This window comes from Cyprinodon tularosa, unplaced genomic scaffold (assembly GCF_016077235.1).
Source record: "Cyprinodon tularosa strain WSP-4 unplaced genomic scaffold, ASM1607723v1 ctg315, whole genome shotgun sequence".
NCBI lineage: Eukaryota > Metazoa > Chordata > Actinopteri > Cyprinodontiformes > Cyprinodontidae > Cyprinodon > Cyprinodon tularosa.
This window is the reverse complement of record NW_024039025.1, coordinates 532,078-604,166: the sequence shown is the minus strand read 5'-3', so window position 1 is coordinate 604,166 and position 72,089 is coordinate 532,078. Positions and strand designations below refer to the sequence as shown.

The following is a 72,089-nucleotide window of genomic DNA, read 5'->3' as shown; positions in this document are numbered from 1 at the left end:
TACAAAAGGTTAGGGACATTTTGCTCTCAGGTATGGAGGCAGATGATAATGAGGACCGAGGGGACATGTTCTACCCAGATTTATACTGACCTCTGTCTATCTTTCCACTGCCTATACATGGTGAGAACATTAAAATTCTTGCTGAAATTCTTCAGTAGAGGTTGCCTTGATCAGTTAAGCTATGGCCCTTGCATTACTGCCACCAGCAGGTGACAACAGCTATACCTATTCCATCACTGCCTGGTTAAGAGTGATTAAGTGGTAGTTTATCTAGGACCAATTTGCATATGTGAATGGTGCTAATCTTGTTCCATCCGTTAATTTAGTACCAGTAAATTATTTAAACCAATGTGTTAAACGGGTTTAAGACTGCCAGAGCGGTTGATTTCCAGAAAGCAACCAAAATCAAATTTGAGGGCATAACTCAGACCATTCTGCTAAAAAAGAAAAAAAAATATCTCTCAGGAATTACTATTTTATTTACTATTTTAATTAAGTCTTTAGATTGAACTGTCTTACATTGTCAAAGCTCAAAGCAATTAGTTACGAGAACACACTGTGCGATTGACCCGATTGACCTCTATTACTGCCTGTGCATGAGTGACCTCTCAGAGCTCTCACCTGATTTGCTGTCTGGGCTTTGGCAGAGGTCTGTGCTTTGCCTGAGAGCTTTTCCAGTTTATTCACAATTCCAAATAATTCTACAATGCCTTTTTTGGGAAAAACTATTTGTCTGTAGGCAATTACATTGTTACTATTCGAGAAATAATTAAACCAAAAGTACAAAATTGACCTTAGGCTTCATTCATACTGCAGGTTTGTACGTTCAATTCAGATTTTTTTACTGAAATCTAAATTTTTTGAGGTGGCCCTTCATGCTACTATTAAACATGACCGCTATTATGGTGCGTGGTTCCAGACCCAATGCACAGATAAGAGAAGGAGCCGTCACACAGCAGCATACTGTTTATGGAGGTAATGGTGACTGTAATTGCATGTTTTTATGTTTTTATCAGAAAGGCGTTGAACAATGAGAGCCGATGATATTAAGGCCACTTAATAGTGAGATAAAGGAAGGTAAGAAGAAAGCAGTACAGCTGTTAGCAGTGGTCTTTTATGGAGCATTAACTGCTACTGCTGTGTGTGGCAATATAATTAGAGCCTGGAGACTGATGTGAAAGACGGTTAAAATGTAACATGGCAGTTCAGTTCAGACTTTTTCAAAAGTATTCGATGCGTAATGACTTAGTAACACATATGGAAGTGGCACAGATGGATCAAAATCAGGCCATTCAAACTTCAATTAAAAAGAGTGATATGGGTTGCATTTCCCTGCAGTGGGACTCGAAATTGTTTAGAAATTACTGATTGATTAATATCTGTACCCCTCAGTTCAAAAATACTGTCTCCGCCTCTGCTTTATGATGGACATAAATCCACCATAACCTTGTCAGATGAACTTAAGGTAACCCCCTGAAATCATCTAAATGTGCGTGTCCAGATGTTCAGTTTTTCAGTACTTTTTGTACCACCTGCTATTCTGTATGATTGAGCTTAATGACAAAAAAGCAAAAGGTGCTTGATCTGTGAATCAAGCTTTACATTTTCTGGTTCAATTTGAATTTCTACTTAAAACAGTCTTCCTAATTATGGCGTTCTAATTTTGACATCATTAAACCAAGATGGCTTCTAACATCGATCGCAACCTTAAGAATGTCACAAAGAGTGATCAACAGGTTGCAGCAGCTTTAAGGACATGCTGAAAGAGTCATTAAATGAATAGAATAGGACATCAATCTGCCAGATACCACACTGATTGATGTCTTTATTATGAATAGATTCAGGTGATGAATGCCACTCAACTCCAGGCATAAAAATACAGACCATATTTTATTGTGATGGCATCAAAATGTGCATCATTAGTTAAGGTTGCTGATGACTGTACCTCAAATGCAGAGGCCTTCATTTGCTGCAGACCTGAATCATCATAAAAACGTATGGGTTTAGCTGATTCAGCATCCATGGAGGCGCATCATTTTGCAACCTAGAATTTTAGTAACTTGAAGGTCTCTTTCAAGGTTGAGTGGAGCGCAATGCAATGCTTTAGCAGGCAGTCGATTAATTTGCGATCAGCATGAAACAAGCTAAAGTGTTAATGATTCACTTCAATTTAGTTTATTTAATTATTTTTTTATTAAGTATTATTGATCATTACTTAATTAATTAATTATTTAATTCACAACACATGTCATCTCAAGGCACTTTACAATTCAACCAGTCAATGATGCTAAATGGACACCGGAAGTGAATTATTCATTGGTATTTTTTGTTCTCGTGCTATAACCAGCACTGTTGTTATTGGGTTCGGTTTCAATAATGTTTTTAAATTGGTTAAATCACCAAGCATCTATTTAAACAGCATACTTTAATTATAATATCACTGTACTTGGAAGATTTCACATCTTCCCTTAAATTAATCTGGACACCAAATATCCCCAAAGTTTTGCGAGTGCATATTACTTTTATCCAGATATGGTCATGCTGCCACCCTAATTGGAGTAAATCTAATGAACAATAACAACGAGTTTGTCATTTACTGTTTTTTCCAGGGAGAAAGTTGTTTTAAAGGAGGTAAGATAAACATTCAAAACTGCCTGTACTTGACATGTTCAGTAGGTCTTGTCCAGAAGATGGCACTGTTTGGGTGGGGCAGGCACTTCTGTGGATGAAAAGGATTAGAATAAATAATTACAGTTTAGGTAGATCTTAAAAAGTGAATATTTAGATTAAGATTAAAATTTGGTAAAGAAAAATAACTCCAGGAAATGTAATTCTGATGGCTTGCGTGTTACACTAGGGCTTTGCAAACTCCTTTTTCATTATTTATTTACTATATTTACTTAAACATATTTTGTTTGAGATTTTGTAGAAATTTTTTTTTTACCATTTTTATTCATTTTTTAATTTCATACACTAAATAAAACCTGTTGCAAACAACTACCTTAAGAAGTAGTTCAATTGGAAAATGAGATCCCATTATTTGTCATTCCATCAAATGATTAACAGAACATTAATGAGCAGCGAGGATGAATTAAATGGATCAGATTAATAAAGAATAAAGTTCTGAAAAGGTGTAATGTAGGCTGGGGTTATAGAATCAATTCACAAGCCTTGGATATCTCCCAGGGACCTGTTCAAGCCATCCATCCATCCATCCATCCATTTTCCGTCATGCTTATCCCTGCTGGGGTCACGAGGGTGAGAGGCGGGGTCCACCCTGGACAGGTCGCCGGTCCATTGCTGGGCAACACAGAGACAAACAGGACAAACAACCATTCACACACACACTCACACCTAAGGATAATCTAGAGAAGCCAATTAACCCACCTCTTTTCTTTGGCTTTTAACACCATGTAGAGTATTGATTTTATGTACACATGTTGATTTTATGTATACACATGCATATTTTTATCCTGTGTGGGCAGTGCTTTTATTTTATTTTATTTTAGTTATTTTAGTTATTTTATCTTTTTGTGCAGCACTTTGGAAACCTTGTGTTTATTTAAACCGTGCTATATAAATAAAGTGGATTGGATTGGATTGAACCTAACAATCATGTTCAAGCCACTGTCCAAAAAAGAAACATAAGGGGATGCTTTTCCTACTGGGTCATCTTCCAAACACGCTGAGAAAAAAAAAAGAAACATTATTATTAAACAATATTATACAGGAGGAACTGCAGAAATCCACACCTCAGGTGGAAAAATTTGCTGACAGAGTAACTCATTGTGTACTTTTAAAAACATGGCCTTTTAAAGCCCTGGTTAAAGCATTTTGAATTTTCATATGCTTAATGTGGAAGAACTTCCTCATTGGCAGACTGGCATTGAGTAAAAAGAACATGTTGTCATCCTGAGCATAGCTCCTGCGCAGGGGGATTTTTTTACAGGTTGTAGTTCCTTGGATAAGCTTGAGATAAGCTTGAGATAAGCTTGAGATAAGCTTGAGATTTGATCTAAATTCCCCAACATCTCCAAAATATTAATTTACTGTGTATTGATTTTTAGTTTATTTTTATTTATTTTTTTAAAACTGAACACAGGATAATTTCCCATGTCTTTTTTCATGCACTTTGTGTTTATCATGTTTTCATATATTCTAATAGGTTTAGTGCTGCTTCAGTAGTACATACCTGCATGTAAAATAATGCCTTGCTGTATATTTGTTTCTGTTTTTTTGTCTACAACTGAAAAAAACAAAACCCACCAAATATTCTTCTTCTTTTTCTTCGTCTCTCTGAACAAAGCTTTTTAAGAACATTTAGAAAAGAACTGAGACAGAAAACAAAATAATGTTCAAACGTACCGGAGATCCAAAATGTGCCGAAGCATGTGCTTTTATCTGTCTTTAAACAAAATATATGCCATTAAAAAGAAGTGAAACTGATGTGCATATACATTCTATGACAGCCCTAATTGCAAGGTATTTTTAAGGTTACCATTGCCAAGCTGTTTCTGATTATTCAACCATTGACTTTGTTAAAGTATCACCTCTATTGTAGCTTTTTTATGACTTAACTACATGCTGGGAGAGTCTAGAGAAGAGTAAATCCTTTTTGTAAAAAAAAAAAAAAAATTATTATATATATATTGGATATTATGCTTTGTGTCTTTTTTAAATATAATTATTATGATTAACTATAATTATGATAGAAATGGCTTTGTTCTTTTTCATTTCTGAACAATAAAACTATACATTACTAGATCTACATAAAACAATACCAATACTATGTTTCAATATTGTACAGTATGCCATTAAGGGGAACTCACACAATTCTCTTTTTTTTCACTTAGAGCACTGGCAGCAGGGATTATTAATGGAGGGCATTGAAGATGATCAACGATTATAGGAGGATTATAGGAGGATGAATGGAATACACGGAAGTCCTTGTGAAAAAAAAAACAACTTGTTTTGGACTTTAAAGGTTCAACTTTCAGCAGCAGAACAACCAGGAATAGACCCAGAGCTGGAAATAAATTGCTTAGATCAATGCATTTTTTGGCAGAACTATAATGAAATGGACGCTCAAGGTAATTATTTTAATTTATACAGCACAAAGGGCATCACAGGTAAAATAAATAATAAAAGACAAAAACTAAATAAATGTTGAGCAACTTGAGTTCTTATGTAAAATCCTGTCTAAATAAAAATGACTTAAGTTGGTGTTTTTTATCTTTAAAGTTGGCAAAGGACCCACATTTGCTAGCCACACTTTTCAGATTGTATTTGTAAAAGTTTAAAGCAATTATTTCTTTCTGGTTTCACTTCATAATCAGCAAGTTTTGTTTGAGCAAAAGGGGAAAAATGGTTTTGATTGTAACATGAAAACATGTGAAAAAAAATGTGAATAATTTGACAAGTGATTGTTTGATTGTAAATCCTACAGTATCTCAGTTGAATAGCAGTGGATATATTATCTACATGTATACAGTTAGTGTTTAGAAAAGATAACAACAATTAAAGAGATGTGAAACTTGATTGGATCAATTGGAAGATAATGGGATTTCTGTCTTCCCCTCTATGAGCTTACTTTTTTCAAATCCCGTTTTGGGCAAAAGTCCAACAAAACAATTAGTATGGGAATCCCAGTCATGCTCTTCAACAAATCTCTCCCTCTCTCTCTCTTCCCCTATTCTCTGGTTTTCTGCAGATGGCCCCAGCAAAGCCACAGCCAAGTTTATTTTCTTCACGGTGGTCCCTTTAGGGTGGCTGCGGGCCCCTGCCATCCTGCTGCTGATGTATTAGGTGGGGGTCCCTTAAGAGATGTCCGCAGGACTCTTTTATTGCTAAAGCACTCTATCATATTGTTCCTGTTGGAGAAGATCTTTGGTGTCCTGTCTAAGGGGACAAGATAAGATAAGTAATTACAGTTGAAAAGGGAAACTTGTTCTTCTTTTAGACATATAATATAAACTTATAATAAAAAACACAAATTGGGTTAATGCTGATCCAAAACAAAGATGAATCAAATATACAATGAAAGCTTTTTGAACATGAGAGAAAATCAGTATTTTGGGGTGTAAATGTATTCAAAACTGAAAAAATAAGCCAAAAAAGTGTTTAAAAAATCAGCCAATTACTTCATACTACTTCAATTATTACTCAATAAAATATTATACTTAAAAGAAATCCCATCATTATTGGAAAATTGCGATCATATAAGTTTTTTTTTACTTTAAAGATATTGTCCCAAATGTTTTATTCATCACAAAACATGAACAGAGTGAGACTGTTATTTTCCATTATTTGATGACATTATCACCCTGAGGCCATGTTGATTGGTAACAATTGGAAAAATGCAACAAAACAATAGCAAACTCTTAGATTTATTTTTATTTTAGGTTTTTTTTAGTTTAAAAGTTGACAAGTTAAATATATAACTTAATTCAAATACTTAACTACTGAAGCAATTCATTTCAGTTGGAGCTGCATTTTCTTGTCAGAGTGGGGTTTGTTTTCTGATTGAAAATAGACACACCCAGAGACACTAAAACAAAAACAAAAAATGTAAATATTCAGGGATTCCTTTAAAAAAAACGCGGTGTAAGCAAACACTTTTTCTTTGGGATCCTTTCTTGAGAAAAGGCCAAAGAGGGAGAGCGAGAGAGGCGGTGTGTGCATAAATAACTGTCGGCATGATGTAAACACTGCGGTCATAACCCGGGCAAATTAAAACAACTGGCCTGGGCGGCTTTAACTTTGGATGCAGGTTATCCTCTTCTTTTAAGATTCACTCATACTATTGGTTGAGTCAAGGAGGAGATAAAAATCAAGCTTTGGTCTAAATAAATATAATTTGGTAAATTAAATCCAATTAACAACCATAAAATATAGATTTTTTTTATTTAACAAAGATCTAGAGGTGCACAGATTTAAAAGCATGAGTTTATGGTCCATTTTGGGACTTGGAATAATCTCTGATTGCAAGAGAGGTTTGTTTATGCAACGGTAACCAAGTTATCTCACAGAAACAACAGTGAGGGCCTTATCAGGAACCCCGCTTTGTCGGTGCTCATGGTTCTGCTATTCTGAATGCGAACACTGATAAGAGGGGTGACCAGGTCAACTGACTGGCCCACACATGGATATCAGAAAAATATTAAATAGTAATTCAGAACACGGGGTTTAAAAGTTGGAAAAATATTTTTATATACATGCATTCTGTACAGACATTTAAACCAGGAGAAAACACCTGTAGATTATGACAAAGTAGAAAGGAAAATACAGAAAGATTGTCTTTGAACCAGCAAAGACAATCTCTGTTTAAATAAATTGATCTGTTTAGTTACGGGAACGTTATGGAGAGATTGAGAGGATGCGCTCTCTCCGTTATTCCCACTCTCAGTCTGTGGAGATGAGACTGTATTTCAGTCAAAGCTGGAAGTTTTTGTTTTCTGTCTTTTGAGAAAAAAAATAAAAATAATACATCAGGATGCAGTTGTTCCGCATAACCGTGTTGAGTTGAGCATCTCCTTCAGATCAGTCTCCGGTTTTCCAGCGACCATGAAGGGCCACGTCTGCGGAGGGGAAATATAAAGTCAGTTTGGATTCGGATCAAGAAACAACAAATGGTCATAACAACATCTCCTCATGATGTTATTAATACATTTTTAATTTAACTTTATATAAGAACATTTTATGTCGTTATGTTTCATTCTCGTTATTTTACATTAATTTGATCCAACGAAATCATTACGCACAACTGGTTTATTGTTGGAAACAGCATAAATATGCCCACATAAAGAATTGCATACTCTTTAAACATATTTTAACTTCATTTAAATATTAAATAGTCTAAGAACTAATCCCTTAAAGAAGGCTGTCTTCTCCCTTTATGCACTTTTCTGCAAATTTTCAGCGCTATAATTTAGATAAGTAGCTAAAGCCCTGCAAAAATGCAACCACTAAAATGAACCACACTATATCATTATGTGCAATTTAACTTGCAGCATCTAGAGCCCAATGTATTTCTAAACATTTTAGCAATTTTGAAATCCATCATTTTCTAAGAACCAAACTATTTTAGTTACTGCAGCTGACATGATGTGCACTCTTAATAAAGCCTGCAGGTTGAGTCTCACCAGGTTAACTGGGTGCGTATATCCGTTTTCGTACTTGTCGTTGGCCAGGATCTGTCGGAGATGTGCGATGTAGCTGGACGCCAGGCGCAGCGTGTCCAGTTTGGAGAGCTTGGTGTCCGGTGGCACCCACGGTAAGGAGGTCTTCAGCCGTGAAAAGGCCTTGGACAGGACTCGCATCCTGGCTCTTTCCCGCGCGTTAGCTGCGTTCCTCTGCACCTGTTTGCCCTCCTGCTGCGCCACACCCTTCGGTGCGCTTTTGCGCGACGCGGTCTTGCGCTTCTTGCCGGACGCTTCTTTCCTTCTGCCCTCAGTAGCGAAGCTGCCTTCACAGTTAGAGCTCTCTTCTGTGCTCTCATTGGAGTCCTTACCACAGGAGCCGAACTTTAGAATGCCATCCAAGAGTTCGTCGTCGACGTCGCTTAGAGATCCGGTGGACATGGTGATGCAGGACTGGGCAGGAGGCTCAACGCATACGAGCGGGACAACTGTTTCTGGACGGAACTGAACGGGGATGTGAAAACACACTCCTGGGTGTTCATGAACAAACTAAGTGAAAGAAGCAGAAAAGGAACTGTTTTTATCTCCATAAGAGCACAGAGGGCGTTTCCTCATGCTGGGAGGAGACAGAGCTGATCTGACTTGGTTCCCCAAAATCTCCAGGACCCCGATTGACCTTGGATGATTCACCAGGCAAAACAAAGCAATACATTTTTAATTAATCCAATAAAACGAACAACATTGGTCATTTTTGAAGAACTGGAATTTATTCGGGAATCAGAAATAGGATACAAGCATTTTATGGAGGGAATGCAGATTTTAGAGAAGACATTATACGGTCTGGGGGAAAAATACACCTATACTTATCTAACTTAGATGATAAGATGCATCATGAGGTTTGAAACGAACAAACAAACAACAACAACAAAAAACATCCTAACTTAGCTTCAAAAGTGAAAAGTGTAAATAGCCAGATCACAACTATAAAACCCTGTTAATATAATTTTCAACTAAAACTTCTGAACATAAACAAAAAGTGTGGAGGGTAGATCTATAGGACTGGGAATTAATCAACCCTCAAACCAGTCAGCCAAAACCATGTTTATACATCACAACAGAACAAGTAGATGAAAATTTAGGTTATTAAACAGGTACAACTGCAATATATCCGATTTTTAGAATAATGCTGTTGGGAAATAGCTTCTAGCTCCACGGGCAGGGGACATCTTATTTATTTGAATGTGGCAATGTGTTAATAAAGTGTGAAGGTCCTGTGAGAATGGAAGACGCATTTTTTATATTTTCTTCTATAGTCTTATGTTCAAATCATCCGAAAGAGTTTGTGATTATAGGCCTCTAAGATGCAAGAAAACCCCTAGGCACACCATGTCTTGAATATTAGGTAAGGCAAATGTTCATAACCATAACCTACTAAACTACAGGGTGCAATAAGGGCCAAAAGGAAAGTGGTGGATATATTTTTAAAAAGCATGAGCATTCTACAGTAGGTCAAATCTTCAATTTTGTAATGATGGTGATGTAAATTAATTATATATAAACCTTAAAGACTGATGGACATAAACAAATTGTTTGAACAACTAATTCAAATATCTCATTATTTATTATTTTAATTGTTTAACTTTTTTCTTTTGATAGAATGAACTTTAAAATGAGATATGTTAATCAATGAACATTGTAAAGAAAAATGTAAATGTAGATAAAGTATTGTATTGACAGACGTAAATCAGCACATCTGTCAATACATTACTTACTACAATACTACAGAGACACTAAATAGAAAAAAAAAACATAAAATAATTGCATTAAAACAAATAAAGTCATAATAAATTAAGTAGAAAATATGTGTCCTATTTTTAATTAATAAAGATGTGTCTTAATGCAACCTGTTTTCAAAAGGTGAAGACAAGATAAATACATCTTTGTTTACAGCTGTTTTCATTACATGGAAAGGTTTTTGTTAAACTAAAAGGGAACTATAGGTATTAAAAAGCATTTTCACACAAAATATATTTCTTTTGTATATAGTAATTATTGAGGTGTGGGGTTACAGCGATAGACCTCCACAAAGTAAAGCAAAATAATAAAACAAAAGGAACATTGTTTTTGTCTGGAATATAATTAGTATTTAACCTTCTTAGTTATTAGTTTAATCAACTTTCTATCCAAATACAGATGGATAGAAAGATCAGCTTCAAAACTCTACAGACTGAAATTCTGCTTCCTCATCTTCGCTAAATGGCTTATAACAAATCTGTTTACCTGAGCAGCATGTGTGCATCAATGTTTAGGTCTGGAATTTGACTGGATCATACTATTACATAAAGATGCTGTGATCTGAACTTTTCAACTCTGTCCCTTGATGTATGTTTATGGTAACTGTTCTGCTGAAAGGTGAACCAATAAGCCTTTTGCAGATCCAGAAAGCTTTTCTCTTGGAAGCTCATGGTTTTTACCGCCATCCAGCCTTCCATCTACTTTGGACAGCTTCTCTGCCCCAGCTTAAGAAAAGCATTCCCACAGCATAATGCTACTACATAATAACTCCTCCATACTGTGATTTTCTTTTTTTTTTTTCCCTGGACAATTTCTTCCGTTTTGTTCTTAACTGATCATAGGACTTTTTCTCCACTGCTGTATCCACTTCAAGACTTGATGTTAAGTTAAAAATGGCACCTAATGGCTGTCTTTCAACAACAGCTTTTTTTTCTATACCTTTCTCCTATAAAAGCCAGGTTTGCACAAATAGTTTGTACAAATTTTCCTATCTGAGCTGTGGATCTCTGAAGCTTCTTCAGAAGTACCAAAAGCCTCTAGGCTACTAAGTAAGGATTTTTTTTTCTAGCCAAGCTTTAAAGTTGTGCCATTCAAAATTTCCCCACTTTCCTTAATGGGCCCTTGGCAGGTCCTTGGATGGACCCCTACAATTCCCTTTTAAACATCAATTTTTGTACTAAAATATTCTTTCTGTCATCATTTGTGGACATTAAGATCTAAAGAGAAGCACCATCTCCTGGTCAGACCCTGTAATTCAGTATCAGCTTGTTAGCCCTGCCTTTATTCAGTCAGCCATATATACTCTCCCGTGCTGTCACTCCTTGCTGGTTCCTCATTGTCGCTGGTTCCTCGTCACTGTTGTCATCTATCTCATCTAACCCTGGCTCCTTGTGATTGTTTCCCCCTGATTTTAGTTGGATTTTTGGATTCCTGCCTTTGTTTACTGTTTTCACCAATTAAAACAACAAGAAATCACCTCTGCCTCCCTGCCTCTGCATTTGGCTCCTCTAAACCACAACCGAACCCTGACAGGTTCATGGAGGGAATTTTGCTGGGAGTTGCAGGGGAGTGGGCTGCCATTCAGCTGATGTTTGAATTGGAAGGGCCATTCTGAATGGCTGCTACTGTAGATGTCTTTCCAAAGGAACAATGCTCAACAAGGTGTTGGGATCTTAGAAGGTTATAGTTGTATACCCTAACCTAGACCTCACATCCTGGGAAGACTGTAAACTCCCTGCTTCACATCCCGCAGACTGCCACTCTGGATCCCAGAGCAAAACCTTAGCCACAGAATGCTACCTAGTGCTAGCAGTCCACTGCTCCATTAGGGAAGGATTAAATGCAAAGGAATATACCAAGTTGCAAACAAAAAGAAAAGAACATTTTCAAATGATTAATTATTAATGATAAAAAAAAAATTCACAGCTAATTTCTTGACAAGTGATAAATCTCTGAGTCTTCCTTTGGATACTAGTATTCATGATGAGATTATATAACAAAGGTTTATTCACTTCAATAGAACAGTTACTTTAGAATCCAGCTGCAATTGGTTTTATAAAGGAGTATCAAAATATAAATCATAAAACCCTACCTAAGTTTTCATGTTTCAAAACCATTCATCCTTTTCCATTTTCCATTGATGTTCTACTTTTTGTTTAGGTCTATCAAATACAATCCAAGCAAATACATTGATGTTTGTCATAGTAATGTGACAAAATGAAAAAAAAAAAAAAAGAAAAACAGTTCCAGGAAGTATAAATACTTTTGAGAAGCACTGGAAATTATGAGCAATACTTAACAACAGTGTTTCTGAACTTTTACATAAGAAAAAGGTGAGTATTTTTATTTTGGTCTGTTTCCGCAAAGCTTTCTACACATCCTGGCAGTTAAGTGCAAGGACAGGGGGTGTCACTTCTCAAATGGCAAACTGGCGCCTTGGTCCCCTCTGATGTAATGGATATCTAGCACCCACAATCCTCTGTTTGGCCTTCCACATCATTCCACACTGATGCTCTTTGCACCAACCCACTCAGGGCCAAGTCCAAACAACTGCAGATCTTCTGGAATCGCATTAGAAAAATACGTAGCGCCTGTGATTATCCTTTTTTTTTTTTTTACTGTGCTCTTTTTTCTTTTGTTTTTTTTTTCATTGTTTTAGCATCCTTTCACCAACATAGCACAAGATGCTGATGATGTTACTAACATGAGTGTGTGTTTGCTCAAGAATGTGAAAACACTGTCTTTGCATGCACAGATTAAGCGTGCAAGGATAAGAAGTGTGTCTCCAGAGAGGTGACCTTTTAACTCTTTTGTTTCCGGTGTCGCAGCCCGTTGAAACAAACAACTGCTTGATTTATCAGTCACAAACAAATAATAAATTGCTATATTTTGTTTATGACATGAAATAAGGTAAATGGTAACAGGAGAGACTCAATAAATGGGTTTGAAATTTAGGGAAGTAACAATAATAAAAAAGACTAAGATGCTGCCAAACTAAGCACAAAGCACGGAACAGATAAGTGAAGGGATAAAGAAAGAGAAAAGAGGCCAAAGAGGGGGATTAATCTTCTGGGTGGGCTAAAAATCAAAGCACTAAGAGGAAAAGTAATAATAGAGTCCATTAGATTGATGATCACCTCCAAGATACACGGATATATGCATAAGAGAAACAAGAAGACAAATGGAGTGGGAGCCAAACCAAAATAGCTTATAAAAGAAAAGTCAAGGGACTCCTTTTCTATTCCCTGTATAGCAATAAGATGTGATGTAATGTAACTATGGTCTGCGGTGAAATACAGCTTTATTTCTGTGTGATAGAGAACACCAGCCAAAGATCTAAGTAGGCTACTTACCAATGTTTGTGAGTGGGATTTTTTTGCAGCAACGTTTTATGAGAATGATAAAGTGTTTCGGAAACCCTCTAAGAGCTGCGGTCACACTGAGAGTGACACAAGGCAACAGGTGAAGAAGGGGGATTGAGAAAGAAAGAGGGAACCTTGCAGTCACAGAGGGAAATGCTTCTAATTAGCCATTTTGGGGGCAAAGGTTAGGCTGGTTGTGTGATGTCACCATGAAGGGAAGGGTTCCAGATGTTGGTCACACGCCGGGCCGCAAAGGAAGGCACCCCTGATTCTCTTATTCGTTATCCAGCCTTTTTTTCTTTTTTCTTTTTGTGTTATTTCAACAGAAACACTAGACGCCTTGGTGAATTTCATTTGGAATTCATTTTAACACATCAAAAGTCTATCACCTGACATCTTCATACTTATACTGTTCAAACATTTTTCTAATTTGCTTTGGCCACTGCAGTGTTTCTTCTTTTAATTTGGCAATATCCCAATCTTTATCTCCATCTCAATTCCTGTGGTGTATTTTAAGGCCTCACAGTAAAACACTCAATAGCCGTTTCTATGGAAATTTGATCTCAAGGGCAGCAGTGTGAAGGGATGGCTTTATACGTCACATTGCTAATGATGCTGAAGTTTGCGGCCAATTTGAATTTGAAATCAGTAAAAGACAGTCTTCAATGCACAACCTTCGATTAAAGAAACCATGGTGACATTTTAGAAGAGTTGTCACAGAGCTTACATGATTAAAACAGCATGAAAAATGTAATTGTAATGAAAGATTTTGTGCTTAATGACCCTAAACCATCATCCAACCACACAAGGTAGGGTAGATCCATTTATTATGGTTTAATTTACACCATATTACTGTCACTGCTATCTGAAAGTCACGGCTGAAATGATGACTCATCAGATCTGGCAAAAGACTATCTGCTTTGGTCTGTGTGAACTGCTAACTTAGTTTCCAGTTCTTAGCTGACACAAGCAGCATTAAGGTCTTGCCCTGCTGTTGCCCGTCTACTTCAGGGTTAGACATTTTTTGAGCAAAGCCTAGGATTTCTCTTGATTGATCGGCTCCCTTATCAAACCTTAATTTTTTGGATGGTCACCTGATACTTGGATGGAAAACCAATTGTATCCACTGATCTTATCTGCCTCCGCAAAGGTCTGAAAACCACCCACTGTCAATGCTATAAACTTTGGTTTGTATTTGAGAAGAGGTATCTGAGAAGTTTTTTTTTATCGTTTCCCAGGTGCTGTTTAATAAATTCACAAAGATAAGTTTGAAATATTGAAGGTTTCTAGTAATTTTATAATTAACAGCCTCAGTTAATTTACAAAAGTTGGTATCGGTCATAATGTAATGTCAGGCTTTTTAAAGATCGTAATGATCAATCAGAAACCTGGAATTTATGCACCACTAGTTAAAACACGTCAATGTGGTTTTAAGGAGCGGTTATTTAAGCTACCCTTGTCTCTTTATATGTCTATTCTGTCTGCTTGTCCATTCTCCTGACATCTTAGGACAGCATGCATTTTCATCTCCAGAAACAACATTGGGCTGTAGACCAATAGCTAGACAAGTTGGAGAGTAGTCATGAAGCAGACAGGAACTCAGGAAAACTGAAGGAATCTTCAGTCATTCTTTCTCTGTTGAACATGCAAATTTGGGCAAATGGGTAAACAATTAGACCTTAAATCTAATTATAGATCACTAATAAAACCACAACACAAGTATGACTCATAGGAGACACACATCAGCAGGAATTTTGTTCTAAATCTTAAAAAAAAAAAATTGAATGCAGCATGGGCGTAGGTTTGCATAGGGACCATAGGGACATGTCCCTACCAAAATTCTGAACCGACCTAATTGTCCCTACCAATAATTGGATGTGAGCAACATGTTTATAATTTACAGCAGTAGTTGTTGCAGCAGTGGCTTCTTTTCCTCTCGCAGCTCCTCTGCCTGCTCTCTTCTGTCCCTTTCACGCAGCAGCGCATGGAACTGTGCTGCGCTGTTTAACTCAACTCTCATTGGTTGTTCTGCCTTAGGTTCCGCCTTCTCTCTCTCTGATTGGCTGTTTTCTAGTCCTGGTGTGCTTGGAGCACAAAATTGAAAATTTATTCACACTAGAATGATGCGGTTACTACAATAAATGGCACCAAAACTAGTCTCAGTCTCAGTCTCAGGGGATCCACGTCTACCTGTTCTGGACTAAAGAAGGGGAAAGGTATTTGTCTCACATCAAAACTAGTCCCAATTAAAAAAAATGAATATCATGTACACTAAAAAACAAAAACCTTTTTTTTTCTTTTATAAAGCGAAATATTCTGAGTCAGCCAGGAGTTCTGAAGACACAAAATGGGCAAATAAAGGCTGTAAGCCATCAACATTTCTGATTCTTATCCACAGCCAACTAGAAAAAGAAAAAGTTAGTGTTTCCTTTTTACCAATATTTAGTTGCTATTACTGGTTTAATTTTTTTATGACTCTTTGAGAAAGTTCAGGTATAATTATTAGCAGGTGTTATTTCTCTTATAGAGTACAACAACAAGAAATGGAGCCTAAACATCAGCTGTTTTTCGTTTAAAAAGCACAATTAGGGTTCCACATAATAATAGTTCTATTTTATTGACTATTTATACTTCTAGAAATAGGATAAAGACAAGAACAAAAAAAGGAAGAATATAAACATTGATTTTATCTTACATAGATTTCCACACAGTCTATAAGTAAATTAGTACAAACATTAATGTCTGGTAAAAATGCTGCTGAATCTGGCTGTTTATTTTGGATAATGTTAAATTACAGATAAGATAGTGTTATATTGTCTTTTATAATTGTTAAAAATTATTTTATATTTGAATACACTTAGGCTCATTCTTAGTGTTGTGTTTGTAGATGATGCCACTAAAAATAAAATAGACATACAGTAAGGAGCTATTTAAACAGTCAGACAGTAAGCAATATAGGACAATGATAAAAGGTTGTGTTACATTTAATCCTTTACTATTAAAATTGCACTTATACATTATATGATTATAGGAAACACAGATATCCAGTAATAATGATGCAGGGCAGCTTGTAGGTGAAGCAGCTGCCCTTCAGTGCTTCAGGTGATGTCTAAATAAACCAGGTGAAATTAAAGTATTTCCACATGAGGAGTACTGGATGGAGAATATTGACAGACAAAACATTTTTTTTAATCTTATATATTATATATATATATATATATATATATATATATATATATATGTATATGTATATGTATATGTATATGTATATGTATATATATATATATATATATATATATATATATATATATATATATATATATATATATATATATATATATATATATATATATATATATATTGTATTTTTACAATTTTGGTATAATTACTGATCTAAGTGGATTGCTCTGTAGGGGAAAGGGACATTTTACATTTATATTATATTTTATAGTCTCCATTCTCCAGTTAATGATGAATCACTCACTAAATTAGTTGATGATTATTGAAATAATCAATTAATGCGATTAATTTTTTCAGCCCTAGATAAAATACATGAATGGGCTATACAGAGTAACTACAGCCCAGATGTTCAACTTTTATAGTGAAGTTAATATTTTAATGAATGTATTATTTTTGCTTGATACAGAGAGAGAATAGTAGGTACAAATATAAGAGTGGGGTTTAACTCTGCACAATTGTATATCTTCAAAAGAAAATACTGTATTTACCTTCTCTAATAGTCATGCAAATGAAACCATTTACAAAGTGGAAAACAGTCCTAATTCCACATTCATCAGAGCCACCGATACTTCAAACAAGCATCTAATGAGTGTAGAGCTTATAACATTTTTATTAATGTAGCAAAATTATGCTTTTCTCTTTTAACAATGAATTTGTCTTATCAGTACGGATGCTCACATCGAGCATAAAAAAGGGCACGCATATTGCAGCACCAATGACACCCGACCAATAGTGTCCCTACCAAAGTTCAAATCAAACCTACGCCCTTGGAATGCAGACATCTCTTAAAAATTGCGGAAAATCGGACTGCAGGAGTAAAAGAATTTCAATGTACACATTTTTAACTGCATCTTGTGGGTTTCTGGTTTATGTTTTTTTTTATTGCAGTCTAAACCTTTAGAATATGGTAGCCTATACGCACATATACCTTGTGAGTAATGTTTAAAGAGGTTAAAGACATTCATTTTAGCTGAACTTCTTTGCTCGGAAGTTGGGGATTAGGCATTGGTGTCATATAACACTCTTTTTAAGCCCAGTTTTTTTTTTTTTTTTTTTTCAAAAAAAAAATATCTTTGCTTTAAAAGGAAACAAATCTTGTGAGACCACTGATAAATTTAAGGGAAAAGGGGCTATAGTGTGAGACAAATTACCATTTATTTACAAGAGAAACATACTCATGTATTTTTGTTGCATATGAAAAAAAAAAACATGATAGAGAGAAACTGATTACTTGGTAGCAGTACAAACCAGACCAGAACTGGAAGTCTGGAGCGAGGCTTAGGGTGAGAGAAAACATCATCCATCTATGTCTAAGCACTGCAGTTGCCCTGTCCCTTATCACAGCTATACTCCCCCCACCAACACACACTCTGACACACATTTTCACAAACTGCTTTTCACCTCAGTTCAAATACTTCAAAAAAGATGAAAAAAAATGAAGCTAAAATAACCAACAGGGAGGTTGCAGAGAGTGCAAATACACAGCAAGGAGTAAAGAAAGCCAGGCCAAAGGGATGGGGCGGACAAAGTGAGCAATAAGAGAGAGTTATGTACATGATGATGGGAGTAGGAATATCATGCTGTATTTCAAAACAGCCAAAAATCCTTTGATATTCAGTGACAGGAACATCCGGGGGAAGGCTAAAGGGATTCTACGAAATGAGACTCATTTTCTGTCACTGTGTAGGTTGTTGACCCGGAAGCCTTGGCCGCACAATGTGAGCAAGCCATTGGTCTCTGGAATGGGAATGCATGTAAGTGTATGCATCTGTGCTGAAACTGCTAGTTTTGTGATTTGTGTGATAGATAAGTACAGATGCATGGAGTGTTCAGCATGACATTGGTTAAAACTTGAGAAGAAATCACAACTCCAGAAAAAAAATCTCTGTGCGCTCTGTCCAGTAGCATTTTATAAGGTGTTTTTGTACTTCTTAGCTTCTTAATGTTCAAGCCTTGCTTTCCTGATTAATTGTCACATAATTTGTGATTGCACAAACGCACAAGGAACCATCTAGTACTGATTTATCTTAAATTGAGTCTGAACCAAAATGAGCCGGCCAATCACGTTGCAGTATTGGAGCTTAAGGCGGGATTTAGAGTAGGGGCTGCCTAATGCACAACAGAACCGAAAAAAAGCATGGCAGCACAGGAGGACGTACGAGTAGCTACTGCTATCACATGCATTGTTTTGTTCTTTCAGAATCCATTACACCCTCCTTCAAGGAGGAAGACCAAGAGCATAAAAGTATAAGTTTTTGTGGTGTCTAATGGCATGTATTGCTAACTCATTTGTTACTGTAATTTTAGAACTAAATCTGAGTCCTGCACATTATTATTCTGGCTTGCCACGTTACAATAATCCCAGAGGGACAGCAGCTACCCAATGGTGAACCATTATATATTAATTTTAATCTTTAATCTACCTGAAGCACTCTTAAGATCACCACACATCTTTTTGTGGACCTCTTTTCACCCTTAACTTTGTGAACACAAGTGAATGTTATTTACACAAGAGACAGTGTCATATTTTCTACTACGGTATACCTTTATTCAATGACATTTTGCATACACAGTCTACTTTATAAGTTTTGCAGTTATTAAAATGTATTTGAAACTAAATAATTTAGTAAAAACATCCCTATTTTTGTTTAATATTTCAACAGCTATAAAGGAGGATTTCCCAAATTATCTTGAAATGTCTGTGAACAAGAATTAATAATTTCTTTTGTAAAAAAAAAAAAAAACTCTTGTAATTGGAGACTGAACTGATATGAGATTTGGGAATGTATATCAAATATGTTTTAGTATAAAAAGCATGAACCCTTGTATTCTAGTTATGAATTGAGATAATGGTGAATCCAGAATGATCAGAAGTCAATAAGATAACTGAGGCCCCGTCCACACGAAGTCAAAACGAACACGAAACGCTAATATTTTCCAGAACGTTTGTCGTAAAGACGGAGACGTAAAATAAATGTGATCGTCCACACGAATGCATGAAAATGCTGCAAAATGTATGCCAGGCCTGTAAGTGGCGCTGTGGTGCCAAAGCAAAAATAGGCGACGAAACGTTGGGCATGCGCACTAATATTTATACATGGTTGCCCTGCGGGTCAATTTTCGTGGTTCAGTCAAATTCAGGTGATGAACTATGTCGTCGATATTGCTCTGTTCTTCCTGGAGATATTCCAGAAGAAGATGATTCTGTTGTAAGCCCGACAGCAGGGTGAGTAGCATGAGCAGCAACCATTCAACACAGTACGGCGCCATTGTTGTTGTGATACTGTGTCGCGCATGCGTGTTTAGAGGCGACGCTATGACGCATGCGTGTAAGAAAAAAAATGCGGTTAGAGCTTAAAGATGGAAACGTGAAAACGGCGTTTCAAAATCTTCCCACTCTGAAGGCTTAATAAAAAAAGATCGTTTACAGACCCCCAAAACGCCGGCTTCTTTTGGATGAGAGGCTGGTTTGGTGAAAAATTTGTGCGTTTAGGCCAGGGTTTGGCTTCGTGTGGACGGGGCCTGAGGCAACTCCAGTTTTGATGTATCGTTTTGTAGATATACAGTAGTTTATTACACATTCTAAGCTTGTATGTCAAGAGTGGATTTAATGTATGACCTAAAGATTGGATGAGAAGATAAAAGTAAGCTTAGCTTGTGTGTTTGGGTTGTATAGTGTCATATGGGGACCTGGTCTCTGTCACCTCAAACAGGTTTACAGTCTATAAACACTGAGTGCTCACTGCAGGATTTTATATCCCACACAACGTTTCCACTGGAAATAGATTCTAAGGAAGGGATTCTGTGGTTTGCTCTAAAAGTTATTTCAACTAAATTAGTCTCATCACGTTTTGTTGCATCATGTAGACTGCAGTCTGAGGTATGTCTTCACAGTTTTCTCCCTGGCTAGTCGAACTGCCAAAGTTACCAATGACAATGGTTCAATGAACATGATGATACTGGGCTTTACTGAACAGCAAATTTCCCTGACCTGAACCAAAGAGAGATTCTATGGGGTGTTGTTAAGGGAAGACGAGACAGATCAGATCCAGTAAAAATACAGAAGACCTTAAGGGTGCCATCAATGCAATTTTGTCTTCGATTACGCCTCAGCTGATTCATGCTCTACTCATGTGAAGTTCAAGGAAAAGGAGGCCCAGCCAAGTATTAAGTGCATATAAATGAATATCATTTTCATATACTTGAACTTTTCTATTAAAATCTAAGTTTTTATTGATCTGATGTAATATTATTTTAATTTATGGCTTACAGATATGCCATAAGGATTACATTTAGGCTAAAAAGGCTCACTACACTGACATTTTTTTGCATAGGTGTTGGAGGCATTGCTAATGAGTTCAAGAGACATTTTGTCAATTTATACATCCCAAAATTGTGGGACATAAAACAATAGTGTTAAAATAACTGAATATGATTAAGTAAATGCCAAGAGTGGTTATATTATTTTTTTTTCAGTGAAGGCACCTGCATTTGAATCCTGGCCTGGGGGCTTCCTGAATAGAGTTTGCAAACGTAGATTCTCTACAGTTCTACTAAGTTCTACTAAGTTCTACTAAAAAAAATTAAAAATCTGTAGAGTTTTATAAAATTTATGCAATCATTTTATTTGGTGTACATTTTCTAAAAGCTATCTAATCCAAAAAAGAATGAAATGTAATCTTGAAATGGAAACCTGTGATTGAAATATGTTTTTCTAGTTATAGTAAGATGCAGAAGTACCGCATTTGTTAATGAGGGAAACAAATATATAGCTACAGTATACAGTATAGCTATCTGTAATAATTATTGTTGTTCTCTGCACTGCTTCCAGTGGAGTGATTTAGCTATATTCAGAAAAGTGAACTTTTCTCCTGAGTAAATTAAGTGATCTCATTCTTCCATATCTCATCTTTTTCAGCAGCTCAGTTTGCTCACATTTGCCCACAGATACATAGAGAGACATGTCACTTTATCTTTAACTTTCCGTGCCGTGCAATAGTAATTCCTGTGGTTGGTGATGTTGCTATCAGACAGCAGGAAGCGAGATAGGAGTAGTCCCCAAAGAGACCACGTAGCTTGAGTGATGATTCTCTATGAATCATGTGTATTTTGCATTCATGAATTTTTGCTTGACTCTCTGTGGAAGGGGGTATCAGCCTGCTCTTTTCTACACGTACAAACTCCAGGCTTGACTCAGATAAACCCAAATAACCTGCCGATATCTCTGGATAAACCATCCAGGGCTGAAGATATGTGGGATGTGTTGACTGCTCCGAATGCAGGAATACTCCTACCATGGACAAAGACATTACACACATCCCTATCCTCCCTTTCCTTTGCTTCCATCCAGTCTGCAGCTATCAATGCTAGATTTCAAGAAAATGATCACCCCCACCAGATCTAGGACTGAGACTCCTTCCTGAAATACTTTAATGATGTGGACTATGAGGCAACAGTTTGCCATTGCTAAACATAAGCTTCCAACCATCAAGAATGTGTTTAGTTGCTTTTCTTACCCTTTAAGTTGTTTTGGAGTCTCTTAGGGTTGTTTATTTTCCTTCCTTTTCATAATTCCTTGGTTCAGCTTCCCTAAATAAAGTGTGTTGTAATAAGATAAATAAAATTAGAGTATCTTGAAAGTTTAAAAGAAAATAGTTGGGACACCCTCATCCCTTACCTTCTCATATGCCAAGTTTTCAGGCAATTGAAAAAATATCTCAGTACTTAAGCACCTCTTCTTCTGTCTTTTAGTTGAAAGAAATTGCCTTTTTAGCTGTCCTAAAAAATGTGAAGCTCTCTAGATTTTACACATACCAGGTTTAGATATATTGAGATTTGCAAAAGTTATAATTTAAAAAAGTATTTAACAGTGCCCTCACAATTCTATCCCTCTGCAAGCTTTTCCGTAAGCTCTTAGGAGCACTTTAGATTAAAGTCAGAGTGTATTTGAATAACATTCTCCTAGATACTTGGACATGTTGGTCTTAAATTCACATGTTGTGTTCTGAAGGCACAGTGGATCAGACTTTATGAACAATTTAAATGTTTGTCTACAGTACATGGGGTCTGGAAAGGCCCCTATCTGTCTTCTCCCCCTAAAAGGTTCTTTATTCATTCAAAACGGGGATTCAAATTTTCTATTTGCTGAAATCTCTTTAATATCTTCCAAAGCAAATCAGTTTTTATGTGTGACTTGTTAGAAATAACATGGTAAATAATAAATAGCACTCTATCTTAATAAGCTAGGCCTTCTGTCACTCTGTCTTTGACAAAGTGTGTTCATTTTAACATTTTTGAAAGACTTCAACAAAGAAAACAGGCCCTATTGTATGTGTGTGACGGTACCAAAAGATATTTATGAACACTTAAGAATTATTGAGTCATTAACTTTTTTATTCAGTTTAATTTAGGACTAAATAGATTGGTATAGAAATAGAATAAATATATTGGACCCAATTTTTTTTTAATGCCTCCGCAAAGATATATACACCATCACACATTCAGTGTGATGGTGTATATAGGTGTGTGTGTGTTTGTTTGTAAAAAGCTAACCACTGCAACACCCCCAGGTCTCATTTCAGACTAATCAGATTGCTGTGTGAGTTTGTCCATCAGCTGTCCCTTGAGACAAAAACATAATGCTACCGGAGGCTAACAGGACATGACTGGGAGGTGAGATGTGAGTTGTGATAAATGTATCCCTAACAAAACACACACACATCCCCACATCTACACGCATACACATCAAATCTCAAGAGACCCCCCTTTAGATCCTCTGAACCCCAAGTATCCAGGAAGGAAGCAGGCAAGGAGCACTGTTGGCTCATTAGTGCATGCACACGTTTGTTTGCTTGTGAGCCGTTTACAGACAAGCTGAATTAGAAGAGCACGACAGACACAACAGCACCGTTTCTTTACAATGTAAACAGATTTCTTACCACATCTGTTGTTCACAACTGTTTATAAGGATATACATCGTTTTTGCACCATTGCAGGACATTCCGTGAAAATAAGGTTATACTAAAATCAAGCTCTCTGGATTCTTATTTTTTCAGTAGGAACAGAATAGTTTGTCAGAGAAGGTGAGAAGATTTAGGGAGGTAAATCAAAGGCAATGCAGAAAGTAAAAGTGTTGGAGGCTGTAAAATGATTTAAGACTGGGTTGGAGATTCACATCCCGAGAGGATAAAGACCAAAAACATGAAGCCAGAACAAAACATCAAATTTATTTTTACAATACACGAAGAACTACTGAAATTATTTTCAGATTACACATAAATAGATTAATTAATTCCATGGGGGGTAAAGGAATTACTTTAGGGTTAGGATTAGGATTCATTCAGTGATAACACCTACCAAGCCTACTGGCACAATCTGAAGCCATTCTATGGGACTGATAACCTCTAATAACGACCATTTATTGGGATGATAAAATCTGATGTGCCTGGAAGCAACCACTTACTATTTATTGTGTAAATTAAGACAGAATCAATGTGAACCTTATGAGACGATGAAAAGGTTCCATAGAACAATGTTTTTAGACTTCATCCTCATCTGCTGCCAGATGATTGACCCTAAATAGATGAACTGATCCACTACCATTCAAGAAATAAACCTGTAATGTTATCGTGGTACAACAGGCTATAACAAGCCGTTTCGATACCTATTAGTTTTACTGAATATGTATTCCTGATATCTGAAAAAAAAGATTTTCTCTTGTAAAAATTTAATTTCAAACAAAATAACATTCTACACATTTAGATTAATAATTCTGGAAGTTTCAAATTCATTTTAGATCTACATATTCCTATTCTTGCTGTTATTCATTTGTATTATTATTATTTGTATTATTTTGGCAATCAAGAAATAAATTCCAGATACATACCTATTCAGTCAAGTTGATATATATATATATATATATATATATATATATATATATATATATATATATATATATATATATATATATATATATATATATCAGTTATATATAATGTACTAGTAGTCGGGTTATAACTGCATTCATACTGTTGTATTTGTATTTGTGTTGTAGAAACATCTCTCCGTACTGCAAAAGGGAATAATAATTATAAGGGTATGGTCAATTACAACCCATGACTACCTGGCTGCATCCATGCCATGATTGTTTGGACACATGGTGGGTTGCTTCTAGGTATTAATACTAATTTCAATATAAAAGGATAGACTGGGACTGAGCAGTCTGAGCACCTCGTGTGGAGGAAAGGTGTGCAGTAACATCTGTACACGAGAATATATTTCTCCCTACCACCAACTGACCTAACTAAATCCAGCAGATTTGTCAGCAAAACAATGAAGAATCCATATATTAACTCTGAGTTTACCTTTTTTTATTGTCCATTTTAAGTGTTGAAGTCAGTGAAACAAACTAAGTCTTCTAATCAGCTACTGACATTGTAAGGAACCAACCGCTAATTCCGGCATTTAGACACCTATTCTTAAAAATCATGTAATTGCAACACTAAATGTGCTCTCTACTGTATGAGTAACAGTAAGCGAAGCCAAAACTGGAGGCATCTGGACTTTTTGCAGAACTAATGATTCCCCTCTTTTTAATTTAGAACACAATTTTTTCTTAGTGCAGGGAATAAACACAGAACAGATCCATCAGCTAAGTGGTGGTCCTTATCTATTTCTCTCCCCCTGGATGCTAATTAAAGATAATAAACCTCACAGATCATTTCTCTGCAGCTTCAAACTCACCGTCACCTCTGCTCCCCTCACACTCGCACACACATGGCCAGATGGGGTGAGAGCTCATTTAGCACGCCGCTTCATGCGGTCCCTGAGGCGGCAGGTGGGTGTAAACCTAACGTCTCGGTAGATCTCTGATTCACCAAGACAAAAGTTGAGTGTGTGCTTAAATAAGCACTAGATGATAAAAATAGTGTCGCTAGCTTTCACGTATACATAAAGCAAGTTCTTATACAGATGACGGCATAAGCATACAAGTAGACACCCACTCTCTAACACAGAGAGACACAGAGTAATTCCTCTGTATGTCTAAGCTTAAACCCCTCGTTTATCTTCACTCCACGCCTTAAACACAGGTGTTTGGAGAGTGCTCAAATAGGAGCTTGAGCCCAGATAAAATGATATCATGTGTTTGAGTGCTCTATGTCTATAATTCTTTCTGTGTCATTTCCCTTTGCAAAATTCCCTCCTCCTTAGCTCAACTTAATTCAAGAGACTCAAGAGAACACTCCTCCTGAGGTCCTCACAGAGTAGGAACATAAGAAGGCAAGATCTGCTGTTTCCATAAGGGCTTAAAATGACCAGAAGAGTGTCTGATGAAACAGAATAAACTGTCGTGACTAACTTCTCCTCTCAAATTCTACGGCTCACTTAGCACACAAATCTTCTGCTCTGTGGTGTTGCCCATGTCTGTATTTATTCCTAATCATAACAGAGCTGGCAGATAATGGCTAATGCACAGGACAGTCGTAAAAATAACCGGGCACAGATCTGTTTGGATAAGCCACTTCTCCCACCCACCTTCTTCTCTGAGCTTCTATCATGTTTTATTACTCTATCTATCTATCTATCTATCTATCTATCTATCTATCTATCTATCTATCTATCTATCTATCTATCTATCTATCTATCTATCTATCTATCTATCTATCTATCTATCTGTCTATCTGTCTATCTGTCTATCTGTCTATCTGTCTATCTATCTATCTATCTATCTATCTATCTATCTATCTATCTATCTGTCTATCTGTCTGTCTGTCTGTCTGTCTGTCTGTCTGTCTGTCTGTCTGTCTGTCTGTCTGTCTGTCTGTCTGTCTGTCTGTCTGTCTGTCCGTCCGTCCGTCCGTCCGTCCGTCCGTCCGTCCGTCCGTCCGTCCGTCCGTCCGTCCGTCCGTCCACCTGTCTGTCCGTCCGTCCATCCGTCCACCTGTCTGTCCGTCCATCCGTCCTTCCGTCCATTGGTCTTTGGCAGGTAAGAAGGATTTCAAACGGAAAAGGATAAGTTCAACAATCTGTGTTGAAAGTATCCACACATTATAAATGGTAGGGTCTTTGAAGCAGGATTGCGCCCACAGCATAACATTTCCAAGTATACTCAACTGTTTTACCTTTTGTAATGCCATGCCACCAAAGCTTTTTTTTATATATATCACAGCCTCCCTGATTGACTTAAATGTGTGCATAAATCAGAGTTTGCATAATCTTGGCACTGATGACTGTCTTAATTGTTAATTTCATTCACCTGTCTAACTCTGCCCAGTTTCCAATTACTGCTCATCTAATCCACCTGCTCCTGCTTCTATTATTTATGCTCAGTAAAAGCCTTCGGGGCCAGATTATTTCTATTGTTCTAGTGCTCGTTCTTCCTGTTCCCATCTGAATGTTAGGCCGGAACTCTCTTTGGACTCCTGGAACCTTGTACCAGCCTGTTCCTATTCTGATCATTATCCATGACCAGCCTTCGGGCTCCTGGACCTCTGAGCCTTCCTGTTCTTATCTGTTTTCCTGACCTGGCTCCGATTCCTGCATGTTTCGCTAGGGCTGCAGCTGAGACAGACCATGTGGCCTCCGCCACATCTGGTTGGCAGCCTCCCCCTGGATCCTACCTCTTTCTATGGAGATGGACTGAACTGTTAAACTAGGTTAGTGACTCATATGGATAATCATCCCCCAACAGATTATCATGGTTACTAATATGTGTTTTTTTGCAACCAGATTTTCCATTGCTGGGCGCCGCCCCGACCTGACTGCTGGTACAGCGGATCCACAGCCCTCTCCTGTGTTTAATAAACACTTTGAATTATCCTACTGTCTGTCTCGCCTTGAATACTGGGTCCTTATGTCCTGTGTCATGAGAGATTTATGTTAATGTTGCTCAAATACCTCTTTAATTATGTTCTGTACTAATTTTCTGTTTCTAGACCTGTTGGATATATATTTGGATACAAGAAAGACAATAACTAGTTAAGGATTTCCGGTTTACAAAACAAATCAGATAAAGTTTACAAGAATTTTACAAGTATTCTCAGAAAAAAAATGTTAAAGCAGGAAAACATAGGGAGGAAGTTAAGCAACATCTGTAATCTTGTTAGATTAAACTGAAGCAGGATCATATTCAATTCAAGTCACTTCTGTTTATTTTTTATGGCACCAAATCCTTCTTTTTTCCCATACCAGACATACTAATTAAAAAATGTTCTATTTAAGGAAACCCAATAGATTGCATTAAATTAAATTAAAAATCCACTTTAAAAAGAATGGCTGCAGCAGAACCTGGCTTGGGGTTGAAGTCCCTCTTCAATGTCCAACTGCTGGTTTAAGACACAGCATACATACTGTTGCGACCCATTGTTGTTGATGTAACCAGAACAGCCGCTCTGAAGACACACCCCTCCGGCATAGGTTTTAAAAGAGCTAGCTTCCCATGTTAGCGTCCTATTTTACCATGGCCCTGTGCCACTGTAAGCTAGACAAAAGCACTTCCAGCTAAAGGCTACGCTACATAGCAACCAAATCCCTCCGGAGAAGTCTGCGCTTGCTGGACATAGTAAGACTACCCCTTTTCCTGTGATTCAGATGGAGCTGAACGCAGTGTTTTTATTCTTTCTGCAATTCAAACCAAGTGAATGCAGTGTATCCTGAATCCTGCTGCAGCAGAGACAGAAGAGCTAACCACTGAACAATGGGGGTCCCGATCGCTGTTCACCGAAGGAGTCATTAGAAACCACCGGACTGGGACTGCCTGAGACGGAGCAGCACAGAAGATGTGCTGCTAGAAGCTGCGGCTACGAGCTAACCACCGTAGCTAAAAGGGAGACGTCCCATGCTACAGTGAGTATTAAAATTAACCTTGTGGAAAATAGCCTGTTATTGTGCATCGGATTGATCCAAATCTCTTTGAGCTGCTGTTGGACGAACGGACTGGACCGAAGACGGGCCTGCAGAAACCGGACCGAGCTGAAGGCCTTCAGACCACCGAACCAAAACAGTAACTACATCCTCCCTCTCCTTTCCTTCTGATGCTTAATAAGTGCTCTGCTTGGGTGAACTAGGTAGAGTAGATAACTGTGTTGGTGTTTTTATTTGAATTAAGCTTTCTGATTCAACTACTGACTGTTTTTAAGGGTTTCACTGAATGCTAATGCTCACTACAGACTGAACGAGTCACATGTTGCTGAAGCTAACTGCTACATCGTGAGCTAACCCTCTCTGCATTTCAGTTGGACTTAACCAGAACCAGAATCCCTGGGGCCAGCTAAGCTAATGGGTCTTTCAGCCTCATTGTAGTTTAATACATTCCTGAGTCATTATTGATTTTTCACCATAAACTGAATGAAATTTCACAGTTTTGACTGCAGTTAACATCTCTGTTTCAGGGTTTATTTACACTTCTGTTGCTATTATAAAAGAAACTTTCAAATGCATTAAGCCTTAAACTTCGAACATCTCTCAGACTTTGAACAGACTCTTAAACCCCTTTTCCCTTTTTTTTCTTTAATTTTGCTTATTTTCAGTAGTTTTTAGTGTTTTGCTTAGTTATTAGATATAATACTGTGTGATTGTAGCTAATAAAGATACCATTGTATTTTTAACCCGTAGTCTTATGTGTTCATTTTACAGAGTGAACGATTTATCACACAGGCTGGATTCACTCTTCTTTCAGTAGCATCCGAATGAACAGAGGTACATTTATTTGGTTGGTGGTTAATAACTTTGCTAAGAGCCATAGCCTAAATTAATAAATTGGTGAAAGACAACTGGATTCAGGAGTCCAACTATTTAAGTAAGGGGCTAAAACACTGGTCAGTTATTAAAATTACAGTTATAATCATTCAACTGATAATAAATAACTAGTTTTACCCTTGATTTGAATAACCTATTAATTAACTAACTTCCAGTTCTAGTTATTTGATATATTCATAATCTTCTGGTAAGCTGGCACAACATCACAAAATTAACATAGAAGTATCACTGCAGGGGTACTTTCTATGTTGGAAAAAAAATTTAATTGCATTACTAGCTCCTTTATTGGCTTCATCTAAAACAGAAAAAATAGCTAAACATCCTCCAAACCGTCAAGCTAAAATACTTTTTCAGAATTCTGGTTCAAAAACGACCTTTTCATCTTTTTTTAAAATCTTTTACTGATTTTTACCTGATTCAAAGATAACACATGCTGTGTGGATCTACAGTATGTAATATGTTTACAATCTTAGTTTACAATTCAGTGAAAGAGTTTAAAAAACATCTCAACCATCTTTAGTAAAGCTTCCTTGATCCATTATCCCTCATGTCTTTCTCCAGCAGTCAGATGAAGGTCCAGCTACTATCTGCACCTCTTCAATCAGAGATTGAAACAGGAGAAGGCTTCAGGACTGTGGTAGACATCCTGACATGTACCACTGTCCTACAAAAAACACTCAATGACTACCTATCTATTGCACTGGTATTGGCCCCAAATAAACACTAGAGTGTCATACAAGCATTGGCTTTTTTCAGCAAATTGTTTTAAAAAGAAAAAAAATTCTATTCTTGGTTTGGACAGAAAACCCTACCTTTGAAGGTTTGTTATCTCCTAAATAAATAAAAAATGAAAAATTATTCTTATTTTTTAGCCTGGATGGAAGCATTCTGTATTAACAATCAGTTTTCCCCATTAATATTGTATTAGTTAAGTCATTCTATTAGTTCTCATTATTATTTTTTGCTTTTTAAGTTATTTGGGATGACAGGTGGTTGAAAAATATTTTTTGTAGGGGTTTAAGAGTGAAAGGTGACTGCTTACTAAATTAAATCTATTGTTATTTTTTTTTTTTACATTTTGAAAAACACTTTAGGTCTTTTTATGTTTTGCTTTAGAGAATACAAATTCCCCAAAATACAGCATCTGTCATTATATTGTTGCAAACCATTGAAATGACTCCTTTGTATGAATACATATCTGTCAGATTCTTTATTACTCAGATTTGTATTTAGGATCAGCTTACACCGAATGTCAAACTTTGGGATCATTTAAACAGTTTGTTGCAAATCCATTAAATACATTTTTCGGATTATGCAGTGGTGGAGCTATTGCCTTATGAAGAAAAAAATCACATTATGTTGTTACCCAAGAAACTTTGTTATTGTGAGTCATGCTTAACAGAAACGGAAACAATTAGGATGAAACACAAAAGCAAGACAGTTAATTGTTTGAGTAAACTCTTTGAACCTCCAAAGGAGGACATTGTGGGCCTGTAAAATGCTGATCCTCATGTCTGATGTGAATGGAAGGCCAATATTTTATATCTTTATGGAGTACTGGGAATACAATATATCTGACACAGCTTTATTGGCTTGCTCTTTAAAGACTTCCTGCAAAGAGTTAGTCTCAAAGGGACAGAGGGAGTCTAAGTCCTGTGGAAAAAAAGTTGTTTTTTCTCAATCTTCCATTTTATTTTGGGTGCTTTTTTTTTAAACAATGTTTTTTTGTGGCTGTCAAAACCTGCCTTTGCTTCTCACTAAAAGCTTATTTGTCATTCACAGACCTCCATACTTCTTGTTTTTGTTGTCGTGTTTCAGATGTTATAGAAAGTACTCTTGAGCTAATAAAGTACATACAGTAAGAAGATTTTGGTGTTCTACACTTTCTTTCCGAATGGCTAAGACGGGGGTAATGAGCAAATGTTCAGATGATGAGTCTTTTTTTCCAAGAATCTTTTCTCCCAAATGCCTGTGGCCTTTGGATGACTCCCCAAGGAGACCATTAATTTAGATATCTGTGTGTGTGTATGGATGTGAGTGTGTGTGTGCGATTGCGTATGGACATGGTCTGTATGTCACTCCCATACAAATGGAAGAATTTTGTTGCTTTGTTTTATCATACACTGACACAAGTGTGTACAAAAGCGAATCGTTTGCAAAGTGTTTGTCTACCTGCATGCAACAACACGATTTACTGCACAAACAACACAGTCTCAGTTGTGCTAACGTAACACCCCCTTATCACACATCCCTCCATCTCCGGACATCCTTCCGCACCTTTACCCTGACTCGCTCCCCAAATGCCACCCCAAAACATCCTTCCATGTCAACACCTCCCACCCCCATTTCACCCAAATTTAAACTTTTACCAGAATAAATCTGAGGAGGGCGCTCAAGCTTGCTATCTGTCTGTGCAGCAAAAAATAGCAAAACATTTCAAGCGCAAAAACTCTACAAACTCCCACCAATATTAGATTTACTGAATGTATATTTAATCCAATCAAGATGCATTTCAATCAGAATTTTAGGCTAAATGACAATATTTGGAGGTAACTTAATGTATAGTTAAAGGCAGCTCTGGTGACAGCCCCTACCCCCCAAAACGCCTGCAGTGAGAAGCTCATGTGTGCTTCTCAGTTGAGATTGTTATGTGCCGTTCAGACCATGCTCATCCATGTTCTTACAACAGTTTGTTTTGAGAGTGATCTGTTGTCTAGAGCGAGAGGAAGAATCCACTCCACGGAGCTTACAGCACCTCCTTCCCAATCCAAACAGTGTCTGTCTGAAATGCTGACAAATTGTACGGGCCCCAGTTCTGAAGCACAACTGTTTTGTTTTGTCACTGTTGAGAACATTGGAATGTCCCTTTATTTCCTCTTTTTGTCATTATAAAAGTCTGTTAATGTAATATTCAACAGCTGGTGTAATTTGAATCAGCAATTTGCATCTCAGTAATGTGTTTAGCAAGGCCGGTTATAGGCATATATGTGACGGCTAGAAGTAATATAAACAGGGTTGGCATGTGTCTTTTGGGGGCAGGTGGTCAAGTAAAAAAAAAAAGGAAACCTATCTATGAATTTAATAATGAAATAATTCTAAAAAGAAAAACATGACCAAGACTGATAGAAGAAAAAAAACGAATAGTTGAAACAAATAATCACACTGAACACAGGCATACAATATAAGATATACAACAAAAAAAATCTACAACACATTAATACAATGAAAATATGAAATGATATCTATTAAAATCATTCACTTTGAAATGTAAATTTAACAATTTTCTTTAAGACCCTTTTTATTAATTTCTGCTGCTTGTGTTTGAGCTTGGGTCACAGTTAATCTCAACTCCTACTCTAAAACAGATTAAAAATAATTGCCATGGTTTACCGTAGATATGTAAAGCTCTCGCTTTCTCACCTTTGAATAATGGGTAATAGAGTAACTACAAGTACAGCTGCAGGAAGGCTCCAAATTCCCCCTATTATTGTTTTATTACAATGTTTAAAGAAATTAATATGAAATATGAAATAATCTGTAAAATGTATTATAGGACATTTCAGCAAAACACCCTCCAAGATAAACCCTATCAAATAGGGATGAGTAAACAAATACAACAAAACAAATCCATCCATTAGGAGTCCAATAAAGGATGGGGTAGAAGTAAACACTTATACAGTCTCACACCCTCTCCATTTTTTAAACATTATTGATCAGTCAATCTCTTTGAAGGATTATACTTTTGTAAGGATAGTTGCATAGAACTTAATTTAAAACTGCTGAGCTTCATTTCCTCAATATATGACATTTGGAAATGGGTTTTTACCTCTCTTCTCAGTGCAGCAGGTGCTCTCTCTGCAGACCAGAGTGGAAGCAGATAAACCTCCTCCTTCATCAGTTGTCATGTCATCATTTTCACAACTAGTCTAAACATTGCTTTGTAGAGGAACCCCATCAGATTTTGCAGATGTGTTAATGTTGGGCAGTAAATCTCTCTTGGTGAGTGTTGGACTGACTGTCTGTCTGTGTAAGATCACACTCACCTCTGGAGCGGCAAGGAAAACGGATGGAGGACTTTTTAGCTCCTTTGGTCTGATCAGTGGCTGCTAATGTGCTTCCTTTAAGCAACTTCTTGTTTCAGTGTGAAATGGACTAATACATTTTTTAAAGAATGACTTATTAGCTGTTTTTGCTTTACAAATTTAATTTCATCAACCAATTACTGTATGCAGTTAAATTATTAATATTCATCACTTGTAGATTATGATACTTATTAATATTCTAAAGTATCCTTCAAGTCTAGGATTTTTATGGAAGCCCTGAAAGGCAAGAGAAAAAAAAATCTGGAAGGGAAAAATTTTGAAATTTATTTTGTTTTTTTCTGTCCTAATAGACAAGTTGAAAAAAAATAAAGGCAAATTTTTTTGTCTATTCTTGTAATACTTTGTTTTGCATGAAAGCCCTGATAGGCAAGAGAAAAAAATGTAGAAAAAAAAGAAATTCATATCAGAACATCATAAAATAATCTGATAATTTTCAATTGTCAAAATTATCTAAATCTGTCCTAAAGCCTGAGATGAATGCACTACAGAGACCAAAACACTGAGTGAAGGTCTACTTGGCGTCACAAATTAAGTACAACCTTTCGGATTACGCATAAGTTAAGACAGAGAGAATAACAACCAAGTGTTGCTGACTAAATCACTAGTTGATAATCAGCAAATATTGCCAAAACTGCATGACAAGACAATTTGGCAGTATAATTCTCTAGAAAATATAGGTTTGTGAAGTACAATACAAAGATGGAAAAGAAACATCAGCAATGGTGTTGAAGCAATTGATAGAGATAAACAAACTAAGAAGGCTTAAACGTGTATTTAAACTAACTACACTTTTCTACACTATGTCCAAGTGAAAAACATGTAAACCACAAGTAACGTAATTTAATCACGATCTAGTTGTCACATGTGTAAAATTCTGAAGAACAAAAACACCTACATACACTTCAAGCATTACAGGGCATATAGCAAAATAGTGGTCAAATGAAAGAAACACTGATATTGAAGACTTGCTTGGAAAAAGTGTATCTCCAGAAAAAAAAAAATAGGACAAGATCAGCTTAAAAGAACCATAACTTGTGAAACAATCTGCTTTGCATAAATTAGCCCATGTTTGGTGTTATAATGCACTGTGCCATATTTGACAAGACCCTAGTATACCATATCAGATACCAAGCCCTCAAACAGACAATAAAGCATGTGGTCCCTGAGCAGTCTATAATATTCCAGATGTGAGGCCATCTCTGACCACTAAGGCCAGGCCAAAAATAGCTCAAGCAATCAGTGACGTAACTTCATATGAAAATATTGAGCAGAATTCTTTCCCGATGATGTGGGAGACTGAGAAAGACATGAACCATGAAGGCAACAAATTCAAGCTATTGCTGTGGTGTTTATACCAGGTATTAAGTTTTAGTGGGTATCAAGCACAATGGTTCTCCACACAAACAAGAGGTTTATCCACTGGACTACTGATGTGGTGAGAATATCTGTAGCTTAACCCACTTTAACACTTTGGAAGTGATTGTGAACTTCAAGAGAATACCTCCCATACTACCTACTTACAAATTTTGGTGTTTTCATCAAGCTTATCTGATGCGATATTTTAAAATGTGCATGAGTAAAAGGCTGATGGAAACACACCATATATGTCCTGTCACTCAAAGTATTGGGGGAAACGTTATGGCTCCTAGCGGCATCTTGTGATGTGAAAGGTTCCCTATGCTAACTGCATTTGCGGGAGGAATCGTACTGTTTTTTTTCATCCTTGCTCTTTCATAACTACTAAGCCTAATCTGGACAGCACTAATTATAGTGAGAGTAGACACACTTCTGCGAGAGGTTGTTTCGGGACTTTGAGAGTAATGGGAAAGCACACAGACAAATTACCTGGGATTCCAATTACCTGGATAATTTAAAACCTGTGACTGTAAATCCCTGGGCATTCGGTAGAAAAAGTTCTATTAACTTTGGTTTTGTGCACATATATCACAGTGTGGTTTGGCTCACCAACAAAAGAGGACAGTTCAAAACTCCAGGAGCTGACCTTCGCTCCATCTAGGACTTGTTCACCTCCGGGTCCAGGAAAAAGACAGCTTATATCTCTGCAGGCCCCACACATTCTGGACACCTATGCAGCATGTTGAGCTAAAAGGAACAAATGCTAAAATAATTATGTAAAATAATGCAAACAAATGTACCTACAGACTGAAACTACACAGTGACAGCAAGCACAACAGACAGTTTCATTATATAGCGACAGTAAGTATTTTGCTTTAAAACCACTCGTCTTTTATTTTGTACTTCTTTATATATACTTTGTTTATAAACGAAATGCTGTTCCTTTTAACCTCTGTTTCATCTTAAAAATCATATTCTGAGTTTATTCACACAACCTTATGTGACAAAACTTATTCCACTTGACTTCTTATTTCCCTTGTTTAATAAAAAGAAGAAGGTTGAAACTTTTACGTGGTTATGTAGATTTAAGTAAGACTTTCATAATATTAAAACCTTAGGAAGATCAGAGGATTATTTTTATGTTGGAATACAAAACTATGGAATAAATGTGACATTATATCTGTTTAAAGTTATCTGTGAAAGTACAGGGGTAGGTAAGTGCCCCTGTTGCCTGGTGCACTGGTCCAAGTAAGAGCTAAGCTCGTATAAACACTCTTGGTCGTTCCCACGTCTCTGTTTATATAGGGAGACCCTGGAGCCGCACTACCAGAGATCTGGATTCTTTGTATACCATAGTTTCACACAACATTCATCTCTACCTCATAAAGAGACATTCACAGATACATTATATGTTGGTAAAGTAGAAATATACCTGAACACACAAACTGGTAATCTATAATATATATATCTAACTATCTCCATCTCTTGAACATGTATATGTTTATGCCTGTATTTTCTGTTTATTTCCAGCTCCACACCTGAGGTTCCCCGTCCTTTATAGTTCCAAGAAAAACATCTGACTCAAGGTCATCGAACCAGTATTGCTGTCAGGTTTGCAAACAGCCATGGAGACTCTTGAAAACTTTTAACTTTATTTTCTAAGTGCTTTTTGAAATGGACCTGTGATGTACGCCCAACATAAACAGAACTGGTGGATCCTAACAAACACACCCACTATATAGGAAAAGGCGAACTCTCCCTAACAGCGCATTTCTGCAAAGGCGACGTGGATTCCTCAGTGTTGTATCATTTTTTACTTAATTTTAATAAATTTATTTTGTGTTTTGTTATTGTTTAAAAAGCTACATTATACAAGACAAGATTGAAATGTATTTCTAGTATTTTTTAGCTACATAAACAGTAAAAAAACAACAAATTTTTACATCTCTATAAATCTAAAAGTGTTTTTTAGGGTTGTTTTTGGGTGGTTTATCAGTGCTTTCCCTGTTAAATTTTTTTAGGCTTTTATACATACAATCCCAATGAATATAAAGAACATCACTTCCTCACTTGTCATTGTTTTGTCTTTTTGACACAGTCAAAAGAGATATACCGACTGTTTACACATGAACATATTTGGATCTCTTAAGTTGTAAGTGCTTGCATCTGGGGGTTTACATACTGTATGTTATGACCTAATGAGAATAAGAGCATTGTTCTCCTGGGAAGAAGCTGTACTAGAAATATTCTGACAAACAAACTGTAAACACACTCCTGCACCCTGCGTCAGCTATCTCCCAACACACACACACAGACTTTAATGTGAGTGCTCCGACTTTCTAACCAACTCTAAATCTAAACTTTTATTGTAAACATCTTGGGACAAGAGTAACGTGGCTCTTGGGCAGAGTGGATGTGAACTAAAAGGATCCATTTCAGCAAGAAGAAAACCCCACAAGTATATAAGGAGAGGAGGAAAGAGACAATTCGGTAACCAGGGAGGTAAAACAATCACAGCTCCACTGAATCATAATGAAGTTATTTTTCTGTTTTGCTTGGGACGGGGCCAGGCGGGAGAAGTGTGTGCAGGGATCTGAGAAGAAGAGGGGATTGCAGCATTCAGTATCTTCATAAGCAAGAAATACGTCAAGCATATCAACGCACATGTAAACAAACACTGGTTTGAATGCGCACATAAGCATTCAGGCCTGAGTTTGGTTTAAACAGCTTTATCTTTTTGAGAGGACGTTCTTATCAGTTAGATGTTCTAACTGATGCATTGCAATGTGACTGCTATGAAAACATTTCGATTTGGGGGAAAAAAAGTCACAAAGTCTCATTCTTCCTGCTTAAAGATCGCTGTGGATTATTACACTATGCAGGTCTCATAGGATGACATTCATTGACTAAATTCATTCATGGACCACAGGAGTATCTGCTTATTCTCTTGCTGATATCACAAACATTCCCAGCTGCCTCTTAACTTTACTCCTGTTCCTTTTGTAGCTGTCTTAAAATTCCCAGTGGAGCGTTTACTGAGCAGATGTTCTAATTTCCCTTGGAGAATTCGCTAATCCTGTTGTTTTAAATGTTATTCCTCTCGAAAATATCTAAAGGTTTACATATGGTTGGGTGAAAACTGTATTAAATTATGATATTTATATATAAAAAGTTTTAATCCTAACTTGGAAGCATTTTTTGTCACTTTAAAAGTTTCAGATATCAGTAAGATTAAGTTTAGTGGTTATTTCATTAGCTATTTTTTGCAGGTGTGGCCTTTTTGTCTTGAGTTTGCAAAGAAAAAAAAAATGCAGCTTTTTATACCTATACAGCGCCACATGGGGGCACAAGATACACACAGTTCAAAAAATATATTTTTTAAATGTTATTTTACAAATCAAAGGTAGCTGGCAAAGAAAACTGTTGCATTTCTTAAGAGTTTGAAACTGGACCCAACTGCACTTTGAATAACACAACTTTTTTACTAATCTATTAGAATTTCCCCGTTGTGGGAAAATAAAGGGGTTTTCTGTTTCTTTATAAGTCAATAATTCACATTCACATAAATGCATCTATAGGTTTATTTTTTCAGTTTCATGACAGAACATTTCCAAATAGGATCACAAAAAGTCATATTGATGCAGATAGTAACCCCAATGTTGTTGGGTTGTTGGGTTAGAACTTCACCTGGATTATAATCTGCCTATTGATGGAGTGCAGAGGCCTTCAATGGTGCCTTTTATGGCTGCCTCACTTCCCCAGCTTGGGCTACAATCTCCCTTACCACCTTCCATCAGTGTGTGAATGTATGCATAAATGATAATGCAGTAAATGGAATGGAAAAACTGAATAAATAAAATGTAGTGTAAAGTTCTTTGGAGCCCTCTGACTTAAAAAGGCTTAATATAAATGCAGCTTGAGTGTCACCCTCACAAATATATCAATTTACACAAATGGCACAAAGCCTGTTGGCTAGAAGTCTGTAATTTAACCATCCATCCAGGAGGCTAATTTTATTTGCAATTTAAATTACATCTGCTTTAACATATCTTACACTGTAATTGCAAATACATCAGCAGTGTCTGCTTTTGAACAAATTTGTGAAAATCTGCCCTTGTTGAATCTGAAATCATTTTTACAGGTGCTGGTCATAAAATTAGAATATCATGAAAAAGTAGATTGATTTCAGTAATTCCATTTAAAAAGTGAAACTTGTATATTATATTCATACATTACATACAAACTCATATATTTCAGATGTTTATTTTGTTTAATTTTGATGATTACAAATGACAACAAATGAAAATCTCAAATTCATCATATCAGAAAATTAGAATATTACTGAAGACCAATAAAAACAAAGGATTTATAGAAATGTTGGCCAACTGAAAAGTATGAAGATGAAAAGTATGAGCATGTACAGCACTCAGTATTTAGTTGGGCCTCCTTTGGCCTGTATTACTGCAGCAATGCGGCGTGGCATGGAGTCGATCCGTCTGTGGCACTGCTCAGGTGTTATGATAGCCCAGGTTGCTCTAATAGTGGCTTTTAGCTCTTCTGAATTGTTGGGTCTGGTGTATTGCATCTTCTTCTTCACAATACCCCATAGATTTTCTATGGGGTTAAGGTCAGGAGAGTTTGCTGGCCAATTAAGAACAGGGATACCATGGTCCTTCAACCAGGTACTGGTAGCTTTGGCACTGTGTGCAGGTGCCAAGTCCTGTTGGAAAATGACATCTGCATCTCCAAAAAGTTGGTCAGCTGCAGGAAGCATGAAGTGCTCTAAAACTTCCTGGTATGTGGCTGCGTTGACCCTGGACCTCAGAAAACACAATGGACCAACACCAGCAGATGACATGGCACCCCAAACCATCACTGACTGTGGAAACTTTACACTGGACTTCAAGCAACGTGGATGAAGTGCCTCTCTTCTTTTCCTCCAGACTCTGGGACCTTGATTTCCAAAGGAAATGCAAAATTTACTTTCATCAGAGAACATGACTTTGGACCACTCACCAGCAGTCCAGTCCTGTTTCTCTTTAGCCCAGGCAAGACGCTTCTGACGCTGTCTGTGGTTCAAGAGTGGCTTGACACAAGGAATGTGACAGCAGAAACCCATGTCTTTCATACGTCTGTGTGTGGTGGTTCTTGAAGCACTCACTCCAGCTGCAGTCCACTCTTTGTGAATCTCCCCCACATTTTTGAATGGGTTTTGTTTCACAATCCTCTCCAGGGTGCGGTTATCTCTCTTGCTTGTACACTTTTTTCGACCACATCTTTTCCTTCCCTTCGCCTCTCTATTAATGTGCTTGGACACTGAGCTCTGTGAACAGCCAGCCTCTTTAGCGATGACCTTTTGTGTCTTGCCCTCCTTGTGCAAGGTGTCGATGGTCGTCTTTTGGACAACTGTCAAGTCAGCAGTCTTCCCCATGATTGTGTAGCCTATAGAACTAGACTGAAAGACCATTTAAAGGCTTTTGCAGGTGGTTTGAGTTAATTAGCTGATTAGAGTGTGGCACCAGGGGCCATCAATTTTGAACCTTTTCACAATATTCTAATTTTCTGATATGATGAATTTGAGATTTTCATTTGTTGTCATTTGTAATCATCAAAATTAAACAAAATAAACATCTGAAATATATGAGTTTGTATGTAATGTATGAATATAATATACAAGTTTCACTTTTTAAATGGAATTACTGAAATCAATCTACTTTTTCATGATATTCTAATTTTATGACCAGCACCTGTATGTGCTGTGCTGGAAGTGTCCTCTCAAAATAAGGTTGTGCTAAGAGCCTATTGGTATCTGATTAGAATATTTTTGTGTTACGCGAATTGATCTTTGAAACTTTGAGTGTTTTTGGTTTTTATTTAGCCTCAGAAGATCATTTCTGACAAAAATCTTAAATGTGTTATCATATGGAAGATAACCGAAAATGCTGTGGTGATGGTACATAGGCTGGAGGAATAAACACATCCCGCCACAAAAGCAGTTCTTAGTTTATGAACAAGCTAGTTAGATATTTGTTTTACCATCATTATCGTGTTGTTCTTCATGTCAAACTGTGTGGTTTTGACATCATGATGCAATTTCCGAGGTTTGCCTCATCAGTGAAGCTTTATGTCATTTTGGTACCTTAACCTATTTAAGCAAGTTAAGTGTTACTAATGCAAAATAGTCATGACTTAAATCAATTAAAGAAATTTTCTTAGTTAGCTCATGAAAACTTTGCAGATATTTCAGTAAGAGTGTTAAAAATGTTTAAAATTGCCAAAAAATATATTGAAAATGCAGCTTGCTATTTATTTTGATGATACTTGATTAATATCTTTTGTTAAACACATTTTTCAAACAAACTAACAATATGCTCTTATTCTTTTGTTATAACTATGATAATATTTCAGGATATTTTTTTCATACATTTATTAAATATGGCCATCTTTAGATGTATGAGTAAAATTTTCTTTTGTTAATAAGCACATTTCTAAATACTACATTTCCAAATACTACATTACAACTTCCTGATAATCGGAGGAAGGAATTTTCTTTCCAGTAATATGAAATCAAGAGGTGCAATTCTATTTTATTTCTTAGCTTTTGAAAGGTTTTAATGAGGTCGGAATTATTACGATTTAAATTGTTTACTATTTACGAGCAAAACGAGATTTTGTCTTTTATTTGTAAAAATAAATAAATAAATGACCATGTCAATGTTGTTTAATTGTTTTATTTTGAAAGACCTTTCCCGGATGGGACGTCACACAATCGTTACTCCTAACATCTTTTATTGTGAAAACTTTAAACGGAAACTCGCATGTTTTCCTGGTTTAGCTACTTTTTTTATCCATTGGTTGACTTTATTTAAGTCTGTAACTGCAGAGGGATTGCAGATGAGGTAGCTATAATAATTGCAACACCTCAAAAAATATTTATCTCTGTCTTAATACGCGGAAATCGCATTAAATAAACAAGCTAGTCTTCGTTCAGCACTTAGCCTGGTTAGCTAGTTTTCGTTGCTAACAACTTTCCATTCATTGCAGCCTGTGGCACTCTTCTTTGTTATAGCTTTCCTAACAACAAAATTAGCTGGTTTCACTTCAGTAGCTGGATGGTTCAAACTCTAGAATTTAATTGGTGTAAACTCGGTTATTCTAGTGAGGTTTTACGTTGATAGACGTATTACTACGGTGTTTTGTTTATAGCTAGCAGCCGGGGGCTAAACTGTGTTGATAAAAAGCTGATATTTGGCAAAATCGGTTCATTCCCAGTATACCATTTAACTGCGTATTTCTAAACTGATTAGCTTGATTCTTTCCCGATTTGTGTGTAATATGAATCTGATAAGTTCATGTCTAAAGGTTTAGGTAACTCAGCTTCAGGCACTTAGCTTATTGAAGTTTAGATTTTCCCTGACACAATTTCTTCAGATTTTTGATTGCTGTAGATTTGTCTTCCACGTGCAAATGTAAAACTTGTAAGCCCTCTGTTTTTGGAGTTTATTAAAATCCTAAACTGCACAACGAAGCCTTTTCATAAAACTGAAAATCCACCTGACCCCGTTACTTCAAAACCAAAACACCCCTGACCAGATAGAATAGAAAATCCTTTATTGCCCCAGACTAGGGGGAATTGTGGACCTTACAAATATAAGAATAAGTGGCATATTTAAAAAACAAACAAACAGAAGACTGTACTGTACAGTGCTTTTACAAATATAAACACTCTACAGTCATCTGAAGAATAAATAATCAATATACAGCTATATGTGAAAATAGCAGCAACACCAGAGATGTGCAAAATGACTGCAGCATATTATTTTAGTGACTAAGACAGAAACAGATGAACAAAATATAAATATGAAGTTGGGGGCATATAATATATTTAGAATTGCAGTCTATGATTAGATGATTAATGGGGAAATGGGTTTCTTGGCTGATCTAAAGAACAGAAGGATGCCTGATAAATATTTTTTTGGGTAGATGATTGGAAGTGTTATTAAGGGATAGGCTTTCTTAGAACGGCTATTTAATAATGAATGTAAGGACAAGTATAGCATAGAGGAAAGAGTGAATGAAGTTGATGTATCATAAGAGATGTTGTGAATAAGTAGTTGGAGCTTTAATTGATGGTTAGCGGCAGATAGGTTGAGGGCCGAGTGATGAATAGATAAGTGTATTGATGAATGGAAAATTCTGAAACAAGTGCATTATTTGATGCAAGTTTCTTACGTCTCTGTTAGTTAAAGTCAATGCTTACAGCCTAAATTGATCTGAAGAATTGATTAAGAGTTACAAACTTTCAACTAGGGCTGCAACTAACCACTTTTTTGCTAATCGGTTCATCTTTTGATCATTTTTTTAATTATTCAACTGATAATTGGATAGTAATAGATTTTAATTAAAAATTCAAACCAGCTGAGGTGAAAACTATGCAACTTCAATGGTTTGAAATTAGTGCATTGACATTTTTCCACTTGAATGCAAAATATATATATTACTTTGTAATTTGGGTATAGTTACTGCTCTGACAGGGTATGTTTGCTAATGGTGCTTATGGTTTGTTTTAGTCTCACTTTTCTACAGTTAATGGATAATCGATCACAAATTGGTTGACAATTATTTCAGTAATCTATTAATTATTTTAAATCCAAATAATTGTATTGGCCCTGCTTTAAACAGAGCGCTTCGATGGGTAACAAATTATTGCACCATGGGTTAAATTACGATTTGGTTAAAACGTGCAGTTTAAGCACTGCTAGTTTATAGAAATGGACATGGATGAATACAAGGGGGCCAGAAAACATTGCTGCTATTGGATCAGATTCTGAGAAGCAAGACATTCCCCATCTATTCCCTTTTAATTAGATTTTATATCTACATGCTGATTATCTTTCGAGTACTATTTCAATTCTGTTTGCCACTGTAATGTTGTAAACTCTAAAAGTATTCAGTTGTTTATGCATGACTTCCATTCAGTTCGTTCCATGTAATCCTGTCTAAAATTTAAATTTAGAACCAAAATAGACAGAGTCAATATTTAGGGTTTCTCTACCAACGCTATCAGCTAATAAGGAAAATTATCATATTTTCTGTTCATAGAACTGTTTTACAAGGATAATTTTTGCATTTTTACTCTGTGAAACACGATAAACTTAATTTTGCTTTAATATTAAAGTATGTTGTAGAGGCTTTACTTGTTTTACATTTTCTTAAGTAAATTAGTTCAATCAGTACTTTTACTTTTTCCAAAGTCGTTTTTTTTCTTAAACACATGTATCTGTACTTAAACTTATTATGAATGTGAGATCTTTCCAGAAATCCGCTTGCTCTTTAAGACAAGTCGGTCAACCCTTGCTCTAAGCTCTCGTTGTACTGCACGTAAAGAATGCCATTAAAATAAAATCAGATATTTAATGTATAAGAGCTATGAAGGTAATATGATATGATTTGAAAATTGAGAAAAAAATGGATTCGAAAAATTTCGCTGCAATCAAATGCAGACAAATATTATTTCAATTGAAATAGAAAATTGATTTTCAAAAGCTTAACATTTCTTTTTTTTTTCTCCGTTTAGTCTCTTCTCCCCATCATTCCTTAAAGTTATGGTGAGGGAAGAGTAAGAAGAAAGGGCCTCTAAACACTTTCCAATGGATTCCAAGAACGATGAAGCACTGGACATCATTGTTACGAATGTTGTGGCAACTTTCAGGACCAGATGTCACCTCAACCTTCGCAAAATTGCTTTAGAAGGAACCAACGTCATCTATAAGCCAGAAATGGGGGTAAGGGGAACTTAACCAAGAGGAACCATATCCTCACAATAGGAAGAAATGGGAAAAAAAAGCACAATGCTGGATCTTTAAAAGGTTTTCAAATGTTTGTTTTTTAGAAAGTGCTGATGAAACTACGGAAGCCCAAGATAACCGCTTCAATTTGGTCCTCAGGGAAAATAATCTGCACTGGAGCAACTAGGTGAGCAGACCTCATAGAAAGTATTGCTACGTACATGTAGAAGTTGGCATCTGGTCAGAACTAACACTGTAATCACAAGCAGGGCATTTTTCTTTTACCTGAAAAGCTAAGCACTTGTGCTGCCACTTAGTTGCTACAATAATAGTAAATGTTGCTGATCTGTTTCTAATACTCCAGTGGCGTTATCATGAGACTCACTGTAGATCATTATTGAATAAAGCCTCAGCTTCTTCCTCTAAGGGGTGATAATCATACAGGTGCTGGTCATAAAATTAGAATATCATGAAAAAGTAGATTGATTTCAGTAATTCCATTTAAAAAGTGAAACTTGTATATTATATTCATACATTACATACAAACTCATATATTTCAGATGTTTATTTTGTTTAATTTTGATGATTACAAATGACAACAAATGAAAATCTCAAATTCATCATATCAGAAAATTAGAATATTGTGAAAAGGTTCAAAATTGATGGCCCCTGGTGCCACACTCTAATCAGCTAATTAACTCAAACCACCTGCAAAAGCCTTTAAATGGTCTTTCAGTCTAGTTCTATAGGCTACACAATCATGGGGAAGACTGCTGACTTGACAGTTGTCCAAAAGACGACCATCGACACCTTGCACAAGGAGGGCAAGACACAAAAGGTCATCGCTAAAGAGGCTGGCTGTTCACAGAGCTCAGTGTCCAAGCACATTAATAGAGAGGCGAAGGGAAGGAAAAGATGTGGTCGAAAAAAGTGTACAAGCAAGAGAGATAACCGCACCCTGGAGAGGATTGTGAAACAAAACCCATTCAAAAATGTGGGGGAGATTCACAAAGAGTGGACTGCAGCTGGAGTGAGTGCTTCAAGAACCACCACACACAGACGTATGAAAGACATGGGTTTCTGCTGTCGCATTCCTTGTGTCAAGCCACTCTTGAACCACAGACAGCGTCAGAAGCGTCTTGCCTGGGCTAAAGAGAAACAGGACTGGACTGCTGGTGAGTGGTCCAAAGTCATGTTCTCTGATGAAAGTAAATTTTGCATTTCCTTTGGAAATCAAGGTCCCAGAGTCTGGAGGAAAAGAAGAGAGGCACTTCATCCACGTTGCTTGAAGTCCAGTGTAAAGTTTCCACAGTCAGTGATGGTTTGGGGTGCCATGTCATCTGCTGGTGTTGGTCCATTGTGTTTTCTGAGGTCCAGGGTCAACGCAGCCACATACCAGGAAGTTTTAGAGCACTTCATGCTTCCTGCAGCTGACCAACTTTTTGGAGATGCAGATTTCATTTTCCAACAGGACTTGGCACCTGCACACAGTGCCAAAGCTACCAGTACCTGGTTGAAGGACCATGGTATCCCTGTTCTTAATTGGCCAGCAAACTCTCCTGACCTTAACCCCATAGAAAATCTATGGGGTATTGTGAAGAAGAAGATGCAATACACCAGACCCAACAATTCAGAAGAGCTAAAAGCCACTATTAGAGCAACCTGGGCTATCATAACACCTGAGCAGTGCCACAGACTGATCGACTCCATGCCACGCCGCATTGCTGCAGTAATACAGGCCAAAGGAGGCCCAACTAAATACTGAGTGCTGTACATGCTCATACTTTTCATGTTCATACTTTTCAGTTGGCCAACATTTCTATAAATCCTTTGTTTTTATTGGTCTTCAGTAATATTCTAATTTTCTGATATGATGAATTTGAGATTTTCATTTGTTGTCATTTGTAATCATCAAAATTAAACAAAATAAACATCTGAAATATATGAGTTTGTATGTAATGTATGAATATAATATACAAGTTTCACTTTTTAAATGGAATTACTGAAATCAATCTACTTTTTCATGATATTCTAATTTTATGACCAGCACCTGTATATTCTGAGAGATGCCTTAAAAAAATTACTTCAATCAAAACGTTTTAAATTTGCATTATTAAAGATGGACCATCTTTTATTATTTAAAATTTTTAGGATGAGCTTGGATTTTTTGCTACTGGATTGTATTGTATTTGGGAGGCTTGTTATTGAATAAATGACGGAAAAATACTGTAATTTTAAAACACGATATTTTATGAATAGACTTTCAAAGAGTATGTTAAAAGAATGAATTCAGAAGGTGGGCAAAACTATTGCTAAAGATAAAGAAAATACAAGGTATTCCCAAAAAAGTAAAACAAAAAAACAAAACAAAAAAACAATCTACTGGACTTTGTTTCCAAGTTTGAAGACGTTTTGAAGAAGTTACAAGACCGTTTTGCAGGGGCTCCACCTTACCTGAATCTGAGTCAAAAAATATCGCAATGAAGCTTTCCAACCTTAAAAACTGGGAGTTCATTGCCAAAGATAAATTGACAAAGAAAAACAAAACAAAAGCAAACAGTGAAAACATGCAAAGAACCTGTCAGCCATGATAATAAGGGTTCAACAGTAGAAAGTGTCAAAAGACTAGGTTTCTCCAGCTGTGTGAAATGTAAGGCACTGCTGACATGCTCTTTAGGATTGATTCCCACAATTAGCAGCGAAGGTGTGCTGGATTTCATTTTGTCTGTAAAAACTAGGAAGGATTGATTATATCTACATTAATGTCTGTTTCAGATGTTTTTGGTCACATTTCTGACTCACTGGTTAAACAAGTAAAACTGGACTCATATTTGTTGTTTTTCTTTAACCAATGTTGAATTCTATCTTGTTGTTGGTCCATGTGTTTTGGGTAATAACACTGATGCTAAAATTGGATATCTACCTATTTGGTAGATCATTTTAGGCGCAAAAGGAAGCATAACCTCTATGTTTAATTTTTTTTTTGGAGAATCTATAAATACTGTTATTTTTACTTGCAGTGAGATTTCACAGTAGTGTCCATACCTAATTTTTTATCCGAAATAATATCAAAATCTAAAATTCGGTCTTCCTTGATAAAAGGAGAGTATAGGTACAGTTTCTCATACTGTTTGTGGAAAGCTGGTAAATGGATTTATAATTTTTTAATCTTCTACAGGGTTACTTCTTTTGTATTTGATGCTTTCTAAAACTCCTCCTCTCTGCTTTCTTATCTAGTGAGGAAGAGGCAAAGCTTGGTGCTCGCAGGTTAGCTCGCTGTCTCCAGAAACTTGGCTTTAAGGTGAGAACCATCACACACAGAAGGTACCAACTAGTAGAAGCAGCCTTTCTTTGTTGCGTAAGAAAATTGAAATGATAATCATAACCCTCAGATAAAAAAAAAGGTATGATAAAACATGGGTAGTATTGGACATTTAGGATCGATAATCATCTGGAACTGGTTCCAGCCTTTTATTTCTCCTGAAATTAAACATTTTTTTTTATTTTCGATTCCTAGCTTAGATGCCCAATCCATCCACCAGAAATGGAAATTTCCAAATACTAGCGAAGATGAATCCACAGCGGTGTACGCAAAGCCATTTAATGTTTGAGCTGCAGCTGTTTGCACTGCACTTTGTAAAAGTGTGGTTTAAAATTAATTAAGGAGATTATTAGGCATCTAGCTGCGACCATGGCGATGGGATTATACAGTAGTAGCCATTCAAAATTTCCCCACTTTCCTTGATGGGCCCTTGGCTGGTCCTCTCCAATTCCTTTTTAACTTTGTACTAAAATATTTTTTCTGTCATGATTTTTGGACATTTAGACCCTAAAGAGAAGCGTCATCTCCTGGTCAGACCCTGTAATTCAGTGAAAGGGTGGAGTTAGAGTGAAGAAAATGCACACCAAGGAGAAAGCCAGTGGCTGAAAGTTGGAGGGGATTTTGCTGGGATTAGCATGAAAGTGGGCTGCCATTCGGCTATCGTTTGACTGGAGGGGCCATTTTGAATGGCGGCTACTGTATAGTGCAAAGGACGGCATAATTAATCACTGCCACCGGAGTCCGAGTTAGAGCATCTTCCGGAGTTCGTTCCTCGGCTACAATAGTAGTGCAGCTTCTGCAGGGAGAGCGAAACCTTTTCCTGTTTTTTTTTGTTTTTGTTTTTTTTTACGTTTTAACAGATAGCTGCCTCTTTTCCTTCAATGTCTGGATGGAATGAAAAGCATTTTGACAGAATAATGTTCAGCATATTCATCTGCATTTTAGTTTATTTGGAATCATATCATCAAACCCATTAACTGAATAATAAAGTATGAAATTGATCGTTTCTCTTTCCACAAAATGTCACTGCTTCCATGTGTTTAGAGTAGAGCTGCGGTTCAGTAAAGGGTGCTGAGGATATAAACTCTGTCAGGATGCCTTCCTGCTGCGCTGCTTTCTCTTACAGCTCAGACACTGGCATCGTCTGGCATTGCACCGGCATCAGAAAGGAAGTAATAATACTCTCTTAGACAACATTAGTACCTGAAGCCTAAAAACAAGGATATATGTAAACCTGTTTTTGAGGTTTTAAACAAAAAGTTTCATATGAAAATGTATTTCTATCTTTAGAAAATGTATTAGATTATATTAGAGTTCATAGGTTCAATATATATATACTGGTTGAAAATAGCAGGTTGATAATTGATAGTAACGTTTACAAAAAGATGTTTGAGGAATTAAAGCTCATTTAAAAGTTCAGACTATTTCAGGCTGACAGAACTCCGGTTAGCCGGCTTATTTAAAACAAGAAATTTTCTTCTTTTTCTTAAAAAAAATCGTAAAGAACCAGAATCGAAATGAGGAATCAGATTCTTTTAAATTCAAAAATTGCCCGGACCTATACATGAGTTGAACACTTACAGGTGCTGGTCATAAAATTAGAATATCATGAAAAAGTAGATTGATTTCAGTAATTCCATTTAAAAAGTGAAACTTGTATATTATATTCATACATTACATACAAACTCATATATTTCAGATGTTTATTTTGTTTAATTTTGATGATTACAAATGACAACAAATGAAAATCTCAAATTCATCATATCAGAAAATTAGAATATTGTGAAAAGGTTCAAAATTGATGGCCCCTGGTGCCACACTCTAATCAGCTAATTAACTCAAACCACCTGCAAAAGCCTTTAAATGGTCTTTCAGTCTAGTTCTATAGGCTACACAATCATGGGGAAGACTGCTGACTTGACAGTTGTCCAAAAGACGACCATCGACACCTTGCACAAGGAGGGCAAGACACAAAAGGTCATCGCTAAAGAGGCTGGCTGTTCACAGAGCTCAGTGTCCAAGCACATTAATAGAGAGGCGAAGGGAAGGAAAAGATGTGGTCGAAAAAAGTGTACAAGCAAGAGAGATAACCGCACCCTGGAGAGGATTGTGAAACAAAACCCATTCAAAAATGTGGGGGAGATTCACAAAGAGTGGACTGCAGCTGGAGTGAGTGCTTCAAGAACCACCACACACAGACGTATGAAAGACATGGGTTTCTGCTGTCGCATTCCTTGTGTCAAGCCACTCTTGAACCACAGACAGCGTCAGAAGCGTCTTGCCTGGGCTAAAGAGAAACAGGACTGGACTGCTGGTGAGTGGTCCAAAGTCATGTTCTCTGATGAAAGTAAATTTTGCATTTCCTTTGGAAATCAAGGTCCCAGAGTCTGGAGGAAAAGAAGAGAGGCACTTCATCCACGTTGCTTGAAGTCCAGTGTAAAGTTTCCACAGTCAGTGATGGTTTGGGGTGCCATGTCATCTGCTGGTGTTGGTCCATTGTGTTTTCTGAGGTCCAGGGTCAACGCAGCCACATACCAGGAAGTTTTAGAGCACTTCATGCTTCCTGCAGCTGACCAACTTTTTGGAGATGCAGATTTCATTTTCCAACAGGACTTGGCACCTGCACACAGTGCCAAAGCTACCAGTACCTGGTTGAAGGACCAAGGTATCCCTGTTCTTAATTGGCCAGCAAACTCTCCTGACCTTAACCCCATAGAAAATCTATGGGGTATTGTGAAGAAGAAGATGCAATACACCAGACCCAACAATTCAGAAGAGCTAAAAGCCACTATTAGAGCAACCTGGGCTATCATAACACCTGAGCAGTGCCACAGACTGATCGACTCCATGCCACGCCGCATTGCTGCAGTAATACAGGCCAAAGGAGGCCCAACTAAATACTGAGTGCTGTACATGCTCATACTTTTCATGTTCATACTTTTCAGTTGGCCAACATTTCTATAAATCCTTTGTTTTTATTGGTCTTCAGTAATATTCTAATTTTCTGATATGATGAATTTGAGATTTTCATTTGTTGTCATTTGTAATCATCAAAATTAAACAAAATAAACATCTGAAATATATGAGTTTGTATGTAATGTATGAATATAATATACAAGTTTCACTTTTTAAATGGAATTACTGAAATCAATCTACTTTTTCATGATATTCTAATTTTATGACCAGCACCTGTACATCAAATGACTGAGGAATAAGATCATGATTTGTCTTTTTACTTGTCAAACATGCCTCTTAGTTAATGAAACACAACCTCAGAGAAGGGTTGCCTACTGGTACACATATTGTTTGATTTAGTTTAAATTAAGGTTCACAAGAATCGGAGTAAAGTTATTGTCCGGCTCAAATACCATCCATAAAACTTCCCACACCGCCGATTCCGATGTTTTGTTTACATATCTTAGATTTACCATTGCTTAACCGTAGAGATCTTCACAGAAACGATGGTTCTGGCAGTTTTCTTGCATATAAACTCATCTGTTCCTTGTCTGTGCAGGTGAGATTCTCAGCTTTCAGAGTTGTGAACGTGCTCGCAGTGTGCTCCATGCCGTTCGCAGTGCATCTTATAAACTTTACAAATAACAACCGGCCCATTGCCAGGTAACGCACAATTATTATCACATCATCAATACTCTTTATTGTTGGACTCTTTACATCTCACATTTCAGTCCCAAATATGCTGTTTTCACTTTTCTCCTGCTTTTAGCTAATTTCATTGACATTAATTTAGATTTTTTTTCCCCACATTGAAACTTGTAATTATTTCAATTTGCCAGCCTGCAATAAGATTGTTTTGCAATATTTGCTAATAAATATCGCCCTCTAGTGGCCTTTTTTTTGTACAAAGCCAAAGTCAAATATGTATTGTTGCTTCTAAGTCTTTTTGTTTATTCTGTATCCTTTAACTTTGTACATTTTACTGTTTGTCAGCTATGAACCCGAGCTCCATCCTGCTGCTACTTATCGAATCAAAAATCTGAAGGCTACAGTCCAGGTGTTTTCTACGGGCAGCCTCACAGTGACAGGTCTGTTACTTTCACATGACCACGCGCTCACACATGCCAATAACCATTGGCCTCCTGTATTTATTGGGATTGGGATGTGGTAGCAATACACTTTTTTTCTTTTACTAGAAGTTTCTTAATACATCTCTGTATTACAGCAATGGATCTACTAAATATAAAGTTTACTGTTTTTTGCAGTATGCAAACCAGTAAAGTTGTGTCACAAATCATGGTGCTATTGACTATCAGTGGTTTCAGGTAAATAAATAAATTAGAAAATTATGAAAAACTTTATTTTTAGCTCATATAAGAAAGTGAAACTGGCTACAAATATATAAGACTGACAAAAAAATGATTTTTAGGGCAGAAATGTTAGGGCCACCTTACTACCTGTGTGATCTTGGAGAAGGCGGCTGACTTCAGCACAATGACTGCAGCACAATGACTGCAGCACAATTTGCTGTATTCATGTCATTTTAAAGGAAGGAGCAGTGACAGTTGTAGCTTTGAGACTGCAAATTCTCATTTTAAAAATCTTTGGATATATCAAGGTTTCAGTGTCTGGAGGATGAGTGGAGAAACACATGATCAAAGTAGCTTCGGCTCCATTGTTTCATTTCTATAGTCATTGATTTTGGATGCAAATTCACCTGCTCCAGTCAGAGCACCTGGTTCTTCCATAATAGAGAAGCTTGATGGAGATGATTAGGACTAAAAGTATCCATCTGTCAAACCTCGTGTCTGAGCTAGATCAGCTTTCCAATGTTGTTTCAGTCCTGAAAAGATGACAACACTGTAAAAAAGTGAGATAAGCTGAAAAAATTGGGAGTTTTATAGCTGGAATAGAAACTGTTCTGGCTTGTCCAGTGGCTTTGTCCTAATTAATATGCTTGAGGACCATTAAACTCTTTTGACCTAAACTTTATGGTGAATTTTGAAGAGAAAGATGAGACCCTCTAGACTGAACTATTCTGATAACTTGAAGGTTGCTTTTTAGCAGCATAGGCTTTAATTACAACTAACCAGAGCCATAGACTAATTGCTTATATGCCACATTTATGGAGCAATTTACACCAAAGGAGCTGCGAGTGCATCTACTGTACACATTGCTCAGTTAGCTGTTATTTCTATTTCCTTTATATTTATCTTCCCAGCTTTAATCTAGAATTATAAGAATAAATTATTTGAATTTCATGAATGATTTTCACTTTGTATTACTGAAATGATTAACTTTTAGCTGCATATATCTTATTACCATCTAAATATGTTTTAATGCTGTCGCACATTTCTCACTGCCCCTCATGTTAAGGACCAAATGTGCAGAACGTCGCAGCTGCTGTGGAACACATCTATCCAATACTGTATGAGTGTCAGAAGCCCCGCTGCAAATAAACGAGTACAGAGGGAATCCATGCGAGTAGCACCTTTATCCTTGGACGGATGAAAGCAGCGGACAGACTGGACGGGAACTGGACTCGTTTACCGCTTATTGGAGTAGGAGAAAGATAATTACTATGGGTGTCTTTCTGCATGGACACAGGAAAAAAAATCTTGACAGATACATCATCATATTATAAGTTCTCCCTTTGTGTTTTATCGATGGAAAATCTCCGTCCTTCTATAGACAAGACATCCATCCTATAATGTACCATTTTTGTTGAAGCCAACACATTCAAACAACACATAGGAATGTATACAAATTTAGATGAGATCCTAAATGCATTCTTTCTTAGGTTTTCCTTTTTAACATTTGGTTATCTGCCCTTTGTTAAAAATGGACACACCTCGTTACTTTACGCCCTTTCCTCATAGTTGTTTTCTCTCTTGCTAAAATAGTGTATATTTATTCTAATGTTTGATAGGGTACTAGTGTAAACTATCTCCTGTTTGTTTTTAAATGTGAATTTTAATGCAGGTTTTTTTTCCAATACTTGAGTGTTAATAAACTGATTCAATTGCATTTCATTAACTTTCAAAGCCCATTTTTATTATCCCTCAAAAAGAAAACAAACTCATTAAAAGGCTTAAAGTAGCAGACAGTTAATGTGAAACAGTACATTGGAAAATAAACAATCACCCTGTGGAGAGTTGTAACACTTTTCAGTGAAATGTACTTAAAGATTTTACAGTGAAAAACATTTAGGTAGCTCTAAAACGGCATGAAAAACGAACTCCCGGAACAGAAAGCAGTGTTTTTATTATCATAGATGCAAAACCTCTGAATGCTCGGTTTAAGCTATCTGAGAAAAAACGTATATTGTATGTGGACGTCTTAAGCATCTCCTTCTTAAGATGATAAATCCAGACCTGTTTGGTTTTTATGTGTGACTGAGTACTTTCTGAATCAGTGGTGAGTAATAATTTGTGACACTTAAAACTTTTGTATTCTGTATGAAAATAAAAAGACCATTAAACAACTGCTGGCTGCCTGTTTCTTGTTACAGCAAAGGTTTTCTGTTCTACAAAAACCCTCCTAGAAATAGTTTTCATTTACAAATGAAAATTTTTTTCATTGGACCTTGAAATGATTAGTTACAGCATTAAAAGTACCTTTAAAGTTTATTTTTTCTTGTTTTGCAAAAGAATAATGAATGAAAAATAAAACTGAAGTAAAAAAAAAAAGATAATTAAAAATACAATATTAGTGAACCCCGAGCTGACCTAATCTTAGAAAATCTCACTTTTCAGCTTCTTCCTATTCCTGTTATTCCAACAGCCTAATGATTGAGCTTTAATATCTGGACCAGCTAACACTTTACGGATGAACAGTTGTTTCTCAAATTTTGTTACATCTGCTGCAGATTTTGATGGCTGCAAATGGTATTTAGATGCTTCTGGGGCCCTCTGTCGATGGGGTCCTGTTGATCAGGCTCTCCTGGGGCTGTGCCTGCCTGAAAAGCTGCACCTCAAAGCTCTTCCTGTTGATTCAGAGAAAGTGGAAAGAGAACAAATAAGTATTTTATCTTACAAATCAACCCTCTAGCAGACATGCAGGCTTTCACTTCTCACTTCTTCGCCAGCTCTTTTGATATCTCTTCCAGTGTCCGGCCCTTGGTCTCAGGGACACAGAGGATGACAAAAACCAATAGAACAAAACTCATGGCGGAGTATAGAAACATTACGTTTGGAACGCCAATCTTTTCTGGAGATAAAAAAGACACATTCACACTTTATTCACTTGGGAAATGGTAAAAATGTGATTATATATGGTATATTCTAAAATTATTATTAATCAGTGTCACAGGCAGTAATAAATTAGACCAAAGGATTCCTTTTCAGCCCTTTGGAATGATAGATAATATAATCTGAACTAAAACTAAACAGAACCTGTTAATTTATGCAAAACAATATGTAAAATATCTCTCATGGAAATCCTAACCACAAGAAATATACAGAGTGAAAATATTAGGACACATGGAGTAAGTTGTCTCTAAAAGATGTATGAGTAGGTGTCTGAAACTAGATATAAATTAGCATGAATACATTTAAGCTCTTTATCTGTTCGTTGTTTTTAACTCATGGATAGCCAACATCCTCACAGATGGAACATTGTTTTATCTTTGAAAATGCAAGTTTTCAAGTACATATCAACACCCCTGGTGGCAATGTAACCCCCATTATGCAGGAAGAGGAGGAAGAAGTCAAAAGAATTAAAAAATTTATTGAACCTAAAGCATTTTATGAAAAAAAAAAACACATATAGACTGAAGCATTGAGGTGGAAGTATCATTGGTTTAAGAGACACTTTGCTGCAGAAGGACCAAGCCGGCCCATAATCATAGGATTCATCATGAATTCTAATTTATGTTGCAGAAGGTTTTAGGAAAATTTGAAATTAACTAAAAAATAATAAAAACTCCACATACAAGAAGCTCCTTAAAAATCTATTAACTGAAAACTAATAGCAGAGAAAACCTTGGGAATGAAGCACCTCAGTGAAGTTAAATGAATAAAGGGGAGAATCATTCGCTACAAGAAGGTCAGGTGGCCTAAAGAAAACTGTCCTTGATATATCGTTTCATAAACAAAAAATTTATTTTTTTATATTCATCTGATATTAAACCACGTTTTTTTAGATTAATAAAATAACTGTTAGACTTTGATATTGAACACTGCATAATAAATGGTTGTCATAAAGGTTTAACATAACTTGATATAGAATGGAGCTGTCTGATCTGAAATCAGGGATTTTACAAATCTTGCAGAAACTAATCTTTTCCCTTCCCTTTGGCAAAGTTGTGTTGTAAATCATTTGTTACTAATGACTACTGCGCATAGAAGCTGTTTGTATAACTACCGATTATCTGTCTCTCTAGCTTTATGGTAACTCATGCAATCTTGATAGAACACATTTACTAACATACAAACCTGTGATGGTGAGGAATGTCATGGAAATGAGCAGGTTTGTGGCCCAGTTCACTGCCGACACGACCGACACGGCCCTGCCTCTGACTCCCATGGGAAAGATTTCACTGAGGACCACATACACCACTGAGAAGAGAAGAACATGAAGACAATGAAAAGGGTCATTAGTAGAAACTTCTGAGTCAGGGTTTATGTTGCATTATCAGGGGAGCTGAGTTCCTATCACCTTATTAACCTAATCCTATTTACTGTATGACTGTAACTCGTGTACCTTGCTCTCCTTCGTGCAATGACTTAATTTACTGCCCTCTTTAACTACATAGAGATGTTGTATTGGACGAAGACCAAGGGGAAATCGTGATTGATAAGCATTTATAAGATTGTCGTAAAACTTTTCATACCCCTTGAAATGTTTTTGTATAGTAGGATGTTAAACTGCAGTTGAACATTATTCAACTTTCTATTTGATAAACAAATAAACATTTTGTATTCTTTTAACTTGAAATACATAGTTTTAACTTTCCCACCAAAAAAGTCTAAAAGAGTCCCTGCAGAATCTAGGCCCCATTATTCTGATGTCTTTAAATAAAATCCAGTACATTTTTAAATGCAATAAAACGATTATTTTGCAAATCGAGTAATCTGTTGATTATTTTTTTAATCAATTCATTAATAATCGGACAACCAAAGAATCCTTAAAGAAGATTTTCACTATTCTAAATCAGGTAGAACTAAAATGTTCCCACTTGGGGAGTGCTGGATTTAACATACTGACAAACAAAACAGTTTTTTTTATCTTAAATGCAAAATGTTTACATATTTTCTTTTACAATTTTGATATAATTACTGCTCTAAGTGGGTTGCTCTGTCAGCTAAAGGCATATTTTAGAGTCTCGTTTAACGATTAATCGATTGCTAAATTATTATTATAAATTTGTCCAATTATTTGTTTCAGCCCTAAAATAAATACTGAAAGCCCAGAAGGATGGAATTTAATCTTGGAATCTGTTCCGTGAAGGTGTCAGAGATTTTCAAGCTAAGCGATGAGCCAAACCATAACGAAGACAATAAAACCTAAAAAAAAAAAAAAAAAAGCCAATTTCCAATAGTACCTATTCTACTCGATTCATCCTGAGATGCGGTGAAATGATGTGAAACACAACAGCTATTTAACTTATAGGTGTTGTCAGGCTCAGAGTGAACCAAGATGGCCAAGAGGAAGCACTATAAGTACAAGAGAGAAGGAAGCTATGGAGTGGTATTAATAAATAGTAAAAGCAAGTGAAGCTAAAAGGGTAAGATACTGCTAACTAATACTAGATTGCTACGGTGGTCATATACTCAATTAGCTAGCATACAAGGCTTTATTAGATGAAGACATTAGATATTATAATGTAAATGATGTCCTGTGATGCTGACTCTAGGAGCTATCTCTCCATTTTTAGTTAAATCTTAGAATTTTGATTATTTCATTTGATTTGTTATTTAGAATAAGATTTGTTTAGTGATTCAGTTAATTAGTTAATTTTAGCTTGAGATGTGGGTGTTTCACAGTATAAATAGGGAGGTCTTAGGTAGCTCATGATGCACGTGGGTGGTCATATGGTTTTTTACAAGTTCTCAGTTTTTAGCCAGTCAATCAATCAGTCAGTCAATCAGAGACCAGGTGCAGGAATCAGAGTGAGAGCAATAGAAGAATCCTGTGAAGCCTATACCCTGTTTGTCATAATGGAGAAATAAAGCAAGCAGAGAACTGGATTTTGACCCTTTTTGATCTTTTTGGACTGCATAAGCCAGAATCCACGGTGCATCAGGTGGCTATTTGAGTTGAACTCACCTTTTGCTTTGATCACGTCTTAAGTTCTTAGAATTTCGAATTTTAGTTTTGTAAAAATAGTCACTACACTGACCCTACTACCAACTCAATGACAGTTTTGAGACATACTCCTTTCAACAAGGTACTGAAGGCAGTAACTGTTACAGTTAAACATAATGTAACCTGAAACCAACTGAATGAAATCAATGTTTAGCCTGTTTGAAGGTCAGCTGCAAACTATCAAAACAAAAATATTGGAAGGCACTGTAGCAGGGGATGCATATAAGTTCAATGACAGACATCTCCAGCAGTCTATAGGCGAAAGGCAAAATAACACCCTGGACATGTAGGCAGTGCATCGCAGGGCAACAATTAGACATACAACCCCAGCAATCAAATCCAAGGCCCTCTTGTTGCAAGGCAACAGCACTACAACCTGCAGAACTTTAACAGCGACAAGAGAACAAGACATCATCACAGAGCCTGTAAAAGGAGATTTAGGGAGAAAGAAAAAAAGGAAGAAAAAATATATGGTGGATATATATATATCTCATAATATATCTCAGAGTGTGCTCCTATGAAGCAGTTAATGTGTATTAAATTATTATATGCCTACCTTGGTTTAAAATGTTATGTGTCAGCTGTTAAAAGTTTGAATTTGTTGAATGTCTGACAGGTGCTTCCTGAGCTATTGTATGTCAGAAAGTTAGCTTTTCCAGTTTTCATGATTGATGTTTAATATTTTAAATTTAGCTTTTATAATTTCGATTTTTTAAAAATGTTTTTAGCATTTTGAAATTAATACAGTGGGACAAAAAAGCACATAGTCAGCCACTGATTGTGCACGTTATCCTGCTTAGAAAGATGAGAGAGCTCTGTAATTTTCCTCATACTTTAACTGCTACTACTACTTTCCTCCACTTCAACTATGAGAGATAAAATCACATTGTTGGATCTTTAAGGTTAGGCTACAAAGTATTGAGTCAAACTTTTGTTATAGACTAAACAGTTATTTTCCACCATAATTCAGAATAAATTTTAAAATCCTGTGCATTTAAGATTAAAAAAATGTTTTTGTCTTTACAGATGCTCTACCCAGAACTCCTGAAGTGGAAAAGTTTTAATCTCACCTCATTAAATTTTGTAAAAAAAATCTTTAAGGAACCTTGGGCTATCTAATTATTAATCAACTAATCAACTGATTAACCGAAATAATCGTTAGTTGCAGCCCTAGTTGACAAAATGAGTTTTTGGCCCACTGTATATGTTTTCGACATTTAAAATTATTTGTTATTATCATCATTTACAATAATATTACTGTTATTACATTTTTTCAATTCTTATCATTAGTAGCTCTAACTGAACATCATCTTTCTTTCATGGCCACCCAGTTTGTGCAGACTGCCAGTAGCACAAACCATGTGCAGGCTATTGTGAACTGCTGTGCAAACCTGTTCTGCATTGCCCACGCAATTTTTGTATATTATCAGTAAGATGCCCACTTATCACACGTTCATTGTTTATTTTGGTTTGCTTATTGTTTTCCTTATTAATTCCTTATTTAAAGTCGTAGGGAAACGGCTGTTCCAACAGTTGCATTTCAGAATTCTCACGAGTGGTGAACGACGAGTGAATAAAATTAATATGATTGGTCATTTATCAAGAGGGCGGGATTGTTGTGGCGGAAGGTTTGCAAGCAAGTGTCATTGTGGCCGGTTTCTTGGCAGCATCTTGCTAACCAGTTAGCAACTTAGTGCTAGTAGGTTCCCAATGGGAAATTCCATTGGGACCATGTAGCACTAAATTGGCGACTTAGAAACGACACTGTCAAGGAACGTTATGGACAGCGGAAACATGCAAGAGGAGGAGAGTTTTGTGTTGGAGGTCATGGATGAGTCTCCTCTATCATACATTTTTTATTAGAGGAGGAAAGCGGGGACGAAGTTGTTGTGGAAGAGGATGCCAGGGCGGCAGAAGGTTTGTTTGGTGTAGAAGGCTTACAGCCGTACATGTTTGAGCCCTTGCCTCACAACGCTGCCAGTTCTGTTAGCTCTACGCCTGCTGAAGATATCGTCTGATAAAGAGTGCATTTATATACATGTTTAGGCCAGAATGATTTGACAATTAAAAATGATTTCCCTACGACTTCAAAGAATCCTTAGTTGGAATTTTTAAATGACGAGCCCTGTGTGTGCTTTAAAACTACCCATGATTTACCCTGAGGATGTACTGTAATTGTAAAACAGGTTCTTGTCTTTATGCCCTTAAGACTTTTAGCTGTAATTCCATTGGAAGTGGTTCTACATAACATTATTCACTTAGAGGGCGTCAACACAAATGCACACTCTTCAAAGTTTTACTTTTAAACATATTGAAAACCATATTGAAAAATCCAAACAAAGTAAACTGTAGTTACTAGTTTTAAGTGTAGAAACTACTTCTGAAAACCAAATCAATAGACTTTGTTGATAGATGAGGAAGGCTGAATGAATGAAGATTATTTTGATAATTCTGTAAATTTGCGATGCAATGAATAGGAGGTAGAGGAAAGGGAAAAGGAACAAACAGATACTTACTAGGTCCCAGGCTAACTGAGAAGGCTGCAACGTAGACCAGCAGGCTTATCAATGACACCCACTTTAGAGAGGAAGACAGTTCTACATGTGTCGTCGCTCTATCCGAGTCCCAGAACCTGTCATTCTCAGCATCAGTCCACTGTTCCTCCTCAGAATCCCATTGGCTTGGTAGTTGAGTTGAAAAAATCTCACTGATGTCCAGATCTACTGAGGTTCTGTTTAAATCCCACGGTGAATTGGTGTGATTTAATAAAGTCTGGCTTTTACAAAGGCTCGTTAGGTGGGTGCGGCTTTGCATTGTCAGGGTACCGAGTGCAGCCAGTGATATTCCCATTCCAACAGCTCCCACACACAGAAAGCTCTTGGTTCCCAGGCGGTCAACTAGCAGCACAGCAGGGATCGTACCGACTACCTTGACGACTCCAAAACCTGTGGATGCCAAGGTAGCAGCAGCATCGCTGTCAAAACCCATGCTGCGAAGAAGAGGTGAGGCGTAGGACAAGATGTTAGGTTGCCCGGTGGCCTGCTGCAGGAAAACTAAGGCAATTCCCGTCAGCAGCCGTAAGCGCAGGTTAGCTTTAGAACTAAAAAGCTCCCAGAAACTGTGCTCAGATTCTTCCTTCAGCCCAACCTGGATTTCCCTGAGTTCCTCTGCTACACTCTCCTTAAATCTACCTCTCATCCTGACCAGCACTACCCTCGCCTGTTCCACTTTTCCCTGAGCAACTAGAAAGCGGGGACTAGGTGGGAGGAAGAGAAGTGCACCCATCTGGATGAGTGCAGGTGGAATTACGAGTCCAAATGTATATGCCCATCCATGGGGCGTAGTAGCGAAGACATAACTACAGCCAAAGCCCAGCATCACCCCTACAACCAGCATCAGTTCATACAGGGTGACCAGCAGCCCCCTCCTCTCCCTCGGCGAGATCTCTGCAATGTACAGGCACGCTGCGGTCCCTGATAAAGACGTCCCCATTCCGACTATCACACGGCCCAGGATGAGAGCTACCAGTGAAGTCACAGCAACAAGCACAACAGTTCCTCCAACCACCAGGGCAGCGCTCAGGAGCAAGGAGCAGCGGCGGCCGTAGTGATCCAGAATAGTGCCCCCCGCCAGGCAGACGAGTAGAGCTCCGAGCAGCTGGGAGCTCACCAAAAGTTCTTGTTCTCTGCACGACAGAGAGAGGATGCTCCGCAGCTGAAGGAGGACCCCTGAGGTCAGGCCCATTTCATAACCGAGCATTAGGCCGCTCAGGGAGGCGGACACAGCAGCAAGAACCACCAGGCAGCTGCAACCTTGAGGAAGAAACAGAAAAATAAAAGAAATTATGAGAGATCAGCCATCTGGATTTGATAAAATACTGTTGTATTCCAGCATTTAGAGGACCCAGAATTCATTTTTTATTTTTTTTATTACAATTTTTTTATCAAGACTTTTATTTTGTTAAATTACAGACATGACAATTTAAGTTTTACTTCTTGAGTTATAGTTACTCACTACAAATTAAAACAACCTGATGTTATCATGAAATTATTCGCTTATGTGGAAAGGGCATTTTAAGAAGAAAAGAACTGCGCTCCGTTTGTTCTCGTCCTCCTTACTGGTTAAGATTTGTACTTTTTTTTTTTTTGTAAAAACTGAAATATGAATTTCTTTTATGTTTATTGAGGGTGAGAAAGTAATTTATACAGTTTCATTTAAAATGGATATACCCAAATTATATTAAACCATTCTGAATTATTGTTGATAAATGATGAGTGAAATTTATTCTATTTGGCCTTTAAATTATTTCGACATGTTGCACTTTATTGGTTCTTTTTCTCAAAATCTGAGAGGAACCATTTTATTGTCTTCTTACAGACGTCTTCTCAGGTAGACAGCACAGTGGTGGATACATGTCACTATCTATCACTTTAAGTTCTTATGGACAGTACTGTTTGAATATCGTGTTTTCTTAGGATTAGCTTTTTAACAAATTTTATCTCTAATGTAAAGGGACACCAACTACAAAAGTGCTTAGTGATTTACTTTTCCAATTATTGTAAACAGTTTTCTGACTTTTTCTAAAATACTCTTTGTATAATTTACTTTTACTTAGTTACTTTTATGAGTACCTCTGATTACATGTTGTAAATTGAATAAGAATTTTTAAAAACCATGTAATGTCTTATCCAAACTAATTCTACTGCGATCATGGTTAAATGTCTCCATACTAATTAATTAATGTTGTATGATCAGAGAGCATCTGAGAATATTTTCAGTCTTTCCACAGATTCTTTACAGCACACAGAAACATACTTGGATCTAAAACCCCAGCTGTTTTAGCTCTACACAATGATCCGCCTTTTGCAGGTCTTGATCTTTTTACTAAAGGATTTACCCATATTACTATCCATCTTCTAATCAACAATTTCTCTCCCACTAAATTGAAGAAAAGTATCCCAAAGGATGATGTTGCCACCAAATTTCTGCAGAAGAAATGTTACTTTAAGGGTGAAGTATGGGGTTATGCATGGCCAGAAAATAACATTTTTGCCTGATCTAACCAGAGTGCAATCTGTGTTTGCTGTGTCCAGTTGTCAAATTGCTTATTAAACTTTTCTATGCTTTCTGTTTGACAAAAGTTTCTTCTTATCGCTCTTCTATTAAAGGTTTGTGAGTGGATATAGTCATCTTTTTAACATCCCACATACACTGCGGGTCTCTAATGCTCCTCCAGATTGAAGGTGGGCATCCTTGCTATTTCGTTGAGGTAGACAGCCATGTCTTGGTGAGTTTACAATAAGGCCATATGTTTTACATTTTAATGTTCATTTTCAGATTACTAGATTGAACATTAAAGGTATAGTGGACAATATTATTTTTCGGGGTGGATCATCAAAATAAATGGTCCTCCTAATTGTCAATCATTCTGGTGATATGTTTACGTAAGGCCATCCTACGTGCTCGTCCCAATTTTCACTTACCGGTGGTGAGTCTAACATAGTATAAAAATAGCAAATCTTTTGGAAACTAAGCTTGTATGAGTGATGCAAACAGCAACTTTTAAACAGCGTGCACAAGGAGAAATGGGCTTGTGTATGGTCTCACATGGGTTTAATAGGAATACCCTATCAGGAGCTGGTACAGGGTTATGCATGTACATTTTTTTTTTACTGGAGAATGCAGGTCATTTCAAAAAACTTCAACAAAATTGTTTTATGTCCTACCCTACAAACATGAAACAGTTGTGTTAAATTAACAAATTATGATTAAGTTAATGCCAAAAACTGATGCATTATTTTTTTTTGTGTATCTTAGAGATACTCAGAGTACTTATATATTGCTTTATGATCTAAACCCACTTTAGACTTCTCTACTTAGGTGCTACATTATGTTCTTTGGTCTAAATTCTATTTTTTCGGAGGAAAATAGTTAAGTGGCTTTTGAAGGCAATGGCAGCACTGGAGATTTGTTTAGGGATATAAGAGAGAAACATAATAGAAATACTTTTACATGTCACTGTTTTTGTAAATACAATGGAATTAAAGACAGTCAAAAATTTCAATGAATAACAGAAACAAGTGCTGTGACATAAGCAGTTTAGCTGCTAAATGATGAACTCCATTGGACAGATGCGACCTTTTATCAATTTCCTACAAGTCTTACTCTGTTTGATCTAAACTTGAGTGAATCTCTGTGTCTGTAGCCAGATAGGAATCTGACTGTATTCATTGAATTTTAATTGGATTTAGATTGAACCCATTTGCTATTCGGGAAACTGAGGTGACTCGTTGCCATGGCTAAGATGAACTGATCATTATGAAACCACAAATTGATGTTCTTTTTATCAGTTCTTTCTTTAAACAAAGAAGCTTTCTTTGCATTAGCCATCCACGAAACCATATCGCTTTAACCATGCTGACTTTGTGGAAATACAGGTCAGAGGTTCATAGGAGAAATGATAAGGTTATCTTGTAAGGACATGTCTGTGTGCCTTATACACAGGTAGGATCATTACCATGAGACTAGAAAGATAGGGAGGTTACAAAAAGAAAGACCTTTCCATTTTGCACCCTTATTCTAACCATTTTAAAGTAAAAAACTTCTTTAAAATGAATTAATAACGTATTACCAAAGAATAAATATAAATTGAAAAAAAATATTTGAAAAAATTGAAACAATTCAATTTGATTTTATTAATAAGGAGTTATCATTATAATTCCCATAATATAAATGGAAACTCTAGGAAAACATCTTTTAATCTGATAAATTCCTGATTCCCATTCAGTTTGCTTTAAATAGGTATTGGCACATAAGCAATTTTCACATCAAAACTCTTCAAAATAGGAAAAAAGAACATACCATTTAAATAAGGCAGATGTATGTTGATCTTTATAAGTAAGAAAACCAAATCTTCACATATCTACAGTTAGGAGTGATAACTGAGGTCACCAACTCTCCAAAGGGATCATTTGAATGAAGACTGTTGTATACATCCACATCAACCCAATACGTCCTGTAGTAATCTGAGCAGGTCAGAGCAGCCTTTTTCTTTTAAAACACACATAAGATTTAAAACTTTATGGCCTGAAGTGTAAATTTGTAGTCTAACATGTATACTGCTACACAAAGTCAACTTAGTTTAATAAAATCCAGCTGAAAAAAATGAGGATTTGACACATACTGTAGATTGGTGAAAGGGTTGGATAGTAAGTATATTTATTCCGTTACAATTCATATGTTTTTGGGGCGGGGGGCTAAGGTCAGACTTCTGATTTATTGTTCTAACACAATTATTTCTATACTGGGTCTGCTGTGTTTGAGATTTTGTTAATCAATATTAATTTGATAGGTTAATGTTTAAACATCTTAGGTTTTATAAAACGTCTTTGTTGCCTCACTAAAGGTCAAAGTGAGAAGAACACCATAATGTCAAAAACAAGCGTTTTGGTTTCATCATAAATCAGCATTTTAGGAAGCACTCAGCATAAAGAAATTTGCACATGCAGCAAAGTCAATGATCCCAGTTTGCAAACTTAGATCATTTGTTCACTAATTGAAGCAGAACGTGTTCTAAATCACCCGGTTGACATGTGAGGGGGGGTTGGAGTGGCCGGAGGTGAGATGTGAAATATAAAAGAAAGGGGCTTTACAAAAGCATTCACACCTCTTGAACTTTACCCCATTATGTAAGGTTACTCCCACAAAGTGGTACATAATAGAAATTTTGAGAATTTCCACAAAAACTAGGTAGTGCACAGTGGTGAATTAAAAGAAAACCCGCCCTATTTACTCTCTTAAATCTGAATATTTCCACCTGAATCCAATCAATTGCAATCAGAGTTTATCTAATTATAACAAATAATCCATCAGTGTTTAACTTAAACTTGCAATTCGGCTGTTCTTTGAAGGTAACAGAAATATGTTACAAAACACTTAAGCTCAAACAGCACCTATAGGACAAAAAAAACCATCAGACAGGTTAGCTGTGGTGTTGCTGTTGGGTTTAAAGCAGGGTTTGGCTATAAAACATTACCCCAAACTTTGGAAATCTATCTCACAGAATGCTGGTAAATCCACTATATGACATGGAAGGGTGAAGCATCTTGCCCAAAGACATGATGACAGAGCACAGAGCGCAGACTTGCACTAGCCATCCACTAGGCAAATTCTTGACTATGACTTAACCAGGTTAGGTAATTTAAAGACGGATTTGGCCAGAACCAAAGCTATCAACCAGCTCTGATTGATTAATCAGATCAGTGATTATTTGTCATTCAAATATTTGTCAACTAATTTAGCAATTGTAAATGGGAGCATACAGACTTTAAAACGTCTCACCTGCTGAAAGAAAGCCAACTCAGGGTGAGTTATACAGTATACTATAAGGTAAACATTTTAGAGTACCGTATATAAAATTGACACCTGAAGTGAAAAACTTTTAGTCATTAAATCGTCTCCATTCAGAACTGAAGTAAGGCAAGGCAAGGCAAATTTATTTGTATAGCACAATTCAGTACAAAGGCAATGCAAAGGGCTTTACATGACTAAAATATAGGAAAATAAAACAGAATCAAAGCAAGTAGGGGGAAAAAATGCAGAAACCAAAAAGAACATTAAAAACAGTTGGACTAAAGAAAATAAAAAAGTTGAACTAATGATGTTTCAGTTGAACTGTTTATCTAGAACAGTCGAAGGCAAACCTAAACAAACGTGTTTTTAGTCTTGATTTAAATGTCGCATTATATTTGCTTGAACTGGTTCAAAAATCTTGTTAAAGATATAGTGGAGGATTTCAGCAAATTTTTAAAAAGGCACAGCCTCTTAGAAAAAAAATCAACCCTGTACCCACTCCCAAGAGGAAACGCCTATTAAACCTATGAGAGAGCGTGCACAAGCCCATTTCTCCTCATGCATGCTTGGTTTAAAAGTTGCTGTTTGCATCGCTCATACAAGCTTACTTTCCAAAAGCAGATTTGCAATTTTTCCACTATTTCAGACTCCCCACGCGTAAGTGAAAATAGGGACGAGCACGTATGATGGCCTTATGCAAACATATCACCAGAATGATGGGCAATTTGTAGGACCACTTATTTTGATGATCCACTCGCTAAAAGAACATCCTTCACTATACCTTTAAATACAGCACTTTTTGTCTGAGATTATTAACTGAGTAATCACAAAAAGAACAACCGATTAATTGACATGACACTAATTTTCTTCAGTGAGAGGGAAAGTGCCCCTTTTTATTCTACAAAGTCCATAAGCCCGATTTGCACTACCTTCTGAAAACCGATCTGTGCCAAGTTCAGACCGAGCTTGGATCAGTTAACCGTGCCGAGCTTGGTTCCTTACGACCGTTTACACGTCACGCTAGCACGGTTTCTTGGCTCCTAGTGACGGTCTACGGTACAACTGCTCTCTACAGGTAAACAAGCAAATCAACATGGCGCCACCCGTAGCATTCAGGAAGTTTGGTTAGAATTGTGTTATTATATTGTCTAATCAGGGCTTACAGATGCAGGAAACGACATCAATTGTTGAGGTTTATCACACTGCTAAGCAGAATCATACCTGGAACTGTGTGGCACGGTAGGCAAGCTAGTATTTTTATAAATATCTGAAATTTCATGATACGGAGGCTGACTGTAAGGTCTTCTCATTCACTCTTTGTTATCTGAGAACTGAGCCAGAAGTGTCTGGCCAGTTGTGTCTGGCACGATGCAGACACAAATATGTGTCTGGCACGGTGCAGTTCAGTTATGCGTGCCATTTACACTCAACAGTTGTCTCGGTTACCGTGCTCAGACCGATCTTGGCACAGTTTCAAAAGGGTAGTGTAAATGGGGCAATAAAGTCAACTGTACAACCAATTGTGGATCCTGATGGTGGGCAGGAATAGATCAGCAATGTTTGGCTTTGTGGTTGACCAGAAAGAATTGGAGAATTTGATGTATGGACATGTCCTGATTCTTAAACAAACATGGAAAGGTTCCATGTAAATAATTTCATTTTTGAAGCACTGAGCTCCAAATATTTTTGGCAGACTTGACAATCATTAGTTCTCACCCTAACCAGTCTTCTGTTATGTCACCTTTGGCAGGAGACCCGCTGTACACAACATAAATAGGTGAAAATTTGGGATTAATAATCCACCAGAAAAAAAAAATAAGAGAAAAAAACTTTTCCACAGAGCCCATTTGAACTCTTAGCCAAACTTTCATATAATACTTTTTCAAACTATTTTAAATCGTTTTAAGTCCAAAGGCCCATAAATAAAACTTTACTTTTAGTCATGGCTGGTAATGCCTTAAAAACATACGTGAAGCAGATAAACAACATCTTTAATGAGTTTACGAAAGATATGGTAAAGAATTCCTTACATGACAAGTTTTCCAGTGATAGCTCTGAAGCAATCCGCTTGTATATGCAAAATTATTTAATCTTTTTCCAGTGGTTATGTTTGCCAATTTACTAGATAAAACTTAACCTTTAAATTGTAAGGTAATAAAAACTTGATTAAGAATGTTTATAAAGAAAAAAAACAATACATTGCTCAGAAAGCACTTTACAACTTCTTTGTTTTTTAACCTTTTTATCTCCAAATCCTAATTAGATCACTGCAGTGTTAAAATGGGTGTTTGAGTCAGATACTGATTATCAAAGATTTCTCTGCCCTATAAAGATACATTCCTTTATTACACAACAACAATACATTACTTTAAGTGCCTAAAGGTATTAATGTATGTACCTGGTTTTTTAGGTGGGGTCAGCCTCTGGGTTTCAGACGCTTGATCGCTTGGTAGGTGTCTAGGGGTCTTCATGGTCTGAGTGTTGTGGTCCATTATCAATGGAAACTGAGAATAGGCCTAGCATGAAATAAATTAGTATAACACAGTGGAAATGAATTGGAAAAACAACAACAGACTTTTACATTTTGTAATGCTAGCCAGAAAAAGTGAATACATTGTCTTGTTATCGGATGACTACAAATACATTTCTAAAAGTAATGTAGCTTTAAAAACAAAACAAAAAAAGCAATTTCTTCATAAAACTTGAAAACTCTAATATCTCAAAACTCTGATTAAGACTAATAAATAGACACAAAATATATAACCATGCAGTTGAAGGTAGTTTATCCTGTATTTGCTGTTTAAAAAAGTGAAAACATACAAACCTATTATTATTTAGAAAAAAACAACCTTAGGACTTATAGATACAAAAGAAAATGTATTAAGTCCCTAATTTTAATGCAAACCATGCAATCATCACATGGGTTGAAGCCAGAGTGCATGGGTGCAACTGACTTAGATAACATATAATATAGCCAGCTTTTGCTATAGAGAGCATATCTTAGTGTTTCCTAAATATTTTTTGCGAAAAAGCCGCAGGAAATCACATCTGCTTCTGTAGAACGAGGTTCTAAGGGATTACAACTATTTCACAAACTAGTATGAGCATGCATATTTGAAGGCTTTGTTGTTTGGACCCTCTGAGGCTGCAGAATGAGACTTACTTCTTCAATGTTTGACAATTGCAAACCCATAAACTTCGTCACCAGGCAGCAAACTCACTTAAAAATATAAACATATACATAATAATGTTTGTCACACTCTATGCCTAAGAGGACTGAGATTTGCCTCTGCTGCATGACAGCTGCTCAGAATGACAGAGTCCTACCTGAACGCCCCAGCTGTCAGAACTGTTGTCGGATTAAACTCGCCTTGCATGAGCCATTGGTGTTTTTTTCCCCTTCGGGTCTCGTCGCCGGGCTGAGTTCTGGAAACTCCTATCGAGCTCGTGTTTGAGCACGCGCCCGTTCTTGTTATGGTAAGGCATTTTCTTATCCCCGCCCATTTATGTCTGTGTCAACCAATGGAAAGACGGGTGTTCGCCCTAAGATTTCCCAATAAGCAGCCCTATTGGTCAGAGTGTATCTCAGCGGTAATAACGTTGAAGGGGAAATAATATTTATTAAAAACAAAAGATAAAGAAAGAATTTTATGAGCCTCGATTTTGAGCCTTGAACTTTTAGGCAAACAAACAAACAAACAAACAAAAAATTTGAAAAATAAAAACACGAAAATTTAATAAAAAAGGTCTCGTTGCGCAACCTATTGTGCTCACAGATGGGTTTTTTTTATTACCACCCTATGTAATCTACAGTGAAAAACACCTGTGTAAATATTGCTTTTTCTCTCCTACAGCAAATGAAAACAAAAGGATTTTACCACATGCAGTTCATCCAAAGTTGTCATGCATGCCCCTGCAGCCTTACAAATGACAAGTTTAAAGCTACAGTGTGTAATAATTACAGGGATATAAAGTCAGAAATTTAATATATTATACATAACTATGTTATTTATCATCACCTATGAGCTCAGCCATTTAACCATAATATTTGCGTTGCCTTAGAATTCGTTATTTATAATTACATAGGAGCGGGTCTCGCAGCCATGGAGGCTGACATCTTTGCGCTACGGCAAGCGCAGAGGCAACAAACTAGCGATTGCGAGATCGCCCATTACGCTCGAAAATAACTACGGCAAGTTGAGAGAGATTAACTGAGACGGTACTGAACAGTAGATGGCAGTACTATGCCTGAGAAGCGTTTAGTCTGCCTGAAACCAAAGAAGAAGAAGAAGCAGGTATACTGCGCCTCAGTAACAAGAAAGGTGAACAAGGCGGCAGGCGCGAGTGACTTTGCAAACTGTTTGGCACTGTGTGGCCAAACATCAGACGAATGGAGGATCATGCCTACTCTGTATCACAACGAAAAGCGGCGGGCACCGAACCCCCGTCATCTAAGAAGCGGAAACACGACGAGAATAAACGCAAGCGTGACAAGAAACGACAAAAAACACGGATCAACATTGGCACGGCATTTACACGATGGAAGTCACTGATGGAGGAAAAAGGTTTTCAAAGTGACGCTCAAGTTGCCAGTTTTCTCTTGGACAGGTAATTAATCCTACACACACAATTGTCTAATATCACTGCAGTTTTTGGAGTACAGTATGCTCAGACCTGTCTAAAACAATAACATGCTGCGTGATGATGCTGTTACTCTCCAGTATACTTATTCAGCAACGTCCCTGACGTTTCACAGGTAATGATTCAGTAATTTTCTGTAAAATAATTTTCTGGATATATACCTCGGTTACTTCTCTCCGGCTCCTTTGGAGATCTTCAAGCCTTTCCTCCTCTGCTCTCACCCCGCTGGCACCCCTCCCTCGCCTGGCCCTAGCTGCACGCCCACCCCGGCCTCTCTGCCCTCTTCCTCGCCTTGTAACCCCCGTGCCACAAACAAGACTTGGACTCTGTAAACGGGGAATATATATTCTTCCAGCGAACACAATCTTGCTGTTAAACTAATGACTACAATTACTTCGTCTGTTTATATCACCATGCAAAGCAGCTCACCAAAACGTCACAACGATGTAGAAAAAATAACGGGTATATTTATTATCTAAAGTCTACATGAAATCTATACCCTACACAGACTAATGAAATACTATCTGTAAAATTATCTATGTAAACAAACCTCATCACTTGAGAAGGTAGGTGATTCCGACGTCGTGGAAGACATTTTGTCCCCTAACGCTTGCCGTACTGTTGGGGGGGAGAAGCGGTGGGGGGGAGACGTTCATTTTGCTGCAGTCTGCAGTCTGGACGTTAGATGTCGCTGAAAATTACACACTGTAGCTTTAAGGCCTAACATTCCTACAATGGTGTGCAGTTGCTATGAATAACTTCCTTTTAGATCAAATGTGTGAAACAGTCCTTGAAAGCATAAATGCTTTGTGTGCTTGAGTTACATAATTTAAAGAATAAAAACATTATTATCTGCACTTTTGCTACAAGAAAGTAAAAGATCTGAGTTAGTTCTTTAAATGCATTGGTATGAATTCCTAAATTCCTTTTATCTCAAAAACTTTCTCAAATTGGCTTCAGTGCTTTTCAATACT

General features: G+C 36.8%; 3 protein-coding genes and 1 long non-coding RNA gene across 4 annotated transcripts; 2 read left to right on the top strand and 2 right to left on the bottom strand.

Annotated features, from left to right (window-relative positions):
• Positions 1 to 7,184: 7,184 nt before the first annotated feature.
• On the bottom strand, positions 7,185 to 8,707 carry tcf21 (transcription factor 21). The gene is made up of 2 exons (XM_038292659.1): positions 8,142 to 8,707; positions 7,185 to 7,577 (listed from the first exon to the last, which is right to left on the bottom strand). The coding sequence occupies exons 1-2, from the start codon at positions 8,577 to 8,579 to the stop codon at positions 7,488 to 7,490; spliced, it is 528 nt and encodes a 175-aa protein (XP_038148587.1). The 5' UTR covers positions 8,580 to 8,707; the 3' UTR covers positions 7,185 to 7,487.
• A 19,305-nt stretch (positions 8,708 to 28,012) lies between these two features.
• LOC119788351 lies at positions 28,013 to 30,040 on the top strand. Its single transcript, XR_005281449.1, has 3 exons — positions 28,013 to 28,535; positions 29,168 to 29,230; positions 29,852 to 30,040. It is a non-coding gene; the product is annotated as an uncharacterized LOC119788351 (long non-coding RNA).
• An 11,479-nt stretch (positions 30,041 to 41,519) lies between these two features.
• Positions 41,520 to 54,300, top strand: tbpl1 (TBP-like 1). Its single transcript, XM_038292653.1, has 7 exons — positions 41,520 to 41,648; positions 44,327 to 44,534; positions 44,642 to 44,724; positions 47,775 to 47,838; positions 51,374 to 51,477; positions 51,808 to 51,902; positions 53,191 to 54,300. Exons 2-7 carry the CDS (start codon positions 44,400 to 44,402, stop codon positions 53,271 to 53,273), a joined length of 564 nt encoding a protein of 187 aa, XP_038148581.1. The 5' UTR covers positions 41,520 to 41,648; positions 44,327 to 44,399; the 3' UTR covers positions 53,274 to 54,300.
• Positions 54,301 to 54,559: 259 nt separating this feature from the next.
• On the bottom strand, positions 54,560 to 69,889 carry slc2a12 (solute carrier family 2 member 12). The gene is made up of 6 exons (XM_038292652.1): positions 69,802 to 69,889; positions 68,873 to 68,990; positions 60,639 to 61,934; positions 56,250 to 56,372; positions 54,891 to 55,023; positions 54,560 to 54,799 (listed from the first exon to the last, which is right to left on the bottom strand). The coding sequence occupies exons 2-6, from the start codon at positions 68,964 to 68,966 to the stop codon at positions 54,706 to 54,708; spliced, it is 1,740 nt and encodes a 579-aa protein (XP_038148580.1). The 5' UTR covers positions 68,967 to 68,990; positions 69,802 to 69,889; the 3' UTR covers positions 54,560 to 54,705.
• Positions 69,890 to 72,089: the final 2,200 nt, after the last annotated feature.

Bases quoted from the DNA above. Each gene is read 5' to 3' on its own strand.
- tcf21 (XM_038292659.1), bottom strand. From the start codon at position 8,579: ATGTCCACCGGATCTCTAAGCGACGTCGACGACGAACTCTTGGATGGC. The intron at 7,578-8,141 runs GTGAGACTCAAC...TCCCCTCCGCAG, and splicing joins ATACGCACCCAGTTAACCTG to ACGTGGCCCTTCATGGTCGC.
- tbpl1 (XM_038292653.1), top strand. From the start codon at position 44,400: ATGGATTCCAAGAACGATGAAGCACTGGACATCATTGTTACGAATGTT. The intron at 51,478-51,807 runs GTAACGCACAAT...ACTGTTTGTCAG, and splicing joins AACAACCGGCCCATTGCCAG to CTATGAACCCGAGCTCCATC. The intron at 51,903-53,190 runs GTCTGTTACTTT...CCTCATGTTAAG, and splicing joins GGGCAGCCTCACAGTGACAG to GACCAAATGTGCAGAACGTC.
- slc2a12 (XM_038292652.1), bottom strand. From the start codon at position 68,966: ATGGACCACAACACTCAGACCATGAAGACCCCTAGACACCTACCAAGC. The intron at 61,935-68,872 runs GTACATACATTA...TTCTTCCTCAAG, and splicing joins GACCCCACCTAAAAAACCAG to GTTGCAGCTGCCTGGTGGTT. The intron at 55,024-56,249 runs GTTTGTATGTTA...TTTTATCTCCAG, and splicing joins GACATTCCTCACCATCACAG to AAAAGATTGGCGTTCCAAAC.